Here is a 72,089-nt window from a genome sequence, read left to right on the forward strand (position 1 = left end):
CCAGGAAAAAGTTTATACTTTGAAGGGATTTCCACGTCAGAGAAATATTAGAATATGTTAAAGAGTTCCTGGGATCTTGAACATATTTGTTTATGAGCAGCTTAGCCTAAATGCTTTCCTTTTCATGAATGAGTCTCTATTCTAGTTTCATAATTAGAGCTTCATTTGTATGTTTGGCAATAGGAATGCTCAAGCCACTAAGGGCTTTAGGACATGAAATACCATCCCAATTAACTAGATGAATCTTTCTTGACCCTTTCTGACTTCCCCACAAAAAGTCTCTATTAAGTTTATCTAACAAATTAAGAATGCTAGCAGAGAGTAATCCGATTTGCATAATGTAGATGAGAATGGAAGCCTTGGTAGGCTGCAAGAGAACCAATCTACCTATAGGTGAAAGAAAGTTCGCCTTCTAGGCTTTCAGTTTGCTACAAATCTTATCCATAATGAAGAAGTAATATCTTCTAAGCCCCGACCAGAAAGGATTAAAAAACCCAAATACTTCCTAATGTTTGGGGTTTCCTGAATACTTACAAAATTGACTATCCGAGTCCTGATACTAGGCAGATAATTAGGAGAGAAGACTATTCTAGATTTATGAAAATTAAGACACTGACTAGATTTCCGTATAAAAAGATCCAAGCTCTACCCTATAGATTCCATCATTACCAAATCTTTTTTCCCAACATAATGACGTCTTCAGTGAATAGAAGATATGATAAGCTTGGACTACTCCTCGATTCCTGAACCAGTTACCAATCCTTCTGATCAGCTGCATGGAGGATCTAGAGATTCAAAAATTCCATGCATAGGATAAACAAAAAGGGAGAAAACTGATCTCCTTGTCTAATTCCACGAGAGGGATAAAAGGACTTAAGCTTAGATCCATTTGGAAAAATTATGGAAGAGGTAGTAGTAACACAATTCATAATAAAATTAATCTAAGGAATTGGAATCCCAAAAAAGTGTAAGACTTTCTGAATAAAGCTCCATTCCAACTTATCATATGCTTTGTTTAAATCAAGTTTAATGATCATGGCCCCCTTCTTTCTTTTCATCTTTTTAAGAGAGTGCATGATGTCTTGAACATTTATGACATTATCCAAAGGCTGCATCCCAAGAATAAAGCTACCTTAAAAGGGGGAGATTATTCCATGTAGTATAGGTCTAAGCTTCGTAACCGACACATTAATGATAACCTTATACACCGTATTAAACAAGCTAATTAGGTGAAATTGAGAAGTCGAGGTAGCTTCTTTAGATTTAGGAATCAAGGAAATAAATGTCTTATTTAGTGAAGGCAGAATAGATGTTTTAGAGAAAATCTCAGAAACTGTCCAAATAACTTTCTGCTTAACATCGAGCCAACACTATTGGAAGAAGAAGGGATGAAAGCCATTTGGTCTAGAGGCTTTCAAAGGTGTGAATGACAACGCTACCTTGGCAATGCCAATAGGGGAAACCTTAGAAAGAAAATATTGAAATTCAAAATTGGATAGGCGAGGCTAGTCAAGAGAGTTGCATATGGAGAAAGAACTGTTAAACACCTCAGAAGGGGTGAAAAGTAGGATAAATGATCCTAAACTAGACTTTCAATATCACGTTGCTCAGTAATCCACCTACCATTTCCATAAAAAACCCCAACAATACGATTGAAATATCTATGAACAAACATAAAAAGATGAAAAAAGCCTAGTATTTCACTCGCCATCAATAATCTAATTAACTCTGGATTTTAGCGCCCCAACAAGTTCTTCTTAATGCATAATCTCATTAAGATATTTAACCAAGAACTTATGAAGATTAACCAAAAATCATTAGGATCATTTGCCAAAGCTCTTTCAACTTCTAACATTCTGGCTAAAAGACGTCTTTTCTTAAAAAAGACATTCCAAAAATTAGATTTGTTCCATTTCAATAAATAAGAAGTAAAGTAAAAAATGATCAAAGGAAGAAGACTAGAGGGGTTCGACCAAAAGTACTTGAGAATAGAGTTGAACTCAAGATGATTCATCCATATTTCATGGAAACAGAAAGGAGATCTTTGAGACTTCCAAACATAATTTTTGAAGGAGATAAGAATAAGGCAATGATTAAATTGAATTCCAAGAAGATGAGTAACCTGAGCATTAAGATACAATAACCTCCACCTAGTGTTAGTGAAGGCGTAATCTATTCTCTCTTGAGTGAGACCAGCTAGACTTTTAAGGTTAGACCAAGTAAATCGAGGAGCATTAAACCTTAGAGGAATGCCACCTTTCTTCGCTGATCTGCCAATGACCTCATTAAAATCACCATTAACGACCTAAGGAAGGGTGTGTTTAGTATTGATTCTAAGAAGTACTTTTAAGAAAAAAAACACATTTGGGATAAAAGCGTTCCTAAACAAGCTTCTTTTTGAGAGAAAAAAGTGCTTCTCCCAAGCCAAAAATTGGCCCAAAGTACTTTTTTCTGAAGTTGAAAATTTTAACTTCTCCCCAAAAGTGATTTTTGGAAAAAATCGCTTTTGAGAAGCATTCCTAAACTAGGTTGAATTTTATACAACTTAGATATAAGTTTCATGTTATACCACAGTGACTTACGTTCAATAAGATTAAGACTAGCATAAACAACATATAACAATCAGCGAGAATGTGTAGAGTGTACCTTAACAGTGACATGGATATCCTGTTTTGTATCACAGAGACATTTAGTAAGGACTATAGAGGAGAGCCATAACAACCAAATACCATATTTACACCTAATGGTAGCAGTTTCCATCTAGGCATCAAACTAGAGCTTGTCTACAATATAGGGAACCTTACTAGCACGAAATTTTGTCTTAGTAATCACCAAAATATTAGGATGATAGAGGTTAACCATATCTCTCGTTGACTTGGACCCCTCGATAATGAAGAGTTTAGTACATGAAGGGGAAGCACAAGCTACGGAGAAATCAACGTTCAAGGTATGTTCAACAACTAATTTATTGGAAGGACCATTGACTTTGACGATCCTCTCTCTTCTTTCATAAGGAAAGCTTGAGCGAGATCTGAGACATTCTCGAGGGGGAACGTGTATGTAACACCCCTCACATGACCCCATCACCAAATTGAGTTAGGAGATGCTACTGTACAGAATAGAATAGTTATAAATAGTTAACAGTAAAAAATACAGATACTTCAATCAGTTCAATCATTAAATACCATCTAAAACTTTTTCTGAGTTTTATATAAGCTTACGTGAGCCCTAGAGTTGACCTGAGAACATTCAATGATTAAATTGTAACATTTTCAAAAGTTAAAGATAGTCATGCAAAACATGAGTCACAAGGCCGTGTAACTCCCTGAAGTTGTGTGGACTAAAATGTAAAATTTCATCAAAAGTCACACAGCTGTGTGGTTGGGCATTGTAACAAACTGAGATAGTGTGGAAAACTAGGTGACCAAATCTACAGTACTCATATGGGCGTGTGGCCAGTCCATGTGACAAACCGGAACTGTGTGATACAAATACTTCCTAATTACTAGTGAGCACACGTCAGTGTCACTTTCTCGTGTGTGACACACGGTCGTGTGTCAGCCCGTGTGGTGCAAAAATGTGCCATTAAGTATCTAATTCATGCCAAATCAAACTAATGGCTCAAATAGTGCACATTTGGCCATTTAAACATGCATAAAACCAATCTAAACACATCCTAATTCATTCTTTTAGCCAACCACAAAACCATACAAGCTATTCTATATGTAATGAACACTTTGGTAAGCTTAACAACCTATATATATATATTCACCTATCACTCAAATAAGGCACACAAAAAATCTTAACATTTCAAACTCAATCTAAACATAACCAACATATGCCATTTAAGCTACTACCTTTACTTGACAAAACTAGCAAAGTGCACATTTAGTACGCAACTCATTTACCAATTAAGTTTAACACTATTTATGGTTCCAAAACAACTACCACTCAAGATAACATCTATACGCATTAATGCCTATACTCAAGCATCACATATCCAAACATACTTAACACATTGCTCCAACCATTTCACATCCAATACATCCAATATATATATCATACCCCTTTTTCCAACAACCTTACTTATATACTTGTCAACTAGCATTCACATTGTTCCTAGTTCAAACTCAAAACATAAACAGTAGACATTTGTACAAAACAAGTCCTATTTACATGCCACATAACCAAGTTCAGAACGAATGAAAATCTACCAAAATGAAGACTAAGTAGTGTGAGCTCTACATTGATTTGATCTTCCCAATTCACAAATTGCCAACTATAGAAAACTGAAAACGAAACAGAATAAACATTTTGTATCTTAGTAAGTTCATAGGTAAAATTTTACTTAACTTACCTTAATCAATCAACAATTTAAACAATTAAGATATACTGAGACTAACATGGAAATCCTTTGGCATCTTGTTACTTTCACATGTACGTCAACAAATACATTAAGGGATTAGTCCATTTGCAACAAAACCTTGAAACTTAATACATATACATATATAACTATTCCATTATACATCATATACTATTCAAATCATGTTTATACTATAAACACAACAATTCAATTCATGATCATACATTTCAACCATTTCTGTAACTCCCAAATCTGGCCTAGATGTTATGGTCAAATTTCAGAAGCTACATCAATCATGAAGAAAATACTTTCAAATCGATTGTGTTTAACTCATCTTTTTGGAAAACATTGCTAGTTTTTAATAAGAAAATTGTCAACAAAAAATTTATTAAAACATGTTTAGTTAAAGTAAATTTTCGTAGTAGTTAAAGTTGTTATTTGTTTATAGTTTGAATAGAAAACTTGCCTTGCAAATTTTAAAACATTGTTTTATAAATATTATGTTTTCAAAATTCGTAGCGGAAAAAATGATAACATTGTAATTTTCTAAAAAATTATTTCAATATGATAAAACATTTTATGTTCTAGAATAAGTAATTAAATCCTTTAAAAATCCCAAGTTTATGCATGCAATCCAATTATCAAATTAAAATCCCCATGTCACAGTTTAAAATATTTAAAACAGTCCAAAACAAATCCAAATGAGTTTTTATATACTTTTATTTTAATATATCCGAGAACCTCTTCCAAATGCTGCACCTAAGTCCTATCCACAAGTGTTATTTGAAAGATTTAAAGAAAACTAATGGGGTGAGCTAAAAAGCCTAGTGTGAGTCTTAATTCAAGCATAATAACAGAAATTATACTAAACAAAACAAAGTATCACAGAGAATTTAACATTCAATTGTACAAATTTCTATATGCATGTTTATGACAATGCAATATTTTTTTCATAAAAACATATATGCAAATTCTTCAAGAATTTCTTGCCCATCTCCGCTACACACCAAATAGAGTTCCCCAAAACTCGTCCATCCGAAACACACTAACAGATAAATGTGGACAATGCCACCAGAGTCGCAGATAAGCTGCTAGAACAGATAAATGAGGTCAAGCCACTAGAATAGCAGTCAAGTCACAGAACAAATATGTGGTTAAACTATTAAATACTGCAGATCATTAAACTGCCAAAACTTCCTCCTTACCATATAGTCCTAACCCCATGCAATGTGACATGTCATGTAATTACAAAATCAAAACGATAAGCATGTTGGACATGCAATCATATATCACTCAGAAATCAATAGTCATGGAAATTCATGCTTTACGGAACAAATATGTCAAATCTGAATAAGTACAAACCATTTTAATTAGATTTTCCATGATGTCACATGCCACGAGAGTTATAACAAATCACATAGTATCAACAATCAACATATCAAATAGTAAGGATTAAAATTGAGATACTTAAGTCCAATTAACCACACACCATGATATTTTCGACCTCTAGATTATACTCACAATAATATTTAATCCATTATATATATTATGATCAAAACCATATTTTTTCACACAAAGTGCTTAAATAAGACATACACTTTTAATTTTTTTTCCAAGACGCCAAATCCTAAACCGAACTCAAACTCTTCAGGTCTAAGTAAATCGAAACTAGATTTGTACCTAATGTAACCAAATTAGAAATTAGAAATTAGAAATCACTTTCAACCTTTAGAAAAATCTTCAAAAATTAATAATATCCAAACTTACTTATCTTGCATGTAATCACCACTTACCCTTATTCCACTTCAATTGGAAACTCTAATTTTGAAATCACAAGAGGTCTATGGTTTTCGGATTAAATCCTTCAATCCAAAATAATCTCCTAGTTAAAAAATATTCAACAACTCCCAATAATCAAAACTTTACAAAATTAAATAGAGCTCACTTCTCTATAATATTTACTCTTTTATTATCCAAAAGTCTAAAAATAACAGTTAAGATTGATGATGATGCAATTTGGTATGAGAATCTAGTCATCAAAGAAAAAGAAAGAATTAATCAAAGGGAAGTTATTATTTTAAAATAATAAGATGAAAAGAAAAGAGAAAAGAGAAAAGAGAAAAGGGAAAAGAGAAAAGAGAAAGAGCAATTAAAATACGGTGGTTGCTGGTGGTGGTCAGTGGCAGCAAGTAGTGGTGCATGATGGTTGAAAAAGACAATAATTTAAAAAGATGTTAATTAGAAAATTGAAAATTATCGATTATTTAGATCGAAAGAAGAGAAAAGAAATGAAAAGAAGAAGAGAAAAGAAAGAAATAATATATATATGAGTGGTGGTGCAATATGAAAGTTGGTGAACAGTGGTGGCACAAGGTGGTTTTCGTGGTGGTGGTATGGTGGTTATAGGTAGCAAGTGGTGGTGATATGGTGGAGGAGAAGTGTTGATTGGCACACAAAACAAAATAAAAATGGTAAAGAACTTCTAAAGTAAGGTGGCTGTCGGTGGTTGGTAGGGAGGAGAAAAAGAGAGGATTAAATGATAAAAAACAAAGAATATGATAGCCAAAAGGATATTGAGGGACGACACCACTTTGCAACCCAATTTAAAATTAAAAATTCAAACTCCCAACATCTCATTCATGAGGAGACAAGGGAGTTAGAATGAATTGATGGTGAATAAACATAGGAGTTTAAAAACATAACATGAATGACTTTGAAAATGGGTGTGACAAAGTTGAATAGGAGTTACATGCATACATGGTTTGCATGGTAAGGTTAACCAACTTTTGTTCAAAATTTAGAAAAAAATATGAAAGTATGGGAGCTTGAACTTGGTTCACTAGGGAGTTACTTAAGGTACTTAACCATTAAACCAAATCATTTACTTGTTAAAGAGTTAACATCAACAATTAAAAAAATTTGGGATATGACAATTTCATTCCCATTTTAATCACCATCTTCGCCCGGGGAGCCATAGTAAATTAATGTTGGATACACGAGACTATTTTAAATCCACAAACTATAGAGTTGAGTTGCTTATACAAGCTTTATTCGATGTTGCTCACTCATTCTGTTGAGAATCCACATTAAGTATAGGATGCCAAGAATCAATAAAGAATAATTCAATTTTCTTACACAAGCTGTGATATTTGTATTTGCTTGTACAAGTTGTGATATTTGGGTTGCTCACACAAGCTGTGGGTCAGGTTTACTTTTGCAACTTTATTCGATGTTGCTCACTCGATCTGTCAAGAATCTGCAACACATGCTGGATCTCAGCCATCGATAAGTAAATTCCTGATCAATGCCCAATTACTCTTTTGAACTTTAATGGTATACCATTCATATTATTATCGTTTACTATATTCATTCAGGCACAATTTTAGTTTCGTATCATTTCAATCCTGTAACCGTATACACACATTTCATATATCGAATAACAATCCACATACATTTTTAAACCTTATAACATCATCACATAAATACTATTCAATTACATAGTTGTCACATCCATTCAATATTATATACCTATTAAAATTTTATCTTTTAATTCGTATTTTACGATTAAATCTATTTGATGCCAAAACATTATAATCACAATAATACAACTAGAAAAATTATAGAATATAAAAATATATATTATGAATTAATAAAATAAGTTCCATATGAATTGAATAGATACAAAAAACAATAGAAGAAGCGTCAGGGACTAATATGAGATTTTTTCTTTTCCTCGATTATCTACCGATTGGTTCAAATCTTGATTTATACTATAATTCATTTCAAATTATCAGTTCCAATTAACTTAAACATATTATTTGATGTATATGACAATTTAATTTCAATTTTCATAATTTTCCTAAAGTTTTACAATTTATTCAATTTAGTCCCTAAAACTAAAACTATCATATCTTTCACATTTGAGCTTCGTTTTCAATAAAATTTCAATTCCATCATTATATAACCCTTTAGAAACCATGATTATATAAATTTTACATCAAATTTGACATATTCACATTTTAGTCCCTATACTCAAAATTAACAAATTTCACATTACAAATTAGTCCTATTTCATTTCTAAGCTTTAAATCCTACCATTTAAGATTAAAAACCTAAAATATTATCGATGTTAATATTTTAAAAATTTAATATTTTTAGAATTTAATACTCGAGCTAGCTAGATTAAGCTACAACGATATCAAAAACATAAAAATTACGAAAAACTGACTTGTTTAGGACTTAAATGCAAGAGAAATGACATGGCTGAACCTTGAAGTTCTCTCAACAATGGTGGAACGAGTGAAGAAAAGAAAATGAAGAAGATAACATATTGTTTTATGTTTTTAATCTTTATTATTATTATTATTATTCTTTTTAGCTTAATTTTAACATATAAAATCATTAATTAACAAGTATTAACCATCCCACAAGCTTCAAAGTGGTTAATTTTCCACTTAAACCCCTAAACATTTATTAATGAAGCATTTTAACGAATAAAAATCAATATCGATAAATTTTATAATTTTTACGATTTAGGACTTATACCTTAATTAACTATTAATTCAATAAAATTTTCGGACCAAAATTCAATTCACCTATATAAAAAATTCATAAATATTTAATGAAAATATTTAAGAGCTCGATTTGTGGAAATGAGGTTTCGATACCTCATTTTCCAAAACCACAGACTTTAGGGTCGAACCACCTATACTTTAATTGTTTTTCTAATTAGCAAATCTATTAGATAAATATCCAGTATAACACTATAATAAATTCATAGATATTAGTAAGACTCGGCCATCGAAGAATGGAGTTTACAAATCACTATTTTCAACACCACTAAAAATCAGGTTTTTATAATATAACACCCCTTGCCTTACCCGACTGCCGGATCCAAGCTATAGGATGCCACATTCGTTGCCGATGCAACAACTGTCAAAAACACAATAAATAAATCATTCAAATATTCAATCATGTCTTAAACACATTGATAATATACAATTGATTTCGAGCCTTAATTAAGCTTACTAAAGCTCTTTTGATGACTTGAGCATGAAATAGGATCAATATGCAAAATTTTCAAAATTTTAGATCATGTATCGATACCCTCATCTGGTACCGATACCAATTTAAGCTTCGATGTTTTAGAACAATTGAACTAAACCAAATGTATCGATACCAATCATAAAGTATCGGTACTTTATTCAAGGTATCGACACCTGACCCCTTGTATCAATCCCATTTTAGGCTTCGATGTTTAATAAATTTAAGAAAAATCACTGAAGTTCGATACTCTTTTCCAAGGTATTGATATTTTAGAGCAGTAGTTTAAAAATCTACATTTTGGTACCTATTTCATGCCAACCAAAACAATTGCACTTTTAGTGCATTTTTACCAAACTTTTCCTGCACAAAACCTAACAAAACACAAACCATTACATTCATTTAACCATTTCCTAAACAATTAACTCAACATGCCTCATTTTGGCATCATTTCATACCATTTAAAGATACCCAACCTTTAATATTCATTAACCAATTTCATATCAACCTATGTCACCTATTGAAATACCATCACATTTCATACAAGCTATTTGCCTTGTCAATTCAGCATTACTTATTTTCAACTACTAATTCAATATAGAGAATGCCATTTCAAGTCTCACATATATTTTTTATACATACATACATACATACATACATACATATATATATCAACTATACTATTTCAATTTGTTTGAGCATATACCATTCACTCAATCATGCTAATACTAAATCACATTTCAACCATTATCAAAACATAACAATTCATAAAACTACTATCATTAATCTAAATCATAAACAAAATATGTCTTAATTCATGCAACATTTCAATTTGACATAATCCGCCACACCTATATACATGCCACAAAACCAGAATATGAAACGGTTGAAAAGCTACCGAAATAATAATAGGTTAGTGTGAGCTTCCGACTGATCCGCTTGACACATTTTACAAGTGAAAATCTACAGGGAAAGGGAAAAAACAAAATAAGCATAATGAATGCTTAGTAAGTTCATAGGACATAATACAATAACTTACCTCATTTTACAATTAAATACAATAAGCAATTCAACTTGGCAAGTTTTCCTATACATGACAATCACATATCAACAAGATGAGTTTCTCATATAACCATATCAATAACAATTTAAGTGTTTAACATTCAATTAAACTCCATTCATATAGTTAAATCAACGTATAATCCTTTGTTAATTAATTCGTACCATTTCACTGTCATTTTTCATTTTTCTTTAACTTTTACCCCGGAAAACACTAGTGAACATATTTGGATACACGGGTCACTACACCGCACTAGGTTGCTCGTCAAAGTAGTAACGACACCACACCAGGACACCAAAGTGTAAAGCCCAAAAGCAACATACAATCGTATAACAATACATCCCTCCACCACACCAGAGTCTCAGTAGAATGAGCTTGCTGGTCTGGTGGTTAAATGGTGTGTTATTATGGTGGAGGTCTTGTGTTCGAATCCCTATGCAGGCAAGGGTATTATTTTTTACTCAGAGTTCAGGATAGAGTTGTGTAATAGGGGGATTCTGAGTAGTGGAAGTGTAGTGGGAATTAGGGGAGAAGATTAAGGGATTTTGGGGGTTATCGGGATTTTTTCCCATAACTGAATTTTGACTCGTTTTTCCAAAAAAAAAATTCTGCCTTTTATTCTTCTCCCTCTCTTCTTTTCGAAATTCTCTGAGTTTTTCCATCTTCCTCTTCTTTTTCTTCTTCGTTATTTTTCCCTAATGTATTTATTTTCTTTCGTTTTCGCACGCGGTTAGTGCTCGCTTAGTTTCAGTAAGTGTTTCTCTTCGTTTCTATCATGGATCTCTTAACGGCTTAAGTGGTAATGTTTTTTCTCTGCGATTTGGGCGCAGGGGGAGGCTCAGACTGGTGAATTCAGTGATATTGTCTTAAAAATAGTTAAATGAAAGGTTATCATTGCTGGCTTTGGAGTACCCGAAATGCAAAAAAAGGGATTCGGCGAAAAGCCAAAATTGCTTACTGTTTGGGCAACAGTAGTAGGGTAACTTTGAAAAATTGCCATAAATTGTGGAAATCAAATTAGAGGATGGAAAAATATATGGAATTAATTCTAATTGTGTCTAGTTTCTCATAGAAGAAACGATGTAAGTAATGGATTTGTAAATCGTGAGTTATAATAAACTTTGTGAGACAATGTCAGATTGAATTCGGGTTCCCCTGTTCTGACTTTGGAATATCATCAAAAATTGGAGAAAAATAATTAGGGGTTAAAATTTACATGTTTAAATTATTAATGAGCCTATTTTCAATATAAACAAATGGAAAAATCATCCAAATTTTGTACTAAGATATAATTAATTTTTAGCAAAGATGGGACGAAACTGTTAGACAACAGAACATGGTAAGTTTGAAGATTTTACTGTACTTATTAAATGAACGAAAAATTCTAAAAATTTTATGGTAGAAAGGTATTTGAGTCTAGTTTCAAAGACATCAAGCGTATCTTAATTCGAAATTCTGTAGCTCAAGATATAAGTAATTTAGTAATAGTGACTCAAGTAGACAACTTTGAAGGAACATATAAGTAAATAGTGAAAACATATATGAATAATTAACTAGCACGGGATACATTAAAAATGGATCACGTGGCCAACGCCAATTTGGGTCGAGTGTACCACATGGGCGTGTGAGCCCATTTTTCTGAAAAGTTCTGTAAGGTTGCACGAGTCGCCCAAGTCGACTGTGGACCTACTGTATGGTCGATAAGCTTTACTTAGACCCCTATAGTTTGATCTGTTTGTCTGATTTCTATACCGAGCATGACTTATGATATTTGAATGTATGTAATATTAATTTCATAATGACATGACATATTTTTTATGTTGCATTGCATCGGGGTGGGTTGATGATATTTGGAGAAAGTGTCTAAAAGGTTATTAAGCTTGTTATCTGGCAGCTCAGCTGCAACCTTCTAATTATGTACTGTATTTTGGTACAACATGATGTGTAGGGATGGGTGGGTTGATTTAATCCCCACATGGTGTGTAGGGTTGGACGGAGATGGTGTGTAGAGGCTTGTGGGTAGGATTTTGATTTATTGTATCTGCATTCTGTATCTGATATGGGCCAAGGCCCAAATTGTCTCTGTGATGGGCACGGACCCCAGACTGCATCTAACTGAATTCTACTGATTATCTGTATGCATGTTTTCTGGGGGGATTCACACTGAGTTTTCGAAAACTCACCATTTCTCTATTTAATCTGTACAGGTAATCCCCAGACTTGACGGGTCGGTGCAACGGAGGACTCGGCAGTGGCCACACTTAAATTTTAGACTATTTTCTGTTAATTCCTAGAATTAATTACTTATTTGGAGTTTCTGATGTATCTTCTGGACTATGGACTGGTTGGCTTTAAATTTTTATCTTTATACTATTTTTTATGAATTTTTTTTAAACTGCAAACACAATTTTTTTCTAAAAACTATGGTTTTTCGTAAATAGAGACGATTTTCCCTAAATTAATTGTTTACAAAGCTTATGCTAAGCGACAAGTTTTAAAATAAATCAACTAGTTTTTTTCGAATTAAATAAAAGCTAACTTACTGTAACGATTTTTAAACTCGACAATCTTGTCTTCAAATCCCTTTTCATGTGACATCGCCAGATTCGACCATAACATCTAGGCCGGGTTTAGGGTGTTACATTTAGTCGTATCAGAGCCAGGTTGCAAAACTCATCTGTGGATTTGGGTTTTAAAACTTGGTTATAAAGAGATGATTTTTAAATGGTTTGAAATATTTTTGACTGAGTATGTTGTACATTGAGTCTTTGGCGCTGATTCTGTAAGTGTTCAAAAAACTCTAATAAGTTTTTGAAAATATGAGTAGCATATTCTGAAACTACCAAAGGTTGTAAACTGTACTGAAAATACTTTAGTTAGTGTATATTGAAAATTGTAGAGAAACTGGAAACTGTAGTGAGACTGCGATTTACAAAAATAAACTCTGAATAACCGATATTGTTTTACATAAAAAATTTGTTAATAAGCGATGAAACTGTAACTGATTCATAAAACTTATAATACCAGATAAATTTGATTAGATATGAGCACACGAGGTATCCGCGGACAGGGTAATAGAAGCCAAGGTACAGGCCGTAGAGGGGGCTCGAGCTGAGTCCCCATTATCGGGCAGCCTGCCAAATTTGGATCGAGTGAGATGCCATTGTCGCTCGTTACTGAGACTGGGTCTCAAGATCGCATGGCTGGGGGTGATGCATTGACCCAGGCTATGCTAAGGATTTTGGAGAGGGTCGCTGGGCCTAATATTGGATTTGGGGGCCGAGGGTCAGTTACGAAACGACTCCGATCTAATGGAGCTGAGCTCTTCAGGGGTGTCACTAGGTCGCCTCTAATGTGGCCAAGTACTTGATTGAGGCCAAGGAGAGGATCATGGATGATCTAGATTGCACCATTAAGTAGAAATTATATGGTGCAGTCTCGCTGCTGCGGAACGAGGCTTATCAGTGGTGTCTGACCGTTAAGGAGGGCACTCAGCCCGAATGTCTGACTTGGGAGTTCTTTAAGACCGCCTTCTTGGGGAAAAATGTCAGAGTTAGTTATGTGGATGCACGTAGGAGGGAGTTTCTAAATTTTACATAGGGGGATCGATCAGTGGCCGAGTATGAGACCGAGTTTCTGAGACTGAGCTGCTATGCACGAGGTATGGTAGCATCTGAGTATGAGCGATGTGTCCGCTTTGAGAATGGCCTCAGAGATTATTTGAGAGTTCTGATAGTGCCACAGAGGGGGTGAGATCTTTCCACCCTGGTCGAGAATGTGAAAATCGCCGAAGAGGATATGGAGGTAGTCATGATTAGAGAACGTCGAAACTACTTATCTAATGTGATCTCTGCACTCTTGGAGAAGAAGTTGGTTCGTAAGAGATGTGAGGCATTCTTGGCCTATGTAAGTGTTTCAGATTCTAGAGACTCTACAATTAAGGATATCAGAACGGTAAAGGATGTTTCAGATGTCTTTCCTGAGGAGCTACTGGGTTTACCTCCAAATCGGGAAGTGGAGTTTGGGATTAAGCTTCTCCTTGGTACAGCTCCGGTGTCTATCGCTCCCTATCGAATGGCACCGAAGGAGCTTACGAAGCTCAAGGCTCAAATTTAGGAGTTATTAGATCGTTGGTTTATCCGCCCTAGTGTGTCCCCGTGAGGAGAACCGATACTGTTTGTTAAGAAAAAGGATGGATCCATCAGGATGTTTATTGACTACCGATAACTAAATAAGTTGACTATTAAGAACAAGTATCCACTTCTGAGGATTGATGATTTGTTTGACCAGTTCCGAAGGGCATTTGTGTTCTCCAAAATTGACTTACGTTCTGGGTATCATCAATTGAGGGTCAAGGAGGCTAATACGCATAAGACGACATTTAGGACTCGTTATAGTCACTACGAGTTCCTAGAGATGCCATTTAGATTGACTAATGCACTGGTAGCTTTCATGGATCTGATGAACCGAGTGTTTTAGCCCTACCTGGATCAGTTTGTAGTGGTGTTCATCGATGACATATTGGTTTACTCGAGGACTGAGAATGAGCATGACGAGCACCTTAGGATTGTTCTTCAGATTTTAAGGGAAAAATAGTTCTATGCTAAGTTCAGCAAGTGCGAGTTTTGGTTACATGAATTAACATTTCTGGGTCATGTGGTGTTTGCTAAGGGGATTCGAGTCGATCCTCAAAAAATTAAGGTTGTATTAGACTAGAAGCAGCCTAAGAATGTGTTTGAGATTCGCAGCTTTTTGGGGCTGGCAGGTTATTATCGACTGTTTGTGGAAGGATTTTCACTGACGGCAGCACCCTTGACTAAGCTGTTACGTAAAGGTGTACCGTTTGACTAGATTAATGCACAGCAAGAGAGCTTTGAGAAGATTAAGACTGTACTGATTGAGGCTCCTATTTTGGTACAGATGGAACTTAGAAAGGAGTTTACGGTTTATAGTGATGCATCACATATCGGTCTGGGATGTGTGTTGATACAAGATGGTAAGGTGGTTGCATATGCGTCTCGTCAGCTTAAGACACACAAGGCGAACTATCCGACGCACGATTTGGTGTTGGCCGTTGTAGTCTTTGCATTGAAAATTTAGAGGCATTATCTATATGGTGAGGAGTGTATTATCTAATTGAACATAAGAGCCTCAAGTATCTCTTCACTTAGAAGGAGTTAAATCTTAGGCAGCGTAGATGGGTTGAGCTGCTTAAAGATTATGATTGTACCATTGAGTACCATCCCGACAAGGCTAATGTGGTGGCTGATGCGTTGAGTCATAGGGCTGTGACCGATTTGAGAGCGATGTTCGCTTGACTTAGCCTATTCGACAATGAAAGTCTATTAGTAGAACTTCAGGTCGAACCGACATGGATTGAACATATTCGAGGTAAACAGTTGAGGGGTAGGTCTCTCAGGTTGAGAATTGTGGCACTACTAATTTTGGGATAAACAGTGATGGGGTACTTTGTTTCCATGGTTGGATTTGTGTACCGAATGATGAGGATTTAAGGCAGTCGATTCTGAGAGAGGCACATTGTAGTCCCCATACTATGCATCCCAGCGGGAACAAGATGTACCGAGATCTTCAAAAATTGTACTGGTGGCCAGGGTTGAAGCTTGAGGTTATCGGCTTCGTTGCTTGTTGTTTGACTTGTCAGTAGGTTAAGGCTAAGCATCAGTTACCTTTGGGTTTGCTGCAGCCGGTTAAGAGACTGTTATGGAAATGAGAGCGAGTAACGATGGACTTCGTTAGTAGGTTGCCTCTAACACCCACTAAGAAGGATTCTGTCTGGGTCATCGTGGGTCGATTGACCAAGTCTGCTCACTTCATCCTGGTAAGGAAAAACTTTTCTCTTCAGAAATTAGCTAAGCTCTACAATCGAAAATAGTGAGACTGCATGGGGTACTTGTCTCAATCATTTTTGATCGAGATCCTCGTTTCACGTCTTGGTTATGGAAGAAGCTTCATGAGGCTCTGAGTTCAAGATTAGACTTCAGTACTGCTTTCCATCCTCAGACAGATGGTCAGTTAGAGAGGGTGATTTACATACTGGAGGACATGTTGAGGAACTATGTTATTTATTTTCGAGGCAGTTGGGAGGAGTACTTGCCCTTAGCGGAGTTTGCCTACAATAATAGCTTCAAGTCTAGCATCCAGATGGCACCTTACGAGGCACTGTACGGTTGTAAGTGTCGCACTCCTTTATGTTGGACTGAGTTCGACGAGCGACGTATTCTGTGTCTTGAGTTGGTCTCTGAGACAGAGTATAAGGTTAGATTGATTCAAGATCGTTTGAAAGTGGCTTTTTATAGGCAGAAATCGTATGCGGATTTGAAGAGGCGTGAGAGCAAGTATTCTGTGGGGGACATAGTTTTTCTCAGGGTCTTGCCATGGAAAAAGGTTCTGAGGTTCGGTTGTAAGGGCAAGCTGAGCCCTCGATTTATTAGACTTTACCGCATTTTGAAACTTGTGAGACCTGTCGCTTATCAGTTGGAGATACCTTCGGAGTTGGACTGCATTCATGATATTTTTTACGTCTCGATGTTGAGGCGCTACCGCTCTGATCCAATGCATGTTGTTTCTGTTGAGGAGATTGAGCTTAGGCAAAACTTGACCTTCGAGGAGGATCCGGTTCAGATTCTAGAGTGTGATGTAAAATTCCTTCGGAAAAAGTCTATTCCCTTAGTGAAGGTTCTATGGCACAATCATATCACTAAGGAGGCCATGTGGGAGCTTGAGGATGTGATGCATCAACAATATCCTCATCTGTTTTGATAAGGTAAAATTTCGAGGACGAAATTTTCTTTTAGGGGGCAGAGTTGTAATGCCCCAAAATTTCTAATTTTGTTATTGTGAAAATATGACACAAATATTTTTCAGTTGTAGTGGTTATGAGTTCTGGGAGTGTTTGGGATGTCCGAAGTTCAAGCCTTCGCTTGGGCATTTTGGTATTTTGAATGAATTAGGTCTTCTCTTGCTTAGTAGGCTTTTATTTGATTGTTGGGTAAATTACATCAGAACGGGTCTGCTGGTTTGGTGGTTAAATGGTGTGTTATTATGGTGGAGGTCTTGTGTTCGAATCCCTATGAAGGCAAAGGTATTAGTTTTTACTCAAATTTTAGGATAGAGTTGTGTAATAGGGGGATTCTGAGTAATGGATGTGTAGTGGGAATTAGGGGATAAGATTAAGGGATTTTGGAGGTTATCGGGATTTTTTTTCCAAAATCGAATTTTGACTCTCTTTTCCAAAAAAAATTCTGCCGTCTATTCTTCTCCCTCTCCTCTTGCTGAAATTCTCTAAGTTTTTTCATCTTTCTATTCTTTTTCTTCTTCTTGATTTTTCCCTAATTCATTTATTTTTCTTCATTTTCGCACGTAGTTAGTGCTCGCTTAGTTTCGGTAAGTATTTCTTTTCGTTTCTGTCATGGATCTATTAACGACTAAAGTTGTATTATTTTTTCTCTGCGATTTAAGCGTATGGGGAGGCTCGGACTGGTAAATTCAGTGTTCTCGTCTTAACAATAGTTGAACAAAGGGTTATCATTCGTGGATTTGGAGTGCTCGAGGACTATTTTAGCATAAAAAAAACCAGGTGTGTACCTGAAACGACAAAAAAAAGGGATTTGACGAAAAGCCGAAATTGCTAGCTGTTTGGATAGCAGCAGTAGGCTAACTTTCAAAAATTGCCATAAATTGTGGAAATCGAATTAGAGGATGAAGAAAATATAAAATTAAATCTTATTGAGTTTAGTTTCTCATAGAAGAAACAGTGTAAGTAACTAAATTGTAAATCGTGAGGTATAATAAACTTTGTGAGACAAGGTTAGATTGAATTTGGGTTCCCCTTTTTTGACTTTGGAAAATCATCAAAAATTGGAGAAAAATAATTAGGGGTTAAAATTTACATGTTTAAATTATTAATGAGCCTATTTTCAATAGAAAAAAATGGAAACATCAACGAAATTTTGTACTAAGAGATAATTAATTTTTCGCAAAGAAGGGGTGAATCTGTTAGACAGCAAAAAAGGGGTAAGTTTGAATATTTTTCTGTACTTATTGGCTGAACCAAAAATTCTGAAAACTTTATGGTAGAAATATATTTGAGTCTAGTTTCACAAAAATCAAGCGGATCTTAATTCGGAATTCTGTAGCTCAAGATATAAATAATTTAGTAATAGTGATTCAAGTAGACAGCTTTGAAGGAACATATAAGTAAATAGTAAAAACATATATGAATAGTTAACTAGCATGGGTTACATTAAAAATGGATTACGTGGCCAAGGACAATTTGGGCCGAGTGGGCCAAATGAGTGTGTGAGCCCATTTTTTTGAAAAGTTCTGTAAGGTTGCACGGGTCGCCCAAGTCGACTGTGGACCTACTGTAAGGTCAGTAAGCTTTACTTAGACCCCTATATGTGTGATCTGTTTGTCTGATTTCTATACCGAGCATGACTTATGATATCTAAATGTATGTACTATTAATTACATAATGGCATGATATATTTTGTATGTTGCATTGCATCAGGGTGGGTTGATGATATTTGGAGGAAGTGTCTGAAAAGCTATTAAGTCTGTTATCTGACAGCTCAGCTGCAACCTTCTGATTATGTCCGCATTTCGGTACAGCATGGTTTGTAGGGATGGGTGGCTTAATTTAATCCCCACATGGTGTGTAAGGTTAGACAGAGATGGTGTGTTGAGGCTGGTGGGTAGGATTCTGATTTACTATATCTGATATGGGCCAAGGCCGTAATGTATTTCTGAGACTGTATCTGAATGGGCTAAGGCCCAAACTAATTCTGTGATGGGCACGGGCCCTAGACTGTATCTAACTAAATTCTGTTGATTATCTGTATGCATGTTTTCTATAGGGGTTACACATTGAGTTTGCGAAAACTCACCCTTTCTCTGTTTAATCTGTACAGGTAATCCCCAGACTTCATGGGTCGGTGCAACGGAGGACTCGACGATGGCCACAAGTAAATTTTAGACTGTTTTCCGTTAATGCCTAGAATTTATTACTTATTTGGGGTTTTTTTATGTATCTTCTGGACTATAGACTAGTTGGCTTTAAATTTGAGACTTTATACTGTTTTTTATGGATTTTTTTTAAAACTGCAACTCCACAAAACACAGTTTTTTTTCAAAAACTAAGGTTTTTCGTAAATAGAAACAATTTTTCCTAAATTAATTGGTTACAAAAGCTTCCGTTAAGAGACAAGTTTTGAAGCAAATCAACTAGTTTTTTTTTGAATTAAATAAAAGCTAACTTACTGTAATGGTTTTTAAACTCGACAATCTTGTCTTCAAATCCCTTTCCATGTGACATCACCAGATTCGGTCATAAGGTCTAGGCCGGGTTTGGGGTGATACATTTAGTCCCTATACCATAATTAACCAACAATTTAATAAAATTATTAGACCAAAATTCAATATAATACTAAACTAGACTCATAAATATTGAAATAATAATATTCACAGACTCAAATATTGAAAATGGGGTTCCAAAACTACCATTTTTGACACCACTGAAAAATAGTTGTTACAGAGCGAACCATTTAGGCTGGAGTGGGAAGACCGATTGTTAAAATGGATATGAGGCCTTTTATAGAATCTGACTCTTGAGGGAGAAGTGAGAGTCCCGGATGATCTAAAGTAAGTTATGCTTTTCATGGCACTTGGCTCTTGGACCACCTCAATCTACGTCTTTCTCCTCCAAGGTTCAATATCCCCTCCTTCAATGGTAGAAATAAAAATAGAAGCACTCACATAAGACAACTTAGAAGACTTTGATAATTCTATTGAAGGAATGTCATAAGAATGTTGAATGTGTGAGCCATCACCAATAAAAGGGGAGGGATATGGTAAAGTATTAATCATCATATCAAAGAAGATAGGTTTTGATATCATAATTTTTTTCTTTTCCAAGGCTTTCTAAAACAAAGCCTTCGCCTTAGCAAAGGTTTTAAAGTTGGTAGAATGCATAGGATCAGTAAGGCTATCACTATATTTCTGATCACATCCAACCGCTTTTTCAACTATTGGATCTAGTGCCCTGAGTGTAGTATATTCATTTGTAAACTTGTAATTTTTTCGAACAGGTTGGTTAATAAAAAATATTCATTGATTACATTAATATAGTTTATATAATGGTCCTCACATGGTTTTTGCACATAAAGAAAAATGGAAGCAAATGTCGCTCATTAGTTGTCTAAATGTTTAACTAATACTAAGCAGTATTACGGGTCGGGTCGTAGTATAGAAATACAACTTTTATTAGTAGACAAACCTAAATATGTCATTAGTCTAATTGGAAATGAGCGAACCGGTTAAAAGACTAATATGTCATCTATCAAGTCCAATTGGGGAGATGCCTTGTCTTGGGCATCAGAACAGATGACTCCCAGAAGATAGAGACATAGATGTGACTGATTGGACTTACAGTACATCGAACATGACCCAAGAAAAATATACCCTGAATTCAATCATGGATTTATTCACTTGTGACATTCATAGTGTGGAATACCTAAATCTTGAGTGGATGGCGGTCTATGTATTCATGACTTGTACACTTTGATGTAAGTAAAAGCTTGAATTCAAATAGATAATGAATTGAAAGCGAGTGTATTGGGTGTACGACTTCTGTAGTATGTAGCATCATTCACTGTAACCTCCCAAACACATCCTAGACATTATGGCTAGATTGAGAAGGCTACATTAGCCACCGAAATGCCTAAACTAACTTATGTTACTTTTGAAGACCTTAAATAAACTAATTTTAGAGAAAACTGTAGTTGTACTTTGAGTTAGCTTAAAAGCATTCATTCATTAAGTCATGTATACTTAGGATCCATTTTATTGTTACTAGTGTTATTTTAGAAAAACCGTTTCCTTGTTGCTCTTCTTTAAAAAAAACTCGATGTTAAACTAATGCAACGAAAAAACTATTTTTCAAGTTATTTTGGAAACTTAGTTGCCTTATCGATTTTTTTTTCAAAAACGATTCCTTTGCCAATGCAGCGGAAACTAGGGAACAATATCAAATTTTACTAAAGCTCGATATCATGCATGATCTGGTTATTATGCTTGAGTAATCCATGCATGCAAAAATCCCCCAAAAAAGAAAAGTTACCAAGCCACAAACCAAAAATAATTTAAAATTACAAACCAAAACCAATAAAGACTTAATAATACTTATTAAGAATAGTCCAAGGTCCAAGGTGATTCTCCGAATGCCGAATCCGATTCTAATTTTGAGGTTTACCTGAAAAATTAGAAACTATTGGGGGTAAGCTTATGAAAGCTTAGTGTGAGTCGAACAATTATTTAAACAGACAATTATATAAATGTTGAATACAATGAAACATATTAGCATTAACAGAAGAACACAGAACCATCATTAGAATTTCATATCATTACATAGCCATTATCAAATTGATGTCAAACGATGTATGAGCATGAGTCATCATTCATTCGAGTAACAATCAATAATTTTGATACCATTCAATACAACACAATGATAGGGTTATCAGACGAGCACTGAGTAGTTACTTTCGTAATGGTATGTCATTGGGGAGAGCTCAGTCATGATACTATAATGGAATGATTTCGTGACTAAATGAGTTTATAATTAATAGGTGAAAAGCTAGAACATAATTTTAAATAATTTGAGCTTCAACTACATATGTCCAATCGGTCCCTCTACTAGCTCGTTGAAACCATAAATGAATTGCGTGTTTGAATAGAAATAAATGGAATGAATAGGAAAAGAGAAATGAGAAACATTTATGAATGATTATGGTTTTCTTCGAAATGGAAAAGTGAAATCATTTGGAAATGAATTCAGGTTTCTAAAAATGGAAATGGAAATGGAAATGATCCATTTGCAATCCTATATGGATTACTTAAAAAAATGTTCGGAAGAATGAGTTTATGTTTTTGTACTGTTTTGAAGCCCGAAAATGAAAATAAACCATTTTATCATAGTGAACATGTTGAGTTGTGAAATATTGAACATATTTTCTCAAAATTTTATTAGGGGCAAAATCGTCAAAATGTTACCAAAGGTAAAATGGTCAAAAATTTTCTAGGGTTAAGATAGGGATAAGAAAATTATTTTACATATAAATATTAAATTTTAGTTTGGGAAATAGAAAAATTGAACCATATTGGATCAAATTATAGAATACTAGGTCAAAAATGCCTAGGAAGTACTCGTAATTGGACTTGATGTGAGAGAGGCCCAAAGTCCCCTTATGGACATGAATGGGGCAAAAACCCTAGTAGGAATACTAGGGTGTGTTGTCCACCTTAGGAGAGAAAACTTTTTCTAGTTTTATGTTTCGATTCGATTGGTTCGAGCCCACACTCGAAGCAGTTCGTGGTACAAGAATAGCATAAAAGATCATTTGGCTAAAAGTCGAGAACAACGAACGTCCGTTAAGCCAAAAACACAAGTACGAATTCGGTTAAGGTTTATTGCTATAAATATCACAAATTGGGTCTTTTCTCAAAATTTTAATTTTTCTCCATGCAAGAAAACCTTTTTGAAACCAATCTTTTTCCAACATCAACAACTATAACACCATCAATATTCTTTTTAGTAATAAAATTTTTACTCGAATTGCCCATAAGAGTAGTAAAAAAAGCAACATCAATTGACTTACGTGGTGATACAACACAAGGGTTTAAAGGTAATATACCTTTTTTGTCCAGTTTAGGAAGATTTACAAACACCTTTTAGCCTTCGCTTCTTTACTTAGACACGCTATTTCTAGCTGGGGGAGTAGCTTTATCTTCGGTTGGGGCGTATTTATCACTAACATCAGCTGCATCAGGCGGAAAAAGGTTGTTTTAGCAACTGGAAGTAAAGTAACAAACAACAGCTTAGTCGTTGCAGCATTAAAGCCTTTCTTGGATTGTTTCTTCCTATGAACAAAAACCCAAGCTCCTTCATCAATATGCTCTAAAGGGGAAGGGCTATTGGACACAATAGTCGAGGGAATGACCATTTTAGCATTTGTAAAAGGTAAAGAGTTATGCATGGGGGGACATAATACCATTTGAAGTACTATTAGGAAAAGACGATTCACCCAGCGGCGGAGCCAAGGGGGGCTGGCAGGGGCCCTAGCCCCCCTAAAATGGAAAATTTTCATTTAGGCCCTTTATAATTTATCAAATTTTAAATTAGTAATGGTAAAATTATACTTTGACCTTCCAAAAATAATAAAAAATTGATTTAATACTTCAAAAATTATAAACATATAGACTATTAAAGTGGTGAAATTACTTTTTTACTATCGTTAAAATATACAATTTAATTCGCCCCAAAAAAATTTTTTTTGGCTCCACCACTGGGTTCACAATCAATTCTTTTAGGGTTGTTTTCACATAGAATAATAATATTGACCTTAGGACACTTATCCTTTAGATGAATGATAATCCCACAATAAAAACAAAATAAATCTAGACCCTTATAATGTTAGAATTGTTTACAACCATCAATAATTAAGAATTGTTTTAATAGGTACTCAATATTAACTTGAACGCAAACGTGCGCATATTTACCCCTAAATTCAGAACTAGTAGCATTATCGCCTTGTTTGTAAAAAAAAAACCATTATCACCTTGAAGGAGAGTGCTTAGACTCTTCCCAATTCTCTCACGGATGCTTGGGTCGTAGTATTCAAGAGATAGTTTGGGTAAACAAATCTAAACAACTATTGAATTGAATAAAGCTTCCGAAGCTTTAAAATTAGGATGCCATCTTCTCATGGAGATGAAAGATCTATTCACAAACAATGGACCTCCTTTAAAACCTTATAAAAATCATCTAAACAACTAAATTTGACAACAAAGAAGCCCGAATCTAAATCAATAATTTGGAGTTCTTTGGAGGGGTTCCACAAATGATTTAACTTAAAGAGAAGATATTGATATCCAAAAGTTTTTCCAAAAACCTTAATGATAAGCAAGCTTCAAAGTTTGCAAAATTAGCATCGACATACCACTCTCCTTGGAGAACTTTCAGGCGAGCACTTTGTTAATACTCTTGAGGAGCTCCTCCTGTTCTTCAAAGGAGAGCTTATTTGATTCCTCCACAGCAGAAGGTTCAAGTCGGCTAAGGTTTCCAACAACCATTCTATTCTTTAAATTAAATAGTTTTGGTGTGAGATATAACATTTTGAATAAATTATACCTAATTTTTAATATGGTTGTAATTACAATTTGATGGAAGGGATGACGATAACAAGATTCGAACTTGATTACTTGGGAGCCAATAAAGTGTTTAACCACTACTTTTCTATGGTATTGATTGAAGAGTAATTTATACAAATTAGTTGTGATTGTGTAGTAAACACTTTTGTTTGTTGAAGATAAAATGATAAAAAGTTAGACTTATCTCAAAATTTGGCTTTTGAATTATATCAATTTTCTCACATTGATAACTATTTTTTTAAGATACTTAAACTATTTGTTTGCTATTGATTTTGGTTAAAAAATTAATGGTGCTAAAATAAAAAACAAGTGGCACATCCAACTAATCAAATGTGTTTCGTGACACTCTTTTACACATAACAATTGATTATGTGATATCCTTTAAAATATCTAAAAAATGATATATATTAAATATATATGCAATTAAAAATTAAAAAAAATAAATTAACATATTTAAAAAATATATAAAAAAAGTTCTAAAATATGTGTATAAATTTTAAAAAAATTCTAAAAAATATATATATAAATATTAAAAAATAAGAAATATTTAAGACTTTGGAAAAGTACTGGAAATGAAAAAAAATTCAAAAATAATATATTTTTGGTAATAAAAATATATAAATTATATAAAAAATTTTAAAAAATTAAAAATATATTTTTCAAAAAATAAAAATATTTAAAAATATATTTAATTTCTAAAAAATATTTAAATTGAAAAAATTAGAAAACAATTAAAAGTTCACCGGTCAAAGCTCATTAATTGTTAGTCAAATAAAAAATTGTTGGTTAAATTGTTCAACAACGAACAATGCATAGTCAAGGTTCAAGTTAATAATTGATGGTCACGTCATTGATGATATGAAAAAGGACTGATATGTGGCACATTCTTATTGATTGGTGTGTCACTTTTATTTTAAAACACCGTTAATTGCTTGGACTAAAATCTATAATGAAGAAATGGTTTAGGTACCAAAATGGAGGAAAATATTGAAGTACCAGACAAAGAAAACATGTATATTTTCAAGGTCAAGTTGTAATCCAAGCTATCAAATTTACAAGTTATGTGTCCAAATACCTTAATTATGTGATATTAAATTTACTAAATTTATTAAACCATATTTGAAGAGGATTAGTTTAATACCCAATCCAATTAAAATCCAACTATCTTTTTAAGATTTCTAACTAACTTTTGTAAGTGAAAAACAAAATATGAGATTAAAAGAAAAATAGAGAGTGTGGGTTTTACTTGAGGTAAACAAAGAGAAAAAAGAATTGGTGAAAAAGAATAAAAATTCTAAAAAAAATTGTTAATCAAATTTAAAGAGTAATGGTGAAGATTCAAATGGAAGGGTTAAATAAGTAAAACTCTTCTTTTTTAAAGAAACTATTTTAATATATTGTGAGAATGTGGATGAAAATTATTGATAGAAAACTTATAAAAATTTCCAAGATTTTTCTTAATTGATTGGGAAAAACTCTAGTTTTGTTCTATCATTGGTTTTGAGAAAGTGAACATAGTTGAGTGAATTTAATAACTAGTAAATGAATGGTTTTAAAATTTGTATAAATATAAAAGAATTTGTAAGTAATTGTTTTTGGTTACTAGAATTTTTATCAAGAGTAATTTTAGGAAATTTCGTTCTTTGCAGGAGTACCCATTGGGAAGAACTATTTTTGGGAATAACACTAAGTTGGGAATGTTTGGGAGTTAACCTTGTAAGGTTGGTCGGATTCTTAGGTTGCTTTACTTTTGGGATGTCTTGGAGAGCATCGTTTGGAAGTCCAAATACTAAAACTGTTAATAAGTTAACTTCTTAACCTTTCTTTAGAATATAAGTGTTTCCTTATTATTTTTTCACCGAACAAACGATGGGTTTGCATTTAAAACCTTTCCTACCAAAATATTTTATGTGGGTGTAACTTTCATGTAATCTTCATTATATCCACTATCTATACAACTTACCTCCCATAATCTATGTTCAAGTAACATCTTCTATTTCCATTATCCAGCTTTTTAGCACATCTATTCCCACTTTCTCATTATAATTGTTCTTTAATAAATTTCTTTCTAAGGCCTATAAATAGAGATGAAAAGACTTCATTTTGGGATTTTTTTTAATCTTTTGGAAAAAATTGAGCACTCTAAAATTCTCTTTGCAACTTTCTCTCAACAATAGTAACAATCACTGTCATTTTTGTTTAGATTTTATTTATGTATTTCAAAGAATTAAACAATTTCACTTATTGTAAAGAAATCTTTAAAGATGGTATTTATGTAGCATTATTTTACATTGGGCCTATAAAATCCAAAACAAGAGAATGGGCATGCGCGTACGAGAGCTGAGCCCAAAAGCTCAGTTTAGTTCAAACGGCCTGATTCCCCTTACGCATAATTCTAGGCCTAAGTTCAGTTTTGTTTTTTCCATTTGTTCCCTTTTATTTTATTTTACTAATTAGTCAAATAAAGCTCCTTGATTTTCTACCAAAATCAAAATTTCTAACATTATTAACCTTTAGTTTTACAATAACCTTAAGGATATTTTGATCAAAATGTTGTTGTCGATATCCCAACTTTTGTAGACATTGTTGCCAACTTTCCCGCCAACCACCCTTCGACCAATCTTGCGCATGTTCCCCTTACCGTTGCTTATGTCTTGATGATTCCTATATTTTTGTATGCAAATCCATTCCTTGATATTTATAAGATCGAATATTTTGACCGTAAGAATTTCAAGTGCTGGCAAGAACACATTTTCTCTTTCCTTGACATGCATGAGTGGTTTTTACTCTGACAGAGAAACCATCATTCGACGCCTCGAATGAGCAGATTTAATTGTGGGTGTATGCCAACAAGTTATGTACACATATAATCATTTCCATGTTTTCAAATGAAATTTTTGATGTTTATTGTTTGTATAAGGAAGCAAAAGAGATATAGGATAACATGATTATCAAGTGCACTGTTGAGGATGCTAACAAACAAATTTTTTATAATAAAAAAATGCTACTGGTGGGAGATGTATGATTACAAAGACATGAAGATGAAATCAATGAGTACCAAAAGCTTTCGGAAGATTTGAAAACTGAGAACATCACTTTTTTGGAAGAGTTCGTGGCAGGTTTACTGACTGAAAAGTTGTCACCTTCATAGAATGTCTACAAACAGCAACTCAAACACAAATATAAGAAAATTTCTTTGAAGGACTTAATCATGCACATAATTATTGAGGATACCAACTGTAAAGAAGCAACAATTGCCAAGAGAAAAGATATTAGTGCACTTTCCAACCTAATTTGTGGTAAGTCGAAGAGAGGTATGGCTAAAAAACATAGTTATAAACCTCAAATTCAACACCCTACCCTCAAGATCAAAGGAAACTATTTTGTTTATGGGAAACCAGGTTATCATGCACTTCAGTTTAGACTCCAAAAGAGGAGAAATGGTAATCTTGCTTGGCTAAATGTCAATCTGGTTGAAGTAGATGATATTATTGCGCTTTTTATTTCCCAATCTAACATTGTAACAAATGTACAAGAATAAGTGATAGAATCTAGTATAACAAGGAATATTTGTGACAATCAAAATGCATTTTCCTCCTATTTCGAAGTGGAGAAAGGGGAAGAAACAATCTATCTTGGGGACTCACAAACTACTAAAGTGTTTGAGAAAGGCAATGGCATGTTAAAACTTACTTTTTGGGAAAAATCCTTACTTGAAAAATGTAGTATATGTTCTAGAGATTCATACCAACCTAGTTTGAATTAGATTATTAGGAAAAGTTGGTTTAAAAGTTTGGTTTGGATCTAAGAAGGTCATAATGACCAAGAGTAATGTGTGTATGAGTAAGGGGTATTGAGATAATGGTTTATTTTTACTCAATGTCTATGAAATAATAAATGGTGATGTCAATTCTTCTCCTTACTTAATTGATTCATATGATTTATGGTTTGCTAGATTGGGACATGCGAATAAAAGAATACAACATCTTGGGATAATATCTAGTAATAATAATGTTTGCATGAAAGAAATGTGAAGTGTGTGCTGAGTCAAAGCATACTAAGAAAACTTGTTCATCAGTTGCTAGGGAAACAAAATTATTAAGATTAATTCACATAGACCGAAAGGCTTGAAACAAACCATGACAAGAGGAGGTAAAAGATATTATGTGACTTTCATTGATTAGTTTTTAAGATATACTAGGATATAATTATTTAAAAGTAAAGATAAAGCCTTTGGTAAATTTCTTAAGTATAAAGCTGAAGTAGAAAATCGATTAAATAGAAAGATTAAAAGAGTTTTATGAGATAGATGAGGTGAATATATTTTTTCAGTGACTTTAGTGAAAAAGAAGGTATAATAGATAAAATGGCTTATTATTCACCGTAATCAAACAAGTTAGGAGAAAGGGAAAATAAGACACTAAAAGAAATGATGAATTGTATGCTTGTGAGTTCTAATAATCCTGAGAATTTATATGTTTTGCCTTCTCAAACCTTTCTCCCTCAATTTTAGCTAAGTGTTTAATTGGTTGGTTTTCCTTGTTCCATTTTTTCTTTTAGTTAACAAAAATGCTTGCTGAATCTTAAGGGATACGTCAATTCGTGAAATATCCTTAAGGACAGTGATTTTCATGCCTTAACAAACAACTACTAGTTCTTAACCTTCAATTTTACAATAGTTTTTATCATTCCTAATTGTTTACCACTTTCAACACCACCTATCATCTCACTTATTTTCTAGAGTTTTCTCCAATCTTCCTCTCTGCCATCTCTTTATGACACTTGGTTTAATTGGTCTATAAAATCTCTTCACTTAAACAAAAAGAACCCCCTACATTTTGGCAACTCTACTGGGGAGGAGCGATTTCATTTAATGAAACACCAACCTTATTCCTTTTAGCTTCACCATAAACTATGGAGGATTTTGGAAATTCAAATAATTTGATTCTTTCATATATTCAAGACTTGACAAAAAGGATGAAGGCAATTGAGGAAAGGATGCAAATGTTGTAGGAGAATAACAAAAAGATGATGGAAACCAATTCCTAGCTCACATCCCCTTCCAATAGCATCCCTTCTCATATCCCTCCCATTAGAAACACTTTTGACAGAGTTACCCCTATTTGAAATGGAAAAGGAGAAAAAACATATGATGCTTCAAACCCCATGCTTCCCATGACAATTGGCACAACCAACACTCCTACCACCTACACCTTATTTGCTTACAGCAGAAACCATGTTGCCACAAACTCTTAGGCTAGAGCTTCCTCTTTAGTGGCACAACCCTCTAAAACCCAAAGTTTTGTCATCAAAAAGGAACTTCAAATGTTGTTAGAAGAAAAAAAATTCTTAGTTCCTTTGAGTTTGAACTTAAATTCCCATACTCAACTAAGATAGCTACTGAGTTATACACTAAGGACTACACTAGTCCTAAATTTAAGCAATACAATGGCACAAGTCTGGTGATGCTCGCGAGCATTTGATAAAATTTATAGAGATGCTAGGAGTTCCTGTATTGGGTAATGATTTAAAGTTAAAAGAAATGTTAAGTCTCTGATAGAGAAGGCATATACTTGGTATGTGAATCTTGAACCTTGTTTTGAGGAATCATGGAGCTAGATTTGTCCAATGTTTGGTTAAAAGTTCTTTTCAACTTAGGAGAAAGTTAGTCTTGTTGACTTAGGTAGCTAGGGGATATCAAAGGCCAAAAGATTATGTTGTGTTACATCTAATGATTTAGAAAGAAAGTTTTAGATGTATAAGAAGCTCATGACGAGAAAGAGTTGGTTAAGGTGTGTATCCAAGGAATGTTTGATGATTACCACTTTACTTACAAAATTTGTCATTGCCTTCTCTTTATAGTTTGGTAGAGGTTGCAAGAAGAACCAATGATACTATCGTGGGACATAAGAGATGTACATATCACTTTCACCAAAAAGAGGATGACTTAGGGTGGGCTTGGATGGGCGATTGGGTGCGGTGCGGTGCGTTTAGCCTACTTTTTGTCTCACGCTATAGTGTTGCTACAGTATCTAATCTCACCGCTATTGCTGTTTTTACACTAACCGCAGGTAAAAGTACCGCCCATCCAAACTCACCCTTATTTTGCTTCAAATAAAGAGAAATTATTTAAGGAACCCAAACTTAATTGTAATGGAAGAGACTCTCCACCATCGTTCCCATACTATACAAAAAAAGTACTTGAACTCTTGAATAAATGGGTGAATGAAGGTAGCGTTTGTTTGCCTAAAGTTGAACGTCAACCTACTAGTGGAGAAAAATCCAATACTATGTATTGTCAATTCCATAGGATTGTTAAACATCCAACACAAGAGTGATGATAAATTTAAAATTTTACCATGGAATGATGAAGAAAAATGATGATAAAAAGGTGTATTCAAAGTTAGTGAAACATACTTTATTTCTGTTTTTCTTATGTGTTTAAAGACTATTCTCTATTGATATTTAAATACATCTTTACAAGTTTAAATTGTCATTTTGGTTGGCATAATTGTGATATGTGACCCACCCAACTAATTATTCCTCACAAGTAGAGAGCTTGTCTTCTAGGTAGAAATACTCTTAATGAAGAAGTCGACACCTGTGGTCAAAGAGCCAGTCCCATCACTCTCTAAAAATACATTTTTAATGAAGTCGGATGTTGTGGTAAGCACACTTATTGGTACACTAATAAGAATAAATAGGAAGAATGAAAGTTCAGAATAGAGAAAGTTCTTAATGTAGATCAGACTTAACTTACGTTTGTAAGGCGTTACTCAGAAATGAATTCACTATACTCTCCGAATAAAATAGATGATTCAAACTTAATCCGATTACTACTTGTTGCCTCACTGTTGTATCACTTAGTGAGCTCATTACTCACTCACCTTTCCTTGGTAGAAACAAATCACTCAAATGTGAAAATACAAAGCACCTAAAGTGCCCATTACAATCTAAACTGAACATCACAACTCTGTATCTCAATCCTACAAGTATATTGCCTATTCGTAGGCTACAAAGTATTGGTGAAATGGACTTTTATTCAAGAGATAAGTGGGATAACAATTTAATATTATCATATTTGCTAGTTGTTGTCCACCATTTCCAATATTAATAAGGTCAACAGGGTAAGTTATCATTATCTTCAGCCAAAATGGTCACTAATATTAGCCATAGTATTGTTAAGATGCTCATCATAATCCATGAGAAACGGTTCAAACAGTTGGGACTTTGCTCGTTGGAATTGCGTTGCATAACTAAATCTTGTTTTACTCGAGTCAAGGCTTAAGGATTATCAAATAATCAATGTATTTTTTTGCTAAAATAGATCAAATGACGCACTATATGCCAAAACTACTAACTCTCCAAAGCAGGGCATAGTCTACTAAGTGTGGAAAGAGATGTACCAACATTTCAAATCACACTGCAACTTATGCATAAACAAACATCATTAGAGTTTTATTTCTTTTAGGATTTCTTAGATTTTTGGGCTATAAATACATAACTTGGTATACTTTTTATTATTCATAGATTTTTTGCTTTATTAATAAGATTAAACCGTGAAGTTCTCATACATTCTTGTTTGAAGAGTTGTTTACTACTTATCAAATTATTTTGATGTTGTGGCGTTTCGACTTTTTGATCCAATAATCCAATTTGCTAGGAATAAGTTTTCTAGTGAATTGGTAAGAAGTTGTTCCATAATCCTCATTGCTAATCACTTTGTTTATTAGAGGGACCGTAGGATAGGTCCTATCTTTTTTTTTTCTTCTATTTTCCTTGAATTATTTTTAGTTTCTTTATTTCCTTTTTATTATTCTTTAATCCTTATTTTTTTATTTATTTGTGATTTAGTTTCGATGTTCAAGAAAATACCAACATTCTTTTTTTCAAATCAGATTTTGTTCTAAGTCTAAGATTCAAGTTTCGGTTCTGGGGTTCCTCATACAAAATATGTTAAGTTTTATTAGGAATTTTGTGGATACTTAAGATTCGTACGTTTGATATTTTAGATTTCGGTTTAGTACAATATCTTATCTTACATGCTTGTAGGATTCTTAATATTTGAGTTGGAGGCTTGACAGTATACATAAAGAAAAAGTTAATATTTTATTTATTAAACATTTTTTTTACCATTATAAGGTAAATTATTCAAAAAAAAAAAGGAACTTGTAAGCCATACATTTAAAAATAGCTAGGTTGTTATTTTTGCTCAATTTGTCAAATCTAATCTGAAGAGGGTTCAAAAAAATTAATGTCTCTTGATTAAGGTTTTTTGCTAATTAAAAAGTAAATGATAAAAAAGAGTGATTCATAATTTTTCATCGAATTAGTTCAAGCATATAATATTAACTTTATTCAAATAATTAAATCTGGTTGGGGGATTTCTTTTAAGAAAAACAATTAAAATGAGCATGAAAAAGATTGTAACTAGTTCTTCCTCAAAATGTAGGCTTGTAAGTGCTATGCTTTGTTGTTGTTTCATATAATAATTTAACATCTTCTCTTTTATATGCATAAATGGAGAAAAAAATCATTAACAAATAAAAAATTGTGTAATTTGTTTGGTGATAAAGAGAGCTGGAACCATATAATTATGAACAGCGCTCTTAACACGTATGAATTGGGATATGATAATTAGATTAGAATAATGAAAAACTCAGGCTCAACTCTGAACTTGAATCTGAGTTTTATTGATGTTTTATATAGAGTTGGATCTCAGTAAAAATACAGAATATTTGAACTCAAAGGGATGATAGTAAAAACCCCACTAAGCCTAAAGCTGCTCAACCGTACTGCGTACAGATTCCAATTTATCCCAGAAAATCGATACATTACCACTCTTTTTTGGAGGAGTTTTGGCTAAACCCTAATTAACTGTGGACTGGCAAACCCAGAAAACATGTGGGGCTTGCTCTTACACTGCTGCCGTATTTCAAGCATTTTCCTCCGTTTGTTGAAATCCCACTCTCTTATGGAGTCTCACCAATGGACATTTCACTATTGACTCTTCAATCTAAGGGGATTCATTGTCTTCAACCAAAGTTTCAACGGCCTTGCTGTCACTGTTATCATTATCGCCATTGTTAATATTGTCGGTTTCACTGACTTCAGCCACTTCGTCGACCTTCGCTTCAATCTCATATTAGTTTTCATTGAAAGAAACAAGGTGCAACGTTAAACGACCATTGGAACGGTGAGCTCGAATATAGTCATTGAATCTAACTTTTTCTTCTTTGAGAATCAACCGTCCGTCACTTGTGTAATACCTTTTCAACACCCACGGCATCGGGCAAGGCAGGTTGTTGTTACGAGCCAGCGACGGGATCGGTGGCGGAATCTCTCTCTTAATAATCGTCTGAAGCCGTTGTTCTCGCTTCCCACGACTTTGACTGCAATCAACAACACCGCCGCCGCCGCCGCCGTGAGGGCCTTCGTTGTTATCGAGATGAAGGCAACTCTCCGAACCGATGTAATCACTGATCAAAGAAGAAGAGGGTGAAGAAACGACGACGCTTGATGCCATCATACAACAAAATTGGGTTTTCAGTTTGGATCGTTCAAACTGGCTTTGGGCTTTCTTAATTTCTTTTGTAAAAAAATGGTAGCAAAATTAGGTGATAAATAGAGAAACGAAAGAGAAAAAAGAAATGGAACGATATCTGTGAAGTCAAGAATAGGGTTTTAAATCATCGAGCTTCAAGAACAGCTAGGTTTTCCAGTATCTTATCTTTCAGATATTTGCATCTCAAAACCCTGTTTTTCTTTTTTTCTTTTTTCCATAAGAGAAAATATATACAATTTTAGTATTTCATGGAACATTATAAATAATAATAAAAAATAAAATTCAAAACATAGATATAAATTGTGATAAAATAAATATTAGGTTAAAATATGACTCCTGATTGCATATTTTGATCTAATTTTACGTAAAGAAATGAAATTACAGTGCAAAATTAATTTTGTTTTAAAGGGAACGGATTACCCGAGGTTGACAGTGAAGAATGAACACATATCTGCCATGCATGCAAATGAATACCAGAAAGCAATACTTTTAACTCAAATTTTTTTTTACATAAAATTCTACTATTTTAATTGTAGACGTTTATATATATATATATAATAAATTAATCAAGCACTCATGAAGAATAAATTAATACTGAAAGAGAGAAACAATCACAAAACGTATTTGTTCTGTCAGTAAAGAACATACCCGATATTGGAACACAAATCCAGAACTGAAATTTGAGCTCAACCAAAAACCCTAAAATAAAAAGAGGAAAGGGGAAAACCCAGATTCAAGAAAGGGATAATTAACAGGTTTTTGTTGAAGAAAATTAATAAAAAGTGAAAGTGAAAATTGAGTTGCCTGAACAGAAGAGAAGATGAATATATAAGAAGACAAGTGAGCTAGAGAAAGAAATTTCATTTTTATTAAGGAGGGACAGATCAGAAACAATTAAAACCGCATTTCTCTTTTGAAAAACTAGTATATATTACAAGTTTTTTCGATTGACAGATAATGGTTTTTTTTAATAGAATTTTTTTTTGAAAAGAATAAATGAGTGTAAAATCTCCCATTTTTGGAATAAATTGCCTAATTTTTGGCGAGGTTTAAGCGATAAGGTTCGTTTCTAACTTCTACGTAACGTTTTAGCCCGGGCTGATTTTTAATTTTACTTAGTTTCTTTAACCCTAGGATTAGATGATAATGTAAAAAATTATTATATTTTTAAATTTTAAATTTTAAATAAATAAAAATATTTTAAAATATTACATATGCATATGCATATCATATACCATGTATACTACAAAGTCTTCCGCCTCAACTGACGTGAATAATTTAACTTTTTGCCACGTGATTTATTCCTATTTTTATTTAATCAATATATTTTTTAAAAATTTTGAGATTAGTTTAAAACAAGAATAATTATCACTACAAAAAAAAAAAAAATTCACCCCATTATCCTTTTTGTTAAATAAAAAATTATTATGCCATAAGTGTTAATTTCTTCGTTATTTTCACAAATTATTTAGAAATTTTTTCTTTAATTTCATTTAAAAAAATCATAGGAGAGATTTATAGTTTAAAATTATTTTATATATTATTGACATATAATAATATATATTATATGGAAGATAGAAATAATAATCTTTTTATTCGCTTGGAAGTTACTGGAAACTTTTCCCTTTGGAAACTTCCCTAACCTTGGCATCATTTGCACCTTTGCAAATAAGTAGCTCATCATGGTTTACAAGTAAATTTAAAATTTAATCATTTGCCCATTATTATTTTTAAATAAAAAACTATTATATCCTCAATAAAATTTTTAATTTATAAATAAATTAATAAAATAAAAGATACATACTTAGATACCTTTTTTAAACTAAATTAATAAAATAGAAAGATATATACTTTTAGATGCTTTAAGAAATTAAAAAAAAGTTAATTTTAATCCAACATTAACTACAAAACACTCTCATAGCTCAAAAGTGTCAATTGATTCACTATTTTCATAAACTCTTTAAAGTTTATTCATTTTAATAAATTCACAAGATAGGACATATGTTTAAAGTTATTTATATATTACTGATATATAATAATATAAAATAATAATATTTCTATTAGTCCAAAAATAACTCAGAACTTTCCTAAAATTTGCAATGGATTCTAACATACTTTATTATAGTTACCATGATGGTATTAGATTTTGCAAATGCAAATTATCACAATTACCATAGTGGTATTAGATACATACTTAGATACATTTTTAAAAATAAATTAATAAGAGATATTTTTAGATTCACTTTAAGAAATTAAGAAATTAATTTTAATCTAACATTGACTAGAAAACACTATCATAGCTCACACTTACCCTATAAAAAAGTGTCAATTTCTTCACTATTTTCATAAGCCCTTTAGAGTTTCTTCATTTGAAAATTTTCATAAGATAGGACATATCATTTAAAATTATTTATATATTATTGATATATAATAATATAAAATAATAATCTTTCTAGTGGTTTGGAAATAACTTGGAACTTTCCTAACATTTGCAATGATTCCTAACATACTTTATACATTTACCATGGTGGTATTAGATTTTGCAAATGAAAATGAATGGTGATTCTAATATAGTTACCATGGTGATTCTAGTATAGTACTAAGATTTAATTTGCAACCAATAAAGTGTTATAATTTTACACATGAATAGTGATTCCAATATAGTACTAAGATTTTGTAAATGAATGTAAATTCCAATACAGTGCACTTAGTGACCAAAATGTTAATATTTTGCAAATGAATAATGGTGATTCCAGTACAATACTAAGACGTGGGCATCCAAGTAAGACATTGACATCCAATAGTCATAACTAAAAGTTTGTTTCAAAATGCATATTTGTTTTTCCAATACAGTACTAGGACGTTTTTTTTAAACCGCAAGTTTGCATTTCAAATACAGTACTAAGACGTTGGCATCCAATGGCCATAAGTTGCAATCCAATGATCATAACTAAAAGTTTTTTTTTCAAAACATTTGTTTTAAAACTTAAGTTTTGTCACACCCGGATTTGTAAGATCTTAGGTAGCAAAAGAGTTTGGCATACTAGGTTGAAAAATTTGCTAATCTGGTAGGTTCTTTTTACAAGTAAGAACAAGTAGCAGGCTGGTTGAAGAAAAGTTAGGTTTCAACCATAATCCCATTAGTATTGAACTACACATATATTATTGGGAGACATGATGATTAAGGAAATTCCAGGTAACTGTAAATTGGTTTTGGTAATAGGGGTCGGAAGGACTATATATAGGAGAAGCATTCTTCTTAGAGGATAATTCTTTAGTTTTTTCTGTTCTTCTTTTCTTTGATTTGCCATGAAAGAGAGAAAGATTGATGAATGCTCATGTATGAAGGGGAGAGACTAAAGATTTAGTATTAGAAATTGGAAATCTTGAATACTAGTAAGTTTTCTAATCTATCTGCATTAGCAGATTCAAGAAAAGAAAGGTAGTTAAGGATTTCAGTAAATTATTTGTTTTGTTCTATTTTGGGGTAAATTAGTGGATAATCATTCAATGGCCTTTGCATGCGAAGAAATTATAGTTTTTTTTTTATAATGAATTGTCATTGTTGAATTCTAACATAGCTGTCGTGTTGTATTGATTAAGGAGGTTCGTATAGCAAGGGAAAAGCGTAGGGGATGGATTTGGCGTCAACTTTTAGGTGAGTTCTTGGACTCAGATCCTAAATGGATATATTCTGTGTCATCAAATACTAAATATGATGAATTGGTGTCTTACCAATGTTAAATCAACTTGTGGTGAGGTGTTGATGTCTTGTGTGTGCATGTAGTGTTGGCATGCAAATACTATTGATTATGAATTTGATTATTCTAAATAGATGAAACATTTGGCGTGGTATATGTTGCGTTACGAGATGCAATTATATGACTATGAGTTATTTATGTTAAGTTTATGAAAGGTTTGGCGTGATGCATTATTGCATATTGAATTGATATGAATGACTGGTAGTAAATCAGCTAACTCAAATAAACTTATGTTATGATCTTAAATTAGCTAACCTTTATAATATCAACTATAAATGTAGGTCAGCGAGCTGTTTAGGAGTTGCAATCTTAAATTAGCTAACCTATATAATATCAGCTACAAACGTAGGTCAACGAGTTGTTTAGGAGTTGCGATCTTAAATCATCTAACTCAAATAAGCTTAGGTTGCGATCTTAAATCAACTAACCTTTATAATATCAGTTGTGAACGTAGGTTAGAGCTGTTTAGGAGTTATGATCTTAAATCAACTAACTCAAATAAACTTAGGTTGTAATATTAATCAGCTAACCTTTATAATATCAGCTAGGAACGTAGGTCAGCGAGTTGTTTAAGAGTTGCGTTATTAAATAAGCTAACTCAAATAAACTTAGGCTGCGATCTTAAATCATCTAACCTTTATAATATCAGTTGTGAACATAGGTCAATGAGCTGTTTAGGAGTTGCAATCTTCATGCATGACGGTATTATCATGGAGATCAGAATTATCCGACTGTATCTTTCTCCTCAAGTCTTCATTCTGCCTTAATAACTCTTGCTGAAATGTTTGTTATTGCTCAAACCTAACATTTTGCAAAGTCATTTGCTCCCTCATCAATCTCATCTGCTCCTTAAGAGCAAAAAATTGTTGTGGGGATGCCTCTTAATCGGAGGGAAGTGATAATCCCTAACCAAAAGGGATATTCAAGTCAAAAGAATTTGAGGCTCCTGCATGAGCTGAATTAACCAAATTTTCTGGCCGATCAGCAAACCAACTAGCAAATAAATCTGCCCACTGGGCTGATTACAAGCACTATAAACTCCAGGTTGTACTGTCAAAAAATTAATGGGAAAATTCTCATTAGGGTGAGCCATTTTGATTTTTTGCTTCTCTGTCTCTCTTAGATGGTGAGACTTCTCTATCTATATTATATGGGTATTGTTCACTGATATGACATACTAGGTAGGTTCCATACATGTCAACAGGTATCCTATTCTAGACTTAACATGTGTTTATGCGGTCCTATGCGCGATCTCACGTATGACTTCGCAGGAGAATGTAAGTACTCATCCTGTGAACATCCATTATTATGCGAGCTCGATAGAACCATCGGGTTTTGGGCCGATGATGGCAAGTATCATATCGAGCTGGATAGAACCCGACCTAAACCCATTCGGGTTTTGGGTTGGTGATGGCAAGTTTCATAACACTAACCTATTAATTTAAATTCCTAATTATCTTAACTAAATTAAAACTCTAATTATCATAATATAATTTAAACTCCTAATTATCCTAATTTACACAAAATTTAATCTAAACTATTACAAAATAAAAAATAAAAAATCTAATCTCACATTATTTTCTCTCTCTTTTCTTTGAATTTTTTTAGTTTTTAATTTTTTTACTCTTTTACTTTCACATCAAACTCAGCGAATTCGTTGTCTAAATTCTTAAAAAGGATTAATTTCTAATTTAGTCCTTCATTGACTGTTGATCATTCAATTTAATCTCTATAACTAAACCAAAATTCAATTTATTCTTTAGATTGTACCCATAATAAAATATTTCTAATTATTTAATTTTATTTAAAACTTCTATTAATATAATTTTATTAAAGAATACAATTCATAAATTAAATGTAAGAATTTTCTTACTCAATCAAACTTTCATAATATATTTTAATTTTTTCACATATATGATATCTTCCTATCTTGAATATTTATTTAAATATTAATATTATAGATGTTGTGCCGTTTATTGTATAGTCAATAACGAAATATATAAAAATTAATGCCATAAATTTTGAAAAAAATTATGTTTCTTTAGAGATTTTGGAATACTTTATTCCTATGAATATAAGTATAGTTAATTTAGAATATATTAATAGACAATTACTTAATTTCGTTCACATGTTCAATATTATAAATATTATATTTATTGAATTTATACATTATAAGTTATAAAAAATTTAAAATTTAAAATTTAAAATCTCAATTAGGTTTTTATTTATATATACAACTCATTCATGCATTGCACTGGTAAAAAACTATTGTGTATATATATTAAATTACTAACTCATAATAAATTTATATAAATTTATTCTTTTTAAATTTTAAATAAATGTGAAGTTATGCATCGTATTTTTCGGCTTTTCTTCTCCCAATTAAACTCTACTTTTAGTTTTTCATTTAAACTCTGATTAGTGTAAGTTATTTTAATATTAGTTTCCCGCTTAAACTCTGATTAGTGTAGGCTATTTTAATATTATTTGACTTGTAAATTCAGCCTATAAATAGGTCGTTTTCCACCCTAGAAAAATAACCCATTACACATTAAGTATTAACTTTTACAAGCTTTCAGAGAATTTTGTGTTTACGTTTTGAGGGTTCTTATTTCAGGTTTCGGGGTTTAGTTTTATCTCCATCTTTTATACTATTCGTTTTTGCCATTTTAGTGAATTATCTTTTCCTATTGTTTTTTTATCCTCTTTGGAGGGGTTTTCCACTTAAATTATTTGTGTCCAATCTTTTCAATTTCTTCGTTATTTTACTTGTTCGTTACTTAACCGAGTTTATCCCCAACAAACTGATATCAAAGCTAGTTCAATTTCTGCAATCAACCTGTTCAGAGATGGCGAGAACAAGGTTTGATATTGATAAGTTTGATGGCATTACAAAATTAAATCTGTGGCAAGTTCGGATGACGAAAATTTTTATTTAGGATAATCTTGAGAAGATCCTTACAGAGAAGAAGCCTGCAGACATGGATAAATCAGAATGAGATAGGTTAGATAAAAAGGTTTTATCCATGATTCAATAATGTCTAACAAATAATGTGTTGCAGGAGGTTTTGATGGAGAAAAAGACATTCACCTTATGGAAAATGTTAGAAACCCTTTATGTGACAAAGTCTCTGGCTAACCAATTAGTGATGAAACAATAGTTGTACACATTTCACATGAACGAAGGTGAGCACCTTAGAGATCGCATTAGTCAATTTATTACTCTTTTGAATGATTTAAAAAATGTTGAAGTTTAGGTTAACGATGAAGATCAGATTATGCTATTATTGGGCTCTTTACCCCCTTCATACATGTCTTTCAAGGAAACCCTGATTTATGGTAGAAATAATCTCTTATTCAATGATATGAAGGGTTATCTATTGAGCAAAGACAAACTTGACAATGAGTTTGGTTCGAATAGCAAGTTAGATAGACAAGCTTCAGTTTTGGTAGCATCAAGGAAGTGAGACAAAAGATGTCGCTATTGTAAGAAGTTAGGTCACATCAAGTCAAATTGTTACAAACTACAAAATAAAAGTGCTGTTGAGAGCAATGAGGAAGATTTAGATGGTGCTAATTTGGAAAATAAAAAAAGTGATGATTTCTTGTTGGTGTCAACAAGTGAAAACTCCAAGCTTACATTCGAGTGGATTCTGAACTCAGGATGTTCTTTCTGCATGTGTCCCAATAGGAACTGGTTCTCCACATACAGTTCAGTTGAAGGTGGATTTGTGCATATGGGAAATGGTTCACCCAGTAAGGTAACCAGTATTAGTACTATTCAAATCAGGATGCACGACGGAACAATTAGGACACTGTTATATGTCAGGCATGTGCCTCGTATTTTCATAGATTTATTGAGTTATGCATTGTATTTTTCGGATTTTCTTCTCCTAGTTAAACTTTGTTTTTAGTTTCTCACTTAAATTATGTTTTTAGTTTCCCACTTAAACTTTGATTAGTGTAGGTTATTTTAATATTATTTGACCTACAAATTTAGCCTACAAATAGACCATTTTTCCACCCTAGAAAAACAACTCATTACACATTTAGGTGTTAGTCTTTACAAGCTTTTAAAGAGTTTTGTGTTTATGTTTTGAGGGTTCTTATTTCGGGTTTCGAGGTTTAGTTTCCTCTCTATCTTATGTACACCTTTTTGTCGTTTTAGTGAAATTATCTTTGCCCGTGGTATTTTATCCTCTTTGGAGGACATTTTTTCCACGTAAAATATTTGTGTTTGATATTTTCAATTTCCTTGTTATTTTACTTGTTCTTAACTGGGTTTATCCCCAACAATAAAAAACAAATGTAAAAGATAGATTTTGATATGAATTTATAAATTATATTTTAACCATTTTAAATTTATTTTTTTATAAAAAAGTTGTTAATTTGGCATTGTCTATTTGTAGCTTTTTATTTCAATTTCTTTTGATGGGAAAAAAATAGAGAAGGAAAGCTACTGAATCTTCAGTCTTTATCGATGATCAGATCACGACAAATTTAGTAGATTATAGTCATCAAAGCCACGAATTCTTGCAGAAGAAGAATGAAAGGCAAGAAGCAATTCTATAACGGAACATCGTTACGGTCAAATTTTGATGATTTAGGTCCTTTTGCAAGCTAGTCTCCACAATCTAGGGCTTCTAATTGTTCTGGGACCTTCAACAACAACAACATGGGACTAACCATAACAAATTATGGATCCAGCTCTATCACAAGTACCCAACACAATATGAACTTCCTTGAGGATAAAAGAAACAATTGAGAGCCTTCAACAACCAAAACTCTAGGAAGCTACTAAGACCTAATCCCGAAGGTTCAACTTCGAATACAAAATATATATATATATAATATTTTGAAAATGAGGGTTTCCAGAATTCTATTGAATTCTTATTGAAATTCTATCAACATGAAGTGTTGTTGTCGTCTTTTAGTTCTTATCATAAGATAACATTTATATTATATAATATATATGATTTTCTTTTCATTCTTTTTAGAAATATGGTTTTACACACTTTGACAAAATTTGATATTTAATTATTATACTTAATACTTTTAAAAGTTAAACCCTTTAATTTTTTTATTTGAAAATTTTAGTTGAAACACAATTATTAATGTTTTAGTATTCTGATTTGTTTAGACATATTTTTTGTATGAAGAAGACAAAACTGGGAACTTATTATGTTGTCTAATATAATGCGACATAAGATTGAGTAAAAATATAGTTGATAAATTTTGAAAAAAAAGTGTTAATACTTGAATTACAAAATTTAAATTGAGAAAAAAGAACTTTTTTATTTAATTATTAAAATATAAAAATTAAATTTTAAAATTTTTAAAAGTCATGGGCGAATATATTGTATAATTATATAAAATTTATTGAATTATAAAATATATAAAAATTATAAAAATTAAAAGTTTAAACATGCAATACTAATTAATTATTTTACAAAATACTTTGTAATGAGCATAATTATGATTATGGAAACAATAATTATAGTATTTTGACCAATGAATAGCATTGTCACTAATAAACTTTTCCCAAATTTAAAATAACTTTTTTCATTTTGCGATAAAATCAAGTCCTTTTAATCAAAATAAAAAGAGGAGAAATCCACTAGGGTAAAAAAAAATAAAATTATTTTACATGCTTTCGTATCTCTTTCTATAGTTAATATTTTAATGATTCAATTGTTGAATATATATATATTAATATATTGAGTATTATAGATCAATATGATAGAAATATCAGATAGGTTAAAAGATTTACGTGCATGACAAGTATAATTATATTAATAAATTTAATGGTTAAATCATTAAAATATTAACAATATAAAGATATATGAAATGACATAATTTTACATCGATATAAGTGGATTCCTTCCCAAATAAAAAAAAATTATAGATAACTACATTAAATTTATTACATACAATCAAAGCAAATAATATTAATTGAGCACAATAAAAATTGTAACATATTACTGGATTGTTTACCCCAAACAACTATTTACGAGTGCTCCTCTTAGTCAAGTTTGTTGCCTAAGCAATAATCGTAATCTTAATTAATTCGCTAAGCGTTGATTCATATTATTATTTTAAATTTTTCATAGCATTAGAATTATTAATTAAAATTATAATTTTTTTATTAATCTAATAACAAATTTAAACAAGAGATGTCACATTCAAATTTCATTGACATTTTACATCGTTGATTAAGGATATTACAAAACCATTTAAATTGTGCAAGCTATGTTTACCTTCATACTCTAGTATATGAAATTTTTTCCTTATATTAATGAAATTTATTGTTGTAATCTCGCAATAAATTACCTATATGAAAAATATAAAATACAATTTTATGTATTTTAAAAACTATAATAGTATTATATTTTAAAATTTTTAATTAATTTAAAATTTAAATAACTCATACCATCAATTCGTGTAATATAATATAACAAGGTATAAAAGCATAGATGAGAGACAATCTCTCTTTATATATATAATTTCTATAAAATTTTTCACTTTTTTGCATTTGAATAATAATTTGAAAAAAAAAACATTTTATTTCTTTAAAGAAATAGAAGTGTTATAAATTTTACAATGCTCACTCACATTTATATTATAAATAAGTGTCTATTTCCCACTATTTTTATGAGCTCTTTAAATTATGTTGGTTTGAAGAAATTCATGAGAGATGACTTATAGCTTAGAATTATATATATATATATATATGAAAGTGAGAAATAATGATGTTTAAAGAAAAGAGGCACTTGTTTGAAAATAACTGGGAATATTTGTAAATTAATGGCAGCGATTTTAATAATGTTTTAAATGTAAATTTAGGCTAAAACGTTGAGTTAATGCGATGTATTTAGCTATCCAAAGGTTACGATATAGGTGGCGTATATAGGTGCAATAAGAATTGCTCTATTCGAGAAAAAGACATTTTATTTTATCTTGAAAATAGTATTTACTAATCGTGTAGGATATATCTTGATAATAGTTTTATAACTATTCTCAATAGGATTTTGCGGGAACCCCTTGCCTTTCAATTTTTTAAATTTAAAATTTTTTATACATTAATTAAAAATAGTTTTTTGAAAATATTTATTTATATATAATAGTCTTAAAATATTAATATAATATGTGAGACCCACTATTAATAAAAAATATTTATAATTTCTTTACAATTATATAATTTGATTTATTTTATGAATTAATAGTATTTATGTGATAATAAATTAAAAAAACAAAAAACCATTTTATCTTTTAGAGGAAGGGAAGTGTCATAATTCCCTCTATTCACTAGAGAATGCTCCCATAGCTCTCACTTGTACTATAAATAAGTGCCAATTTTCTCACTATTTTTAATGTGTTCTTTAAAATTTCTTCATTTCTAGAAATTCATGAGTGAAGACTTATAATTTAAATTTATTTTTATATAATATTATATGAAAGAGGAAAATAATAATATTTAAAGGAATGAGGTGTTGGTTCGGAAATACCCAGGATCTTCTCACTTTTGTAAACGAACGATGTGATATGGTCGTTAAAAGAAATTAACAAAATGCTGCCTTTAACTACGTTTAGTATTAAATAAAACAAAGTGTTCTTATGTTCAAGTAAAACGGTGAGTTTTAATGTTTTTAAGTTTTTAATGAAACAATGCATTTCATTTGTTAGTTTTGATAGCTAGAGCCATTTATGTTACAAGAGTCTTTTTTTCTCTTTCTGATTTCCATTAGTTTTAGGAAGGAAGGATGTCATGCAGAAATTGAATTGAATCTTCTTTTCTCTCTTATTCTCTCGTGCTATTCTTTACTTTCTTTTCTCTTCTTTGTGTTGGCAATGTATTAAAGGTATTAGAGCCAGGGTCCTCATGGTCAACGACGGAGTCACCACTCACTCTCAAAAAGATGTAGTACACTGGTAGCAGGAGTTGACCAAGCTCCAGTAGGAGGTTTTTCAATGGGATAGTAAGCTAGATGCTTGAATAAAGGATTTCAATGATGACTTCATATTTGAGTTGAAGGGGCTATTTGAGCAGTATTTAGGAAATTCAGCACCAGTCACACCCACTACTTCTTCACTTGATAAGGAAAAGGGGGTGTTGGGAGGTCATCCACCTGGCCTCCCACACAAAGAACAACTCCCCCTCTCACTAGTGGTTGATATGAGCATCTTGGGAGCTGCACTTCGATCTAACATCTAAGTGTCATCGAATAAATGATACAAGCTTAAGTGCCTTAGGTTTGATGTGTAACATCCCAAAAATCAAAGGTTAGTAGAATCAGGTTTGCCAATCGAGAGAGAGTAATCATGCCTTAATTTTTAAGATTATCTATGCATTTTTAGGAAATAAATGAGCTATTGGTTTGTTGGATAAGTGTTAGTGAAACATTCCTTGAAACCCAAGTTCAAATCCCTTCTCTCTCACCATTTTTATTATTTTGCAAATTTTGTCTTAAACCCTAGTATGCGACATGCCTTGTTTTTAAAATAAATATTACAAAAGTATTTCAAGAATGAGGAAAAAGTCTAATGGTTAAAGGAAATATGAGAAAGCATTTAAATTAAATGAGGTCCCAAGTTTGAATCCTTTCTCTTGCTAAATAATTTAATTTTTGGCAAAAATCCTTTGTTTTTAATGTGTGTAACACCCAAGCCTTGTAACCCTAGGTATAAATGTTAATTTTTCACAAATAATCAACCGTTAATCCTCCTCCTCATTGCCCTAGTCGTTCATCTCCTCCTCTCCCTCTCTTTGATTTTATTTTTTTCCTTTCCTCGATTAATGCCATCACTTACACCTCCCATTTTACAATCTCTTTCATTTTCTTTTTGCGTCAAGATTTTGCACCATCTTCTTTATTATATTGCTGTCATTTATCCTCATCTAAATTAGCCCCAAATCTAAAATCTTGAACCCCAAGATCAATCCCAAACATTGCCAAGAAACTGTCATTGTCGTTTCTCTCAACTAGCTTGGGTAATATCTCTTTTCTCTTCAATTTTATATTAAACTTGTCAATTAAAAACCAAAATTTCCAGATCTGGAATTTGGGGAATTTTAAATGATTTCAAATGTATTTTTCCAGATTTTAATGAGATCTCAAATCTTTTTAAAATTCAACCCCAATTTTGGCCATAGTGGGTGGTGGTGTGTGCACTTATGTGCAAGAAAGGGGGTTGTTTTGTTTCTTGAATCTTGCCCAATTAATTTCAGCCTTAATTTGAGTTATTGAACCCTCCTAATTAGCTTTTAAACCCATGTCAATTAGGGAAAATGTAACACCCCTAACCCATATCCGTCGTTAGGATAGGGTTACAGAGCATTACTGGAGTTTACAGAGAAAATATAATTAATTCATGTTATTTACTATTCATATCCGAAACCAATCATATTCAATATATTGTCCCTAAAATGAACCCTCGAGGTCCAATTTAATCATTTGAAACAAGTCGGGACTAAATCGGAAACTCAGGAAATTTTTCACAAAATTTCAAAACTTTTCCAAGGTACAGGGGACACATGCTCGTGTGGTCAGGCTGTGTGTCTCATACGGCCAAGTGACACACTCGTGTCCCAAGACATGTGGGCATTCGATGTGAGGCACACGGTCGTGTCCCAGCCTGTGTCCATGCCTGTGTAACTCTCTAACTTGAGTCATATGGGCAGCCACACCCTTGTGTGCTAGGCTGTGTGGACAATTTAATTTTCAAAAATTAGGTGCAGGGGTCACATGGATAAGTCACACGCCCATATGCTAGGCCGTGTGACACACATGGCCAAGACACACGCCCGTGTGTAACACCCCTAACCCGTATCTGTCGCTGGATTAGGGTTACGAAGCATTACTAAATATCGAAATCTCATACTTTACAAAATGAACCAAATACCATAGCTGTATATAAATATGCATCATGTGTATGTATATATATATTTTAAACCCTAATTTATCTCACCTAAAGATCAAAACAATTTATTCGTCAAAACATAAGTCATTAACAAACCACACCAAATATCAATCATGCTTTACTAATTAAATTACATTTTCAAATCATGCTTTGAATTTCAACCCTTTCATTACCATTTACCTAATCAAAATTTTATATCATTCAAATACTTAAAATATTTTCCAACATTTATCATTACATATCATATACCAAGCATATATCAAAACATCTATTTGTATACATTTATTTCATTAATAAATTACTAACTATGCAACATAATACAAAAATAGATAACCTACCATGTTTTGGACAGCATTTATATATCAAATTGGACATCATTTATACATCAAATTGGACAGCATTAATACAATTTAAATTTGATTATTGATTAAATTTTGAAAATAAAAATAATTTAAAACTTCAATTTTTGAAAGCTTAAAAATTTGGAGAAACTTTGGAATGTTGAAGAAACGAGTTTTGATTTCTGAAATGGGTATTTTGAGTCGTGCCTTCCATTCTGAATCTGATAGCCTTTTATAGAGGGCTATTATCTCTTTACATCATTTAAACCGAAAATATTTTCCTGTTCATCATTACATAATTGAGACTTTGATTAAAACTTTTCAGAGAATATATTCTTTGATTATAAAAATACAAACTACAGAGAATATTTACTATTCATGCGTCTTTTCTTACAGGGAATATTTACTGTTTTTGTTAGAGAATATTTTCTGCTCACTTGTCTTTTCTTGCAGGGAATATTTATTGTTTACGCCAGAGAATATTTCATGTTCACTTGTCTTTTCTTGCAAGAATATTTACTGTTTTTTCCAGAGAATATTTCCTGCTCACTTGTCTTTTCTTGTATCATCTTTTCTTGGTCCTGGTGATGGTTACTGAAGTGGTATCATCTGCAAGATCCACCTTTTTGATTGAAGATGCTGAAGATTTCTCATCTTCGGATTCAGAATCTAATGAGCTGAGCATTTCAGCCATGAAGGTATTTCTAGGTTTTGAAAATTTTCAATTTGTTTTCAGTATTTTCGAGTTATGGTTTAACTGTCTTCATTAATGTATTATTATTTTGATGAGTATTGATACATTGTCCGGTTAGCCATGGGTTAGGCGTGTCAAGGACAAAGTATCCCTGTAGGCAACTTTAATAATCCAGAAATCTAGATAGTAGAACCCCCTTGTAGGAAATTAGAAAACAAAGAATGTTTCCTTTCCTTAGAAGAACCAATTCCTCTGCAAGTTTTGTTTCCAATCAATCCCAAGAGTCTAACCAAACCTCAAACAACACTATTAATGAACAATAAGAACATTATGAAAATATCCCCCAAAGATTTGATAATTGGACTCTTCCAAGAGTTCCAACAAACCAAGTCTACAAGAAAACAACTTTTGAAAATTTAAATGCTTTTTTCAGTTATGTTATAAAAACAAAAGAAATGAGTTTACCTATTCAAAAACAATATGAAACAATCCAATTATTAGATAGAGTCATCATTAATAAACTCAAAGAACAAAAATATAAATATATCCATTTTGGACTAGTCCAGGTTGGTGTCAAACCTTTTAATGTTGAAGCCACTAACAATATCTCAATTTTAATTGTCTTAAGAGACCAAAGACACATCATGTTTAATGACATTATTAGGAACTATAGAAACAAGCCTATGTACAGGCCCAATATATTTTAATTATTATCCAAATTTTATGGTTTCTTTGACTAACAAAAATATTTTACAATCTTTGACCCTACAAATACATACCCATAACTATAAAATGCTTCTTGGTACGGAAGTATTAACATTAGTCTATAGACTCCATTTCAAAGCTATGTATTCTATTGTTAATACCAAGGCTTTACTCCAAAGCCCAAAAGGAGAAACCCTCTTAATAGAAGCAGACACTTCAAGGTCTCATACCACAATCTCAAGAACAATACAATGACATGACATAAACTTTCTTGATAAGTGGAAACTTGAAGGCGCTACAGACCCTATGGCACCAACTCTCATAAGAAACACTTCATTAAGTGAAATATCTCAACACCAAGATGGCACAGTTGAATTAATATCCAACAGGACACAAAGAATGCCTCCAAGATATTCCTTCGAAATAGGGAGTACTAGCACGGCTTTTAGGAGGCTAAATTTAGAAGAAGAGTCAAATCCAGAAACACAAACAACAGACTTTAGGACAGCTAGAGTCTCTGTCTCTTCTATCCCAACAACATTTAGAACCAATTTATAAGGAATAGATAATTCCTCAAATATAGCTCAACCTATCTATGCTAGACAGGAAGAGAGTCCCCAAAATTCACCTTATATGTCACCAACATATTCATCAATGACTAATAATGCAAGGCAAGGAGAAAATTCAGAAGTATTTGTTTTAGAAAAAACTTTTGAGATAAACAAAGAATGGTGTAGAAAACACTTCTATTCCAACAAAAATAAGCAAAAAAAGAGAAGGTTACTTTAAAAAATATAATGATAAAAAGAAAGCATTCTTCAAGAATATTATGAATTTATGAATACCCATAAAATCCATATAAAATTCTTTGTATGGTTTGAAGAATATTATTCAGAATCTGTTAATATAATAAAACATAATACTAGATGGCAGACTAATAAAGGAGAAGTTGAATCTCGACAGCCCCCTTTAATGGAGGTTCAATATCTTCACAAAAATACTAGAATAAAAACAAATCCTTTAAGAATGAGAGCTCCTGATGCAGGAGAACAAATCTCATCAAAAGATGTTAAAATGATAGTAGAACAAAACAACTATACAAATATCAGCCTTCATACAATAGGAAAACAATTAGATTATGTTGAGAATTTGGTGGAAAGTCAACCAATAGAAAAGAACTAGTAAAAGAGATAACAGAAAAAAGTTCTAAAAAAACCAATATTCACACTTTACGAGATTCCAAAACCTTTCCACAAAAACCCAAAATGATTTCTTAACAGAAATCTAAAATAGACTTGATGCTTTAGAAAGTTACAAATCTGAATTAATTGCACCTGATACCCCAATACAAGCGCAACATTTAGTAAATACATTACACCAATCCTCACAATCTGACTCTGACCAGTCACATGAACACCAAATTAACAAGATGGCTTAGAAAGAACCAAAAAGATTATATTATCCAAAAAATACTACACATGATTTTAATATAGAAGAAAAACCTGTTTTCCAGAATAAATACAATGCTAATACAATTTATGAATGGAATATAGATGGAATGTCTGAATACAATATTCTTAGTTTATTGCAACAAATGACAATGGTTTCAAATGTTTATAAAAATCAAAACCAAAATGGATTAATCAGTGATCATGCTATAGCTAATCTTTTAGTTGATGGATTTACTGGTCAAAATTAAAAGGATGGTGGGATCATGCCCTCACTAAAACCCAACAGGAAGAAATTTTAAAAGTATTAAAAAAGGGATGATCAAGGAAGATTTATTTTAGATGAACAAGAAAGAGAAATCCAAGATGCAGTAGCAACTTTAATTTTCTCAATCTCTAAACACTTTATAGTCTCATCTTAAATATAGAAATTCAAAACTATTATCAAATTTAAAATGCAAAAATTAATCGATTTTAAATGGTATAAAGACGTCTTTATGACTAGAGTTATGCAAAGATATGATAATCAACAACCATTTTGGAAAGAAAAGTTTCTAGTAGGACTTCCCACTTTATTAGGAGAAAAAGTTAGAAACCAAATAAGAGAAAATTATAGAGGTATTATTCCATATGAAAAGCTTACATATGGTGAACTAATTAGTTTCACCCAAAAAGAATGATTAAAAATTTGTCAAGATTTAAAATTACAAAAACAACTTAAGAAAGAAAGATATCAATGTAGAAAGGAATTATGATCATTCGACCACCAATTTGATATTAGAAATAAACCTTCTTCTTCAGAAACATGTTGCCCTGTAAAACCAAAAAATAGGAAAAAAATATTTCAGAATATTATAAAAACCTAAATATAGAAAATACAGAAAAGGAAAGAAACAACAAAAAAGAAAACAAAATTGATAAAACAATAAAATGTTATAGATGTGAAAAACCAGGACATATCTCAAAATATTTTAAAATTAAAAGAAAAATCAATAATTTAAATCTAGATGAAGAAATAGAACAAAAATTAAATGAGATCCTATTAGAAACAACTTCTTCTGAAAATGATACATCTACCGAAACAGATGAATTACAAATAGACGAATTACATGCAACATCTCAATCTTCTGATGATGAAAATGAACCCTCAATTAATATGTTAACCAAAGACCAAGAATTTATGATTGAAGTTATTGATAAAATTCAAGACCCATAACTTAAAAGAGAATACCTTTTGAAACTAAAATCCTCATTAAAAGAGAAACTAGAAAAGAAGTTATTTCTAGTCAATCACAAATGTATAATATACAAGATATAATATTTAATAAATATGAAAAAATAAAATCAAGACAAATTACAAATTCTGAATTACAGGTAGAAATAAAAAAATTAAATTAGAACTTTCTCAACTTAAAATGAAACAACAAGAAATGAAAAAAAAATGCAAACCTTAAAACATGAAATCTCAGAAAAAAATTCGTCAGAAACTGAACCTGAACCTGAAGAAAGTACACAAGAATATATGATGGTTCTAACAGAAGTATCTATTCAAAGATATTTAATAAAGATAAATATTGTCATAAACAATGAATTTCAATTAGAAACAATAGCCCTTTTTGATACAGGAGCGAACCAAAACTACATTAGAGAAGGAATCATTCCAACAAAATATTATTACAAAACATCAGAATCTCTTAAAGCTCCAAATGGTAAAAAACTAAAAATTACTTACAAAATTCCCAATGCAGAAATATTTAACAAAGGTATAAAATATCAAACATGTTTTTTAATAGTAAAAGATATTACCCAAGATGTTATATTAGGAACCCCATTCATATCCTTACTCAAACCCTATAAAGTAACAAATAATTCTATCTCCACCAAAGTTTTAAACACTAAAGTAGAATTTCCTTTTGTAGAAAAACCAAAAATAAGAAATCCCAACTTATTAAAATATTTATCCATCCATATGGGCAAATCAATAATTTAATTAATCATAAACAAAAACATATCTCTTTTCTAAAAGAAGAAATATGTTTTAAAAAGTTGACTGAATAATTAGAAAAAAGATAAGTACAAAAAAGGGTAAATCAAATCAAATAACAAATAGAATCGACAATTTGTTCTGACATTCCTAATGCTTTTTGGAATTGAATAAAACACGAAGTAACATTACCATATGAAAAAAAAATTTGATGAAAGACAAGTACCCACAAAAGCAAGACCTATACAAATGAACAAAGAAATGGAAGAATTTTGTAAAAAATAAATACAAGACCTTAATAAAAATTTAATTAGAAAAAGCAGTTCTCCTTGGAGTTGTTCAGCATTTTATGTGATATAAAATGCAGAACTCGAAAGAGGAACACCAAGATTAGTAATTAATTACAAACCTCTCAATCAAGCCTTAAAATGAATTAGATACCCAATACTAAATAAGAAATATTTACTATAGAAACTTTGTAATGCAAATATTTTCTCAAAATTTGACATGAAATTTGGAATTTGGCAAATCCAAATAAACAAAGAAGAAAGATATAAAACGGCATTTACTGTACCATTTGGACAATATGAATGGAATGTAATGCCTTTTGGATTAAAAAATGCTCCATTAGAGTTTCAAAGAATAATGAACCAATATTCTCAATTCACAATAGTATACATCGATGATGTATTAGTGTTTTCAGAAAATTTAGAAAAACACTTTAAACATTTATCCATCTTTATAAAAGTCATAAAAAATAATGGTTTAGTAGTTTCTAAATTCAAGATCAGTTTGTTCCAAACCAAAGTAAGGTTTTTAGGTCATTACATTACCCAAGGAACCATTACCCCAATAGAAAGGTCCATAGAGTTTGCTAGCAAATTCACAAATCAAATCCTTCATAAAGTCCAATTACAAAGATTCTGAGGAAGCCTCAATATTGTCATAGACTTTTATCCAGGGCCTAGCAAATTGTGTAAACCGTTATATGATAGGCTTAAAAAGAATCCACAACCTTGGACAGATGCTTCCTTGTTTATATTTAGCTGATCTGAATGCCCCCAAGATTGTAGAAACAAATGCTTCTGAAATAGGATACGGTGGGATCCTAAAACAAGTTAAAGGGGGAAAAGAGAAAATAGTCCAGTTTACATCCAGACATTGGAACCCAACTCAGTAAAATTATAGTACTACTAAAAAAGAAATTTTATCAATTGTTTTGTGCATTACAAAATTCCAAAGTGATTTATTGAATAAAAAATTTCCTTTACGAATCGATTGCAAATCAACAAAAGAAGTTTTACAAAAAGATGTTCAAAATATTGCCTCAAAACAGATTTTTGCAAGATGGCAGACAATTTTGAGCATATTTGATTTTGATATTGAATACATCAATGGAGAAACTAATTATTTGCCTGATTTTCTCACCAGATAATTTCTTCAAAAATCTCACCCAAACTCTGAGACAAAGGAAAAGGGAAAGTAGGAGAGTTATCCAAAACCCAAATTTCTTCAAAACCAATTAAGTCATGGTATGAAATGTGCCATTAAGAAGAAAATGAGAAATCATCATCATCATCATCATCAAAATCCTCCAAAAATACAATAGTTTAATATGCACAAGATCCAAATGAAATTGGTTCCCAAATCAAAAAATGGATTGAGTCCTTTTTCTCAATCCTTAAAAGTAGCATTGGCCTTTTCACAAATGAAAGAGGAAACTCCTCTCAAACAAATTGCTGCTGAAGCGGCAAAGATTTCAAAAAATAAAGAGAGTGTTTTACACAAACCAAAATCTCTCAAAAATATTTTAAAAGAGACATCTATCCAAGATGTTTTTCCAAAAGAATTACCAATGTCTTCAGAGACTGCTACACAAAAATTCTCACAATATTTTCCAAACAAATATCTTGAAAAAATTCTTGTTATGGAGGAAGAATTTTCAGAAAAACCTCCACATATACTTGCAACAGAACTTTTCAATGGATGGCATTTCAAACCATTGGATTCTCAAAAACCCCAACAGTATTATGAAAACATACTGGTTCAAACTGGATCAGTACTGTTCAAACACTACACAAACCCAAAAGATCCAAATTTTATTACCCATTCAACAGCCCAAATACTAAATATTCTTCGACCAAGGGATTGAAGTGAAAACCCAAATTCCATCAAGAAATTCCCAACCAAATTTACCACCAAAATTGACCATCACCCATATTTTACATATTGAGATTACCAAATGGCATGGTACAATGCCTTCTTACTGATCAATCAACACATGAGGCATTCTTGGCTCATATATTTCAAATACGCTGCCCAATTCAAATTCCCAAACTGGTTCCAAGAATGGTGGAATTGGTATGGACCATCATCCTTTGAGATACTACCAGAAAAAATTCAAAACTTATGGCCCAAATTCTTTGACAAATTTCAGCCTGAACCAGACCAAAAACATATTTATAGGACAATCCATTTTTTTTCAGAACTGTGCATTTCTTAGATTGTTTTATGGAATTACTTTTATGAGCAAGATCAATATACTAGAATTCCACTACTAGGTCGAAACTACAGAATTAAATGGTGGGACAAGTTTAATGATGAAAAATATGATTCAAAATATTTGGATAATCTTTTCAACAAGAATCTAAGATTATGTAAGTCCGTAGCCCTAGACCAAACCACAGCAAAATTCTTTCAAGCAAAGTCTCAATTATGTAATGATGAATGGAAAATATTTCCCAGTTTTAATGATGTAAAGAGATAATAGCACTCTATAAAATGCTGTCAGATTAAGAATGGAAAGCACGACTCGAAATACCCATTTAGAAATCAAAACTCGTTTCTCCAAAATTCCAAAGTTTCTCCAAATTTTTAAGCTTTCAAAAATTTAAGTTTTAAATTATTTTTATTTTCAAAATTTAATCACTAATCAAATTTTTATTACAAGTTTTAAATTACGATTATCTCATTCCAAACCCGATCCTCAGATCCTCGGGACAGTCTGGTATTACAGCATTAATACATCAAATTGGACAGCATTTATACATCAAATTGCATAACATTAATACATTAAATTGGACAGCATTAATATATCAAATTGGATAGCATTTATGCATTAAATTGGACAACATTAATACATCAAATTTGACAGCATTTATACATCAAATTGGGCAGCATTAATATGCTCAAAATGGACAGCATTATAACATGTAAAAACAGCCACATTTGTGGCACAATTGGGCAGCATCAATCAGTCACCATTAAGACAATTATAATTAAGCATTTAAACACATTCGAGCATGACTTAATATCCATATCTGAACATCAAAAAGCAAAATCGGCAAACATATTTGGACATCCTTATTATCACACAATTATATACTATATAACATACTTCCAAAATAAGCTCCATACATGACATAATATTCACAAACATTAACAGTATTATTAAGCCATTTTCGCATGGCTATATATATACACTAATCGAAATGTACCGTATCGAAACTAGCCTATACATGTCATAAGTCGAAAGTATAAACTTATAAGGTACTGAAATAGTGATCGATAGTGTGACGATGTTCCTGAACGATTCCCAAACTCAAGCTAGCTTTCAAAATCTATAAAACACGAGAAAAACAAACATGATAAGCTACAAAGCTTAGTAAGTTCGTACTAAATATACTCAACAATTCATAAAACACAAATCAGCAATTTGAACAATTTAATGTATAACTCATGATAATATCAAACCTTCCATAAGCTTATTCATATACTTATGTTCAAAATCTTAACCTTTTCTATTTGAACTTCCTACTTACTTGTATATACCTGTACAAGTTCATAACGAACTTAAACCTTCTTGTAATACTATCGAACACTCAATGTTTAGTACACTAATTGCCATCGTAAAACCGAAGCTATTATAATCTCGTACACTAAGTGCCTTACATAGCTGAAGCTATATCAGTCTCGCACACTAAGTGCCATATATAGTCGAAGCTATTTCAAATCGCACACTAAGTGCAATAAATAGCAGAAGCTATCCCAAATTTCATACTAAGTGCTAAAGATAGTCGATTTATCGTTAAACATGATTGTATTCTCGTGTATACAATTTACACAATAACAAAGTAATAAAAGCATAATTGTAAAAAATTTTGTCGCGTGCGAACTTACCTGGGATGCTAAAACGGCGAACCAAGTCGTTTAGTCGATAACTTTAGTTTTTCCCCAATCTAGGTCTGAATTCCGCTTTTCTTGATCTATATAATATCAAATTCAGCTTATTCAATCATTACTATATTCAATTTAATCCAAAACACACATTTGGACACATTTACAATTTTGCCCCCACAATTTCACATTTTAACAATTTAGTCCCTATTTCAAAATAACACAAAATACACAAAATTTCAATATACTCATGCTTGGCCGAATCTTCCCTATGTCCATAGAAATCCATAAATTCTATTTATTTCACATTTTAACCCCTCAATTTAAAAATTTCACAATTTAATCCTTAGTAAACACTTTTATCAAAAATCACTTAATAAAACATAATAATCTAACATCAAATATTTATTTTTCACCATAAAAAAAATTGAATATTCATCAATGGCACTTCACAAAATCACCATCACATTCAAAAATTAAAGCATGAGTTAGCTAGTATTCAAAGCAACGATCTCAAAAACGTAAAAATTATCAAAAACCGAGCTCAAAACATACCTTAATCAAAAACAACAATGGTCGAACCCTAAAGCTTCAAAAATAGTTTTTGTCCTTGGCTATTTTCGGCTAACAAAGATGAACCTGCATGATTTTTATGTTTTGTTTTATTTATTACTGAATAATATTCAATTTACCTATTTACCCTTAATGAATAAACATGGAAATTTATAATGCATGTCCATTAATGTCCATTAACACTACCAATGGTCTAATAACATCATAAGGACTTTTAATTTAATTAATCATAGCAATTAAACACCTTAAGCAAATGGTATGCAACTTTTGTATTTTACGCAATTAAGTCCTTTTATTAAATTAACTAAACAATCGGTAAAAATTAAATCACGAAATTTTCACACATATTAAATAACATATTGTAAATACCAAAAATAGTATTAAAATAATTTTACGACCTCAGATTTGTGGTTCCGAAACCATTTTTGATTTAGCTAAAACTGGGCTGTTACACCGTGTCTCTGCCCGTGTGACCAATTCGAAGCATTCTGTTTCTCAAATTTTAAGATGCAGAGGACACACAGCCAAACCACATGCTCGTGCGACAGGCGGCTGAGACACATGCCCGTGTCTCTTCCCATGAGGAAAAGAATAATGTCATTTCAAAGCTTTATTTCTCACCCAACCTGGCATCAACCTATTCAACAAATTTTTGTACCATTACAAGTCACAATAAGGCCTTTAATTCAAGCCAATTTTAAGTTCAATACATGTCATAACATCCCATTTATCTAAGTATTGAATCTTACCTAACTAACCATATATGCATATAAGTATATTTATGTAACTTTCATCATTCGACCATTTCAATACACACATCAAGCGTAATAAGGCCTTTTATAACTACATCAAAATATGATTAACACTAGTCATTTCAATGGCTAGTTACAACCAAAAGATTTCATCATTATGCCTACTTAGCTTATACATGCCATTATACCAAAAGTTAGCTTGCTTTGTATACCGAGAAGTCTGAGGGATATTGTGATGTATCTCCAACCAAGTTCCAACCTTCACAAGCTTCCGAGTATTATAAAATAGAGGAAAGAAAAACCAAGTAAGCGTTTAATGCTTAATAAGTTCGTATAACTGGAAAATTAGCTTACCATTCATTTTCATTAAAATAAACATATAAATGACATCCAAGAAATTTGGATAACAGCCTAAAACACAACTTCATTAATCATGTTAGTCAAGTAATTCACATAAATACCAAGAACATGAATGAGCTCATCATGTAATAACTTTCATATACATATGCTTTTCATATCATATTTCCATATAACATATACATTTCCATGAAAAATCATCTCAAGTTCAGTTTAACCATATCAGAACTTTGCCTGTTGAATTTATTTGAAATATCGATGGATACACATGTAGTACACTTAAGGTGTACAACTATAATTCGTCAATTCATATTTAGGGGTACTCATTAGAGCACATAATCAGGAAGCACTCTCTCGAGCCATATAACAGGAAACTCATCCGAGCTATAACAGGAAACTCACAAGAGTTTAAAACAAAAAGCTCACGTAAGCTTAATAGATAACTCCGAAGAGCTATTATCAGGGAGCTCCGAATAGCCATATACCAGGAAGTTCAAGTGAGCCATATCAATAAGCTCACAAAGAGCCTATATTAGGATGCTCATAAAGAGCTGCAGTATGTCTACAATACATGCAAGATCAATACCGATCATATAACAGGATGCTCACAAAGAGCTGCGATATTTCTGCAAAACATGCAGGATCAATACCGATCGAGATGCTCGCAGGAACCATGTAACGGGAAGCTCAAGAGGGCTTATAATAGGATGCTCGTAAGACCTATGGCGTATCCGCAACATATGCAGGATCACAACCAATACGGGAAATCCTATATCCATCGAGTTGCATTTATTCAAACGGGACTTTATACTTATCAATCATTGTCGGATATGTAAATATTTTCATATACATGAAAATAATACAAACACATACATACAATTCAATTAACACATATAAATTCTCAATTTAGTTACACGAACTTACATTGACAATTGTTCGTATTTGTAGGCTACTAATCCGATATTTTTTTTCCTCAATCCAATTTTGAACTAGGTCTATCCGGATCTATATGAGTAAATTTAACTTACTTTAATACAATTCACATTCAATTCCATCCAATTCACATCCTAGGAAAAATTACCATTTTACCCCTATACTTTTAATAAATGATGATTTTGTCCCTAGTCTCGGAAAATGAAATGAATGCAATTTAATCCTTATTCTGAGTCTAACTAGATTTTTCAAATAACAATAACAGTCCATATATTTCACAAAAATTAGAAATTTTCCATGAACTTTTTACATCTTTACAATTTAGTCCCTAAATCATAAAGTCATGAAAATTTATTTTACAAAAAGTTGTTTATCTATCAACAACCTTTCATTTTCTACCATAAATTTCAAAATTTCAACATACTTATCCATGGTAAAATTTTAAAACTGTGATAACTTTGCAAATTGATCCCCAAACTAGATAGATTAAGTTATTACGATCTCGAAAATATAAAAATTACTAAAAACGGGACAAGAATTCATACCTAATGGAACCAAAACAACTTGCTTGAGCTCACTTTCTCTTATTTAGGGTTTCCATGTATTTTAATTTTGGGGAAGATGATGAAATAAGATGATATTAGTTTATTATCATCTTTAATTATTTCAATTTCCAATTTAGCCCTTTTCTTTTTCTAATTTTCCATGGATGAATCATCATAAATATCTACTAACTCCTCTTAATGGTCTATTTGCCTTATAAGGACCTCAAATTTTGAATTCCATAGCTATTTAATCTATCTAGCTATTAGAATTTAACTTTTGCATTTTATGTAATTTGGTCCTTTCTATAAAATTAAACATATAATCAATAAAATTTTCATAACAAAATTTTCATGTCTTTCCTATCATAATGCAGACCATGCAAAAATATTAAAATAATTTTCCTTTCGGGCTTGGATTTGTGGTCCCGAAACCACTATTCTAATTTCACTAAAAATGGACTGTTAGAAAAAAAATATTCTTGATCGATTGGTCATTCAAAACTCACAAACCATGAAGCGTAAGTACAATTAAGGATAACTAGTTTGTTATTTCGACGTAGTTGTTGGGTAAAGGTTATGAATTGATTAAATGTAGGAATTTAATTAGGTGTTGACCAAAACGCCTTAAATCATCCATAAAGGCGAAGAACGATTGCATGTATGGTTCACATCGATGCAGAATAAGGAATCTAACTAGTTTGGATTCACAAAATAGTTATAATTTCAATGATTAGTTTGAACTCATAAGTGAGGGTTTAGGGCTGGTTTAATGGAAAATTGATTGAATTTACACTAAATTTTGGTTTAGGTTCGTTTAAGGAATTATTAGAGAAAATTAGAAGATTCACTAGTGTGCTGCAAGGAAACGAAAAATAAGGTGTGGGTCCTAAACTCATAAAATTGCTTGAAAATGTTAAATATCATTTTATATTTGATAAATTAGCTTGTTGATTGAATTGTCTTAATAGCCAAATTATTGATTTTGTGTGTGGCCGAACCAGGTATGTTTCAAGCCTTAAAAGAATGACATGTTGGCAAAATTGTTAGTTTGATAGTATGAATGTTTGATTGAGTTTGTAATTGCATATTTGAGTTATGAGATATGAGAATGTTTTACTGAATGATATAATGTGTTGAGATATTAAGCTTATGTATGATTTAAATGCATGAGATATTTTTTATATTGTGTACTGAAAATGGTGCTATTTATGCACAATGAAAATCAATAAAGTATGTGAAATTGAACAATATTGGTTGATACCAACACAATGGTAATTTGAAAGATTGGAACACTATTTCCATTTACTGAAAGCATGTGACTATTGAGGACATGTTGAGCATGTCAAATGAATGTGAAAAGTATTGAGATATGATTATGTATGAGATTGTGTGACATATTGCATATGCATTGGGTTGGAATTTTGTGGTTGACGAAGGAGTTCCGTGGAGTACCGGCGGCATATTAAGTCTGCATTATTCATAGTCAGTGCACTGCACTTGGAGTACCGAGAGGAATGGTGATTTATCGCATTTTTACTGGCATCTTGTCTGCATTTTTAGTAGCAAAATTTTCTGCATATTGTTATCAGTGGTTTTAACCACAACAGGCTTAAGCCCATAATGTTTTGGAGTTCGGGTGACGGGTTTTGGGAAATCATGGTGTGTAGCGGATGGTATGGGTAGGAACCTTTTTCCATTGCATCATGTGCACAACATATTTGAGTGTTATTGATTTATTCTACGTATTGTATTTTGTTGTATTGAATGGTATCAGAATTAATGATTGTTACTTGAATGAATGATGACCTATGCTCATACACCGTTTGATATCAATTTGATAATGGCTATGTAATGATATGAAATTCCTATTATAGTTCTATTTTCTTCTGTTAAAGCTAATCTTTTCACTGTATTCGATATTTATGTTTGTTTAAATAATTGTTCGACTCACATTGAGCTTTTCATAAGCTCACCCCTCAATAGTGTTTAACTACACATGTAAACCTTGAAATTAAGACCGAACTCAGCATTCAGAGAATTACCTTGGACCTCAAATTATTTTTTTAATAAGTATTAATCAATCTCTAATGGTTTTGGTTTGTAATTTTTAATGGCTTTTGGTTTGTGGCTTGGTAACTTTTCTTTTGGGATTTTTGCATGCATGGATTATTCAAGCATAGTAATAGGATAATGCGTGATATCGGGATTACGTAAAATTTGATATTGCTTCCTAGTTTCCACTACATTGAAAAGGAACCGTTTTCAAAAAACAAAACGATAAAGCAATTAAATTTCTAAAATGACTTGAAAAATGATTTTTCTGCTGCATTAGTTTAACATCAAGTTTTTTTAAAAGAAAAGCGACAAGCAACCAATTTTCCTAAAACAATACTATCAACAATAAAATGAATCCTAAGCATACACGACCTAATGAGTTTATTTAAAGTCTTCAAAAGTAATATAAGTTAGCTTAGCCATTTTGATGGCTAATGTAGCTTCTCAATCTAGCCATAATGTCTAGGCCGGGTTTGGAAGGTTACATGATGGCTTGGATTTTTTAAGATGGTGGGCTAAATTGGAGCAATACTTCAAGGCAGAATGAATTCCAGATCATGCCAAGGTCAGAACTATGATGCTTCACCTTAAGGGTAAGGCACTAAATTGACACCACTTTTCACTCAGAGGCAAGGCAATTTCCACATATTTTCATGGCCATCCTATGCTCACCATCTGAAAGAGCATTTTGGCTCCAATACTTGTAAAGATCCGATAGCTGAACTGGTTTCACTCAAGCAGACAAGGACTGTGGATCATCACCAGTTGCAACTATTCGAAAGCTATACCCTGAGCATATTCACCAGCCACCTCGAGATTGAAATAGGTCAGTATCTCCAACTACTTAAGCCCACATCTCTTGTTGAAGGATTCTTAGTGGCTAGACAAGTTGAGAGCATACTAACTAATACACAAAATAAGGGTTACAATCTTGGATTAAGCAATAATAATAAGGCCCGACACTATTTCCATCACCTATTTTAGTGTCTAAAATTTATTTTAAACCTCCTACCACAATTGTAATGTCATAGAACAATAGTCCAACTACTCCTATTGGCTTACTGAGAAACAAATCTCTCTCTCCAACTGAAATTGAAGAAAGGAGGAAGAAGGGCATTTGCTTTTGGTGTGGGTTGAAGTTCACTCTTGTACACAAGTGTGTCAAATCCTAGTGTCGAAACCACATTTTTTGAAAAAAACGGTGTTTGACTTTAATTTTGAAAATGACAATGAAAATGGGAGTCGCCACCGATCATTTTTATAAGGTGTGATCGGGTCACCTCGTAACAATTTAATTTATTAAAATAATTTTGGTCTAAAAAATTTAGAAAAAATGGGTTTGAGAGTCAGTTACGTACGAGGAAGGATTAGCACCCTCGTAATGCAAAAAATTGGTACCTAATTGATTGATTAATGTCTTAATGTCGAAAATTTGCAAAGATTTTAAAATACGATCCTTTTATTTAAAAAGACACTTGTATAAATCAAATTACATGCTAAGACCTTTTTATTTCAGAGAGATAAAATGTCACCCAATGAGTTAGGATATGATTTTTCTCATCCTTAAAAATGAGTTTGTCCTTTGATTTTTAAAACTCAAAAATGAGTTAGGATATGATGTTTCTCATCCTCAAAAATGAGTTTGTCCTTTGATTTTTAAAACTCATACAATGAAGTTCAAGAAGGATATTCAATTGTTTAAGTCAGATGAAAAATCAAAGCCCAGTAAGTTAGGGCACAATTTCTCAAAATTCCAAACATAGAATAATGCCTTTACTTTAAAAAAAATTCTCGTCTCTAGAGAACAAGATGTCATGTCCAATGAGTTAGGATACAACGTATCGAATCCCCGAGAATGAGCTTTTTATTTATGTCTTTTGATTAAAAAAAAGGATACTCGATTACATAGATTCAACAAGGAAAATTGGAACCCAGTAAGTTAGGGCACAATCTTCTCGAAGACCCTAAATATCGAGTATTGTATTTCTTTTTTTTCATGCACAAATATATCAATTTAAAAACAAAGAAAGGCATTAATAAATACATAAAATAATATTTAGAAAAATAATTTATAAAATATTAAAATAAAGAATCAAATATTAAAATAAAAATGAAATGCAGAATACAATAAATAAATCAATACGTTAGTATAATAATACATACTAATATATAAATACAAAACATAATAATTATACAAAAATGTAATGAATACAATAAGAATAAAGAAATAAATGAATAAATTAAGTTACATTAAATTAAAAGAATAAATAATTAAATTAAATTAAATCAAGGACTAAATCGAACTTAAATCTAAAAATTGGGGTGAAATTGCACATGAAAATAGGTTGAGGGACCAAATTGTAATGCGTCAAAAAGAAGAAAAGGTCAAATGGGAAATAAACCCATTTCCTGGGCACGCATCACTTCCCTAGGGGATTAGCGTGCCAAGGACCAAATTGCAAAGCGAAAAAATTTGAGGTCCAATTTAAAAAATAAAGGAAAAAGTGCTAAAAGGACTAAATTGAAACAGACGAAAAATGTGGAAGGGCCTAAAGCGCAAATAACCTACAGAAGCAAAACACGCAGATCCTTCCCTTGGGTTGGGTCAACGCGCGGGTCACAGGCCTTATACGGCGCCATTTTGAGGCCACTGAAATAGGCCCTAAATGGCGCCGTTTTGTTAATCTATAAAAGTAAGAAATTAAAAAAAAACAATGTCATTTTTAAAAAAAAAAACTGTTCCTCCCCCCTTTTTTTCTGTCAACTTATTGAATCAAGCCCCAAAATCTGGTCATTGGGGTCGCCGGACCACTATGGTGACCGTTGGTCACCGGCAACGGCACCGCTATCCGTGGTGGCCGAAAAACCAAAAAAGCCCATTTTTGGGGGTTTTTTGACTTCACGACCCTAAAAACGTCATTTTTGATTAGAAACGACAAACCTCGACCCACTGATGGCCAAAACACGAATAAAAGGTAAGATTTGATTTTTCCTTTTTACTTTCTTTCTTTTTTTTCTCTTAAAAAAATAAAAATTAAACAAATAATAAAAAAATAGGAAAACAGAATAGACTACCTCTAAAAGAAAAATGTTGCTGATTCTTTCAAAAAAATTTTGTATTCGTATTGTCTTCGTAAAAAAATTACATTCGGTTTTGGTGGCTTTTATAGCCAAATACAATGCCATTTCTTTTTTTTTCTCTTCGTTTTTACGTGTCTATTTTGCAGGTACAAAAGGCCAACTGTGAAGGTACGGAGGTGGTTGTATGGAGGCGTGCGTGGCTACTGTCAGGGGCGACGGCAGCTAGGTTTTCTGCCTAGGGTTTTTTTTGTGTTTTGTGCTTTTTTTTATATGTTGTGGGCTTGTAATTTCTTTGGGCCAGGTTTGGGTTAGGTTTTTGTTTAATTTTAGTTTGGGCTGATTTCTTTGTAATTGGACTTTTAATGTTTGGATGGTTTTATTTATTATTTTGGGCCCAGGCCAAAATTGGCCTATTACAGCTACCCGTCCTTGCTCATTGTCATGTAATAAGAATGGAGCAAATACTTTAAAGAGGCCAATTTTGACTAGTCTTGCCGAATCTTGACTTTTTGGTGCTTCTTTCTTTCAAGTAGGCTCATTCCATTTCACCGCATCTTCAGGGGTATAGGAATTGGTGTTTAGATCCGCTCTAATGTAATTTTAGGGAAGAGAGACTTGTAGCTTCGATCTACTTCGCTGCAACTTCAATGAGATAAGAATTGGTAACTTCAACCTGCTCCACTACAACTTCAGGAAGATAATGTTTGCAATTTGTAGATTTAATATGTTCCGTTGTAACTTCAGGGATATAAGATTCGCTGTCTTCGATCTGCTCCACTGCAATTTCAAGGATATAAGACTTATGGCTTCAATTTGCCCCACTGTAACTTTAGAGGGATAAGATTTGATATCTTCAACCTGCTGCATTGTAACTTCAGAGAGATAAATTTTGATATCTTCAGTCTGTTACACTGCAACTTCAGGGAGATAAGACTTGTTATAGTAGATTTAATTCGACCTACTGTAACTTCAGAGGTATAGGATTCATCATTTTAATCTGTTCCACTGCAACTTCGGGGAGATAGGATTTGTATCTTTAACCTGCTCCACTACAACTTCAGAGAGATGAGATCTATAATTTAGCTTTAATCTGCTCCACTGCAACTTCAGGGAAATGAGATTTGCTATCTTTAGTCTGCTCCACTACAACTTTAGGGATATAAGAATTGTGGCTTCAATCTACCCCACTGAAACTTCAGGGAGGGTAAGATTAATGGCTTTAATCTGCTCCGCTGCAACTCCAAGGAGATAAGATTTGCCATAATAACTTCAACCCATCCTACGGCAACCTCAGTGGTATAGGATTCATAGTTTCACTGATTTGTTCTCTGGGGAACATAACGTGTAGAGTCCATTTCATGGACCTATTTATGCCTGGTGATTAGGATATTATGATCAAAATGAATCAGATGCTCCTAACTAGATGCGTATGAATGATATTCGTATACATACAGAATGTCGTGAGAATGATCACTTTTTAATATGTGGGCTATCATTGCTCGTTGTTCGTCGAGGCTTTGTCACCAACATGTTAGAATGCCAACTTGTTCGACTGATATCTCCAAAGAAAAACACACATTATACTTAATCAGATTTGCCTCCCATGTAACTTCAAGGTTTATCCCACTGTACTTCTGAGACATAAGATTTGTACCATCCTCCTCCCATTGTAACCCCGGGGTATAAGATCTGGCTCTTTCTCAATCCTTTCCTACTACAATTAAAAGGTACAGATGTGAATCTCTTTGGTCTTTTGCACCATTCCTAGGGTGTCGTGACCAGATGTTTATGTACCAATGTAGAATTTTCTTCTCCAAGAATAACCTCCTCTTATTACTTGGTGATCATTGCTTGTTTCTTTATTGAAGTTTTATCACTGGCACAATATTTTATCGTTTTGTTCAATCAATATTTTGACAACAAAATCCAAAGGGATAGTCTTAATTTAGACTCTACCTTCTCAGATGTTTCCCACATTTAAACCTGGTGCATTCTAAACTATAATCATGTTTCAGGTTCTTGTATTATTTAGAAACTTCTAGAATAATATGCAGAACTTCCTTTGTGAAAGTATTATTAGTCCATTAATCATTATTCCAATGCAACGTGCTTGCAAAAGATCATAACACTGGATAAGAATAGAATTGATTTAGAGCATAGCTCGAAATGAATAAATTATCAAGGATGGTAAAAAAATAAAAGGGAATTGATTGGGAACATGTATCTTGAAAAGAATAAAGTATTCCAAGAACATCAAATTCAATATAAGTAATATGAAGGCTAGGTGCCCCAGATATTGTAGCTTGAACATCTCTATACAAACTTTCTAAAAATCGTTTTAAGCTTGACATGTGTTTAGGAGATCTAGAGTACTTTTCTGATGCCTCAGTTGTCGCATTCCCTTTCCTGTTGATTTAGGTATAGCAAGATCATTGCATGCTCCATTTTGGTCAGTATTTGAGTGCCCTTTTCAGGTTTTCAACTCAAATCCCCTTTGGTCTCAAGGTGCCATTTGCGGGTTTTCACCTCGGTCTCTTTTTCTATTTTTTTACGACTCAAAGCACCCTTTGTGGATTTTCTCCTTGGTCTTTTTTTTTAGGACTCAAAGCATCCTTTTTGGGTTTTCACCTTGGCCCCTTCTCCTTCTTCAGGTGAAGTACTTCTTGACCGAATCTTAATTTACAAGATTAGGCAAGTTTTTACCATCCATCTCTGTCAAAATCAATGCTCCTCCAAAAAAGGTCTTTTTTACCACATAAGGTCCTTTCCAATTTGGCATCCAGTTTCCTCCAAAATCCTATTGTAGGGGAAGAATCTTTTTCAATACCACGTCCCCCTCGTGGAATTTTCTGGGATGAACATTTTTGTTGTAAGCTCGCATAATTTGTTTTTGGTACATCTGGCGGTGGCGAATAGCTCAACCTTTTTTCTTCAATTAGGTTCAATTGATCATATCGAGATTGGATCCATTCTACTTCATCTAACTTTAGCTCAGCCAATACTCGTAGAGAAGGAATTTCGATTTTAATAGGTAAAATTGAATCCATCCCATAAACTAGAAAGAAAGGCGTTGTCCCAGTGGAGGTCCTGATAGATGTTCGATAAGCAAAGAGGGCAAATGGTAATTTCTCATTATAGTCTTTGTAAATTTCAGTCATTTTCCCCACGATCTTCTTAATATTTTTATTAGCTACCTCTACCGAACCATTAATTTTTGGGCGATACGGTGTCAAGTTACGGTGTCTGATCTTGAATTGACTGCAGACTTCTACTATTATGTTGTTGCTCAAATTTAGCACATTGTCAGATATGATTCTTTCTGGCATCCCATTTTGACATATGATATCTCTTTTCAAGAATTTATCGACTCCTGACTTCGTGACGTTAGCATATGAAGTAGCTTCCACCCACTTAGTAAAGTAATCAATGACCACAAAGATGAAACGACACCCATTAGAAGCCTTTGGCAATATTGGCCCAATGACATCCATGCCCCACATGGAGAAAGGCTATGGAGAAGTCATAACGTAAAGAGGTGAAGGAGGTGCGTATATTTTGTCTCCATAAATTTGGCATTTATGGCACTTCTTGGCATAATTGATGTAAACTCCTTCTATGGTGGACCAGTAGAACACGAATCTCATAATCTGTCTAGCTACTGCGAAACCATTTGCATGCATTCCACAGATACCCTCATGGACTTCCTCCAAGATTTTCTTAGCCTCCACAACATTCACGCACCTTAATAGTACCTGATCCTTTCCCTTTTTATATAAAATCTCCCCATATAAGATATAGTCAACAGCTAGTCTTCTTAATGTTCTCTTATCTTTCTCAGTTGTCTGGTCAGGGTACTCGCGATTCTTCACATATCGTAGTATTTCTTGGTACCAAGGATGATCATCCTTTTCCTCTTCTTCGATGCTGTAACAATGAGCCGGGGTCTTATAGATACTCATCTGGATAGGCTTAACATCCTCTTGTTTGTTTACTTTGATCAGGGAAGCTAGGGTAGCCAACGCATCAACCATCTGGTTTTCATCTCGTGGGAGATAACAGAAAGTAATGTCATCAAACTCATCAATCAATTCAAGAACTAGCTTTCGATAACTAATTAATTTTGGATTTCTGGTCTCCTATTCTCCTTTGAGTTGGTATATCACCAATGCAGAATCCTCATATACTTCTAGTAATTTTACGTTCTATGGCTACACGGATGCCCATGATGCACGCTTCATATTCTGCCATGTTGTTTGTACAATCAAAATCCAATTTGCTAACAAAAAGATAATGATCTCCGCATGGGGATAATAAGACTGCCCCAATTCCATTGCCTACAGCGTTTGAGGCTATCAAAGTTTAGCTTCCAAATGTGACCCACTTGGGAATTTTCTTTAGTGGTTGTCGCATACATCAAGTCCTCGTTTGGGAAATCAAAATTTAAAGACTCGTAATCCTCCAAAGCTCTACTAGCTAGAATGTATACTATTGCACTCCCTTTCACGGCCTGGGCTCATATAAACTATATCAAATTCAGAAAGCAAAATCTGCCATCTGGCCATCCTCCCATTCAAAGCAGTTGACTCCATCATATACTTTAAAGGGTCTAATTTTGAAATTAGCCAAGTCGTATGGTACATGTACTACCTCAGTCTCCGAGTTGTCCAGATCAGAGCACAACATAATTTCTCAATAGGCGAGTATCTCATTTCATAATCAGTGAATTTCTTACTGAGATAGTATATCACCCTTTCTTTCCTTCCTGTCTCATCATGTTGGCCTAGCACACATCCCATGAAATTATCAAACATTGTTAAATACAATATTAGTGGTCTATCCAAACTAGGTGGTGACAGTACTAGAGTATTGGACAAGTACTGTTTTACCTTGTCAAAAGCTTCCTGACATTCTTCATCCCATACCCCTGGATTGTGTTTCTTTAGAAGATGAAATATGGGGTCATATTTCTCGGTTAGTTGTGAAATGAACCAAGCAATGTAATTCAGTCTTCCTAGGAAACCTCAAACTTCCTTCTGAGTGCGTGGTGGAGGTAATTCTCGTATCACCTTGACTTTATCTAGATCGATCTCGATTCTTTTCTCACTGACTATGAAGCCTAACAACTTTCTTGACCTAGCTCTGAAAGTGCATTTTATTGGATTGAGCTGGAACTTCCTCAATCTTAAGAACAATTTTCTCAGGACTTGCACATGTTCCTTTTCTATTCTGGATTTTGCAATCATATCGTCGATGTAAACCTCAATTTCCTTGTGCATCATGTCATGGAACAAGGTTACCATGCCTCTTTGAGACGTTGCTCCCGTATTCTTTAATCCGAATGGCATCACTGTATAGCAAAACGTTCTCCACAGGGTTATGAATATGGTCTTTTCCATATCTTCGAGATGCATCTTTATCTGATTGTATCCAGAGAAATTGTCTTTCAGGATGGCTCTATTCAGATCCCTGTAATCTACACACAGACGTACTTTACCATCTTTCTTGGGGACGGGGACGATATTAGCTACCCATTCTGAATATTTCACCTTTTGTAAGAACCCAGCATCAAATTGTTTTTTGACTTCTTTATTTATTTTTAGCATAATGTCAGGCCTCATCCTCCAGAGTTTCTACTAAACTAGCTTGTAATCCTTTTTTATAGGAAGGCGGTGTACTACAATGCGAATGCTCAACCCGAGCATATCCTAGTATGACTATACGAAGACATCTTTGAACTCTTGAAGTAACTCAACGAGGTCGTGCTTCGTTTCTTCGGTTATGCACGTTCCTATTTTTACTACCTTTCCTTGTTCTAAGGTCACAACCTCCATTGTCTCCTTATGAGGTAAAATTTGTTTCCCTTCTTGTTCTACCATCCTCAACAAGTCCGGAGATAAGCCATAGTCTATGTTATCTTTAAAGTCATGGGATCCTTCTAAACACATGTCTTATTCAAAAGGGAATTCTGAGTCTGTAACAGCATCACTCATGTCGTTGATATCCAGGAACCTATTGTAGGTACAAAAGAATATACAAAGAATATATGAATTTAAGAATAATTATTTGTATGGTATGATTATGAATGTAATGAAAGAACGATTTGGGAAAAAATCCCAAAAGAATGAAAGAATCTAAAATAATTATTTGTATGAAAAGAATGAAAGAATATTTGCTCAAAATGAATGTTAAGATGTACTTCATTAAAATAATGATGTTTAGACATGACTCTATTTCACAAAGGAGTTCTTATCGCTTCTAGGCTAAAAGCAACAAGTGTGTTCTGAACATTACTCTAAGTAAGCTCTAAAAACTACAGGAATTTCTTCTGCAATCCAATTGTTCAGCACACTCCTCGGTTCATAAGGGCAGATATCTAATAATGTCCCTTCTTCAGTTGTTTATTCATATATAGCATTGATGTGAACGTTTCCCAAAATTTCTTCAATACTTTCTTTCCTTAGCGTTCTTCGCTTGGGATGAATAATCCCTCTCGATACAAAAGTTTTGGATAT

General features: G+C 32.5%; 2 long non-coding RNA genes across 2 annotated transcripts; both read right to left on the reverse strand.

Moving 5' to 3' along the window:
* Positions 1 to 21,470: 21,470 nt before the first annotated feature.
* On the reverse strand, positions 21,471 to 24,731 carry LOC107908378 (uncharacterized). Its single transcript, XR_001687001.2, has 3 exons — positions 24,479 to 24,731; positions 23,174 to 23,299; positions 21,471 to 21,735 (listed from the first exon to the last, which is right to left on the reverse strand). It is a non-coding gene; the product is annotated as an uncharacterized lncRNA (long non-coding RNA).
* An 8,626-nt stretch (positions 24,732 to 33,357) lies between these two features.
* On the reverse strand, positions 33,358 to 35,201 carry LOC121214632 (uncharacterized). The gene is made up of 2 exons (XR_005910216.1): positions 34,903 to 35,201; positions 33,358 to 34,461 (listed from the first exon to the last, which is right to left on the reverse strand). It is a non-coding gene; the product is annotated as an uncharacterized lncRNA (long non-coding RNA).
* Positions 35,202 to 72,089: the final 36,888 nt, after the last annotated feature.

Source organism: Gossypium hirsutum, chromosome D02 (assembly GCF_007990345.1).
Source record: "Gossypium hirsutum isolate 1008001.06 chromosome D02, Gossypium_hirsutum_v2.1, whole genome shotgun sequence".
Lineage (NCBI taxonomy): Eukaryota > Viridiplantae > Streptophyta > Magnoliopsida > Malvales > Malvaceae > Gossypium > Gossypium hirsutum.